Here is a 72,089-nt window from a genome sequence, read left to right on the forward strand (position 1 = left end):
CTAGCATTTTAGTTGAACATACTGGTAGAAAACAAAAACAAAAACAAAAACAAAAAAAAACAAAAAACAAAACAGTTTCAGCCTCTGGCCAAATAAAGTAACCATTCTGTGTGATAAAAGAGAGCTTAATAGAGTAATGGCGTGTGGGGTCAAAGGCTTAGCTAACAAGAAAATACATATTTACTGGCCTTTGTGCATTTCTTTTTTCCTCAGGGACCATAAAAGGAGAAAGGGTATGCAGAAGGGCAGACCTAGCATTCACCCTTTCTCTAATAGTATTTAAATACTTAGGATCATCATAATAGTATATCTTGATTTCACTAAATCTCTAACATATGCCCTCCATCAATGCTGTGTATAAATGCTCTTCCTCCCTTTTATCTAACTGGAAAACTTCTCTTTCTTCTTCAAGCAATAAATTACATGTCCGTTTCCTTGGGAATGCTTTCAGAAAAAAAGAATAGTTTCTCAACAGCTTATACAAAACTACATTTTAGCTTTTATTAAATTGTACTTTAACTCCTTGCCTACCCAGCTGTCCACCTCACTTAACTGTGGGTTCCTTGAAGAAAGGAACTATCTCTAAATTCCCATAACCTAACCTAATTCATTTCACAAAATGCTTATAAAATGACTGAATAGTAAATAGTAATGGGTATGAAATGAGAACTTAAAGAAAGATGAGTTGAATGAATATTCAAGTGGGATTTTTGAGCCCTATTTCGTTTTTAAAGATTTATTTATTTATTTGAGAGAGAGAGAAAGAGGACATGAGTGGAAGAGAGAGAGAGAGAGAGAGAATCTTAACTCCATACTGAGTGCAGAGCCTGACATGGGGCTTGATCTCATGACCCTAAGATCATGACCTGAGCCAAAACCAAGGGTCAGATGCTCAACCAACTATGCCATCCAGGCATCCCGAGCCCAATTTCTAAGCATACTTGCAATCAGAGATAGGGAAAGAGTCAAAAGATGGACTCATAAACCCGCTCTTCAGTCCCTCATCAAGATCTATCCTCTGTTTCATTTTAAAAACTATCTTCCACAACTCTTTTAAATACATACTTGTTTTTTTCTGTACAAGCCCCAAAGTTTTGCTTCAGTAGTTTTGATGTTTTCCTTTAAAATGCTTTCCTAAAATCTGATGCACATTTAGTGTATCTCAAAAGCTTTTTCTCCACATTTCCTTGTTTCCCTCACCTCCATACCCAGAAAATGAATCTCTGTTATAGTTCACACAAATAACACATTGTTTGTAACTTCTTGTAAAACATTTTTCTTACTGTTTCTTGTGCTATAGTCATTTGTAATGTTCACTGTAAAAGGACATGTAAATGTTAACTGTCTATTGCAGAGTAAGTTCTAGAGTAAAGGCTGTTCTCTTTATATTTGCATCACCTACTGGCCTGAGAACATAGAAAGTATTAAGTAATTTTTTTGTGAAATTTAATTCATGCAACACTCTCTGATTTGAGTACCAAATAAAATACAAATTGTGTGATCTTGAGTGAGTCATTTTTTTTCTTTTTGTAGGCTTTTATTACTCTCATCTGTAAATTAATAGTATTAAATTAAAATATCCTTAATGCCTCTTCAGTCTCTAGTATTTTAAGTTTTAAATATTTTATTTTAACTATAAAAAACATTGTACATCTTTCCTTTTTCATCCCAGGATTAGAGTGCGGGTATAGAAAGTTTACATTTCCATATATCTAAAACACTTATCTTTTCCATGAATGAATTTGCCTTATAAATGTAAATTATTATTTTTAACAATCAGCTTTGAATACCATGAAAACTTGTGCATCAGGAATAAAACAGAGCCTAGAGGGAAAACTAAAACAGGCAAAAATCAGATTACTTTTATGAATAACAATAATGCTATAGAGAAAGAAATTGACCCTTTCCAATGCTGCTTCTATTTTCCTTAGTATGATTGATTAATGAACTTAGGAGCATTAATATTTTAGATAATCTTCATTTTTCACTAAGGAGAGAGATGACAAATTTTGCTCAGCATATGAATCGAATAATGATAAAAAGTCACAAATTGATTATTTTAGTTCCATGTCCCTTGCTGAGTTGGTCTGTGACCTTGAGAATATATTTTTTAATGACCTGATTTATTCATTTGTACAAGGATAATATTTGCTACTTTTACAGTCCCTGAATATTAGATTTAGTTATGCTATGCAAAGAAGATTAGAATATCATGATGGAAAATACTCTTTTTGAAAAGACACTGTTAATTTAGAGGATAGTTGGGCCTCTGAAAAACTTGGGCTTTTTGTTGTTAATTGTTATTCTCAGCAACATTAATAACAAGATGTGAATCGATTCCTATCACTGTTATATCCATACTCTTCAGGAGGCATTTCTGTACTCTTTTTTTAGAAAATGATCATGCTCATCAGCTCACCCTTTGCCATTCCTCACATGCACCTCAAAAAAATGAATAATTCTTTCTTGGCATTGTATCTCCAATAGTTTATGATAGTTAATATCTGCCACTTGAGGGAATTTACTAATCGATATAAAATTAGTAGAGTCCTTTTCTTAACCTTCCCTGTTTTCCCAACAACTTTCAGCTTAGGGAACTGAAATACTTGCTTAGGGAACTCAATACTTGCTCGCTGAATTGAATCACATTTAGATTGATGGATTTAAATACTGGAAGCTTTTAATTAATATGGAGGCAGACTCTTTCTCTTAAATTTGCTCAGTTAGCTGATGAGGCAAACAAGCTTATTTGATATTCACAAAGGCTTCAAATCTGCCGACTGCAAATCACCCAAAGACAGCTGAAGTACAAAATCCCTTGGATTTATTGATGTCTGTGAATAGATGGAGCAAGTAAAACAGGGTGAGGAAAACCATTTACCTGCAAAATTGAAAGCAATGAAAATAAAGAGAAAAGATCTTGGAGCCTCCTAAAATAGAAACTATTATACTTATTATTATAGTTATTAACGATCCACTTTTTGGATTTCTTAAATCAATATTTCTCAAAGTATGGTACCCTAGTCTGGCACGGTAAGTTTCTCTCCATGAGGCAATCCTAAAGACATGCATTTTCAATAGACCATTTGGAAAAAAATAAAAAAAACAAAATAAAACTCTAGTCTTTACAGTCTATGTGGTATTGGGGAAGTGAGTTTTTCATTTCCCCAGAATAAATTATTGGCCTCAGTTCTCATGTCCCCCTGTATCTGCACCCATGTCATTGCCTCATTGTGGACTTCTCTGCGTCTTGACTGTTGCCTTAGCTACATGACTTGCTTTAGCCAAGAGAATATGAGTAGAAAAGCATACTATTTATGAACATAGGCCTTAAGAGTTGTGTATGGCTTTGCTTGATTTCTTCTGTGTCTGCCCTTGTTACAGGAACATGTCCGGTTAGTATATTGATCATATTAGACATGTGGAGCCCAACTGTTCTGCTGACCTACTGACAGGGGATAAGCAAAACCAGGCTATGTGCCACTGTGTGTAGTAGAACTGGGTCAGCCAAGCTTTAACCAACTCAGAGATTAAACTCAGAGTTTAATACTGTACTGAGATTTCATGATTGTTCTGAAGAAAAGGGTATCCAGTGAGCTCAGTCAGAGAAAGGAGGAGGACAGACAAGAGAATGATTTTCAGAATATCTCTCAGATCAAACTTTCATCACCTGTGAAAATTGTCTTTAAATGGTGAATTTAGACATTATAGTAGAAGTTAAAAAAAATGACTAGCCTATAAGAAAGATATTTCAGGGCACATCATATCTCTTCATTACTGTCAAAACATGCTACATGGGAACATAGTTACATAGTACATAGGTTGTGTTTCTGTGAGTAAAAATAATGTTATTTATAAAATAACTGTCATTATTTATAAAATACTGTTATTATTAATTCTACTTTTTTTTCTTTTAAAGATTTTTATTTTTTAAGTAATTTCTATACCCACTGTGGGGCTCGAGCTTACAAACCTGAGTTCAAGGGTTGTATGCTCTACCAACTAACCCCACCAGGCAGCCCTGGATTCTGCTTATATCAGCATGTCTGAAAGAGTACACTAGGATCTTTTAAGATAAAAAAATATATGTATATGTGTATACTAAGCACAGTAACAGACAATGTCAGCATTGACCTCTATAATCATTTAATTCTTCATTATAAGGATAGATTTAGAATTTCATGATATATGCCCAAGACATCAGTAGATGACAGTATCAGGGAAAAACATTATTATGGTAGTAACTTCTCCAGTTTAGTCTGTTTTCCCTGAACATGATAACTGTTATTTCCTGCATGTATTGAAATTAAATAAATTTATTGAATTTTCATAAGGAAGTATGAATAGGAGTCATTTTCTAGTTCCGTGTCTCTTAAAGCTTTTAGACAGTCATGAAAATGTAAAAAATAAACTACGCTCCACTATTTTCCGTGATTTGACTGCTCTGCTTCTCTTCCTTACATTTGTCTTTATCTATTAAGGTTATTACACAATTTTTCTCCTTTGGTCAATCATTATGTTGCATGGAATTGTTTATCTAGTGTTATATCAACTCTACATTCCTGGGATGTATTTCATATGGTTACCATGTGTTATTATTTTTAATTGTTTACTAGATTCAATTTTCTAATACTTTTTTTTTAAGATTTTATTTATTTATTCATAGCGACACAGAGAGAGAGAGAGAGAGAGAGAGAGAGAGGCAGAGGAAGAAGCAAGCTCCATGCAGGGAGCCCGACGTGGGACTCGATCCCAGGTCTCCAGGATCACACCCTGGGCTGCAGGCGGTGCCAAACCTCTGTGCCACCGGGGCTGCCCAATTTTCTAATACTTCATTGAGGATTTTAATGTCCACATTCCTGACTGATCTTGGCCAGGAATTTTCTTGAAGTGCCTGATTTACATCAGATTGCATTAAAACTCTGATTTTTTTAGTGTATTTTCATTTTAGCATGACTTAGTCTCAATACTGTAGTATTTAGAAATATGGAACGGAAAGATATGCTGCCTTACTGTTACATACAATAGTTTTTTAGTGAATAAAACAATGTTATAACTTGAAAATAAGAATTTTTCAAAATAATCTCTGGTTGTGACACCCTTACCCATTTACCATCTTTGTAGCTGAATCATATCCTATTTGTTTCAAATTTTTGAGTTACATCTTTGATTCTTTTTTAATCCCCAGTGGGTTGAGTTTATTTGTTGGTTGTTTCATCTGTTGATTGGCAGAAAAAAATATTATTTTAAACTGCATGTAGTCAAGCTGTATGGAAGGACATATCCCCAAAAGAAATCATTTTATTTATAAGGAGAATCACTGTATCAGAAAATGAGAGTCGTCAAAGCCCTTCTGATCAATAAGCTTTGATTGAGGGTAGACATACAAGGGGGCACATTCTATTCAGAAGTTATGTGGATGATCCAGGAATCAGAACACCATCAGTTTGATACCCTAAATTTAGAATATCACATTATTGTTTTGCTCATGCAGGGGAGTAGGAATATTTAAATATTTAAGAGCTTTTGCCTCAACTTTGTTGACCACAGCCGGGTATATACCTCCCCACCAAAGAGACAGCTTCACCTTCAGGAGCAGAAGTACATTTAGTCCAGTGGTCCAAGTTTCCCTGCCTCTGAACAGTGTTTGGATAAATATTGCTTATGTTTGCTTCAATGACTGCTTTTTCTAGATTGTGTCACTAAGGAAACCTCCCTCTGAATCAGGATTTTTATTTAAATATATTTAATACATTAAAGAAGATTAGATACATTTTACTGGTCTGGGAAAAATTGTGTCTCTTCCAAATGGGTTTACATAGTCATAGGCCTACAGGGAGATTCATTAGATACTATATTTTCTGTTTGATTCTCAGAATCCAAACTTATTTTCCACATCTTCAAATTTACAGGAGTGTATCATCATAATATTAAGATATAAGAATAGTTATCAGTAGTGTATTCCTTTAAAATCTATTATAAATTGGGACAGAGAGAAGAAATATTTAATGAGTAGTGCTGAAAATTGTTTACTTGAAAAATATGAATCTAAAGCTCAATCCACAGCATTCACTAAAGCTATTTTAAGTTGATTAAAGAGATAAAAACAAGGTAAAAATAAACAACACACAAGATGTATGAATAAACTTATTTTGTTTCAAGTCATTAAATGACCTCTGGGTAACATAACAACGTTTACAAGGTATTGGCAAATTCGGGAGAAAAATTGATCACCAAGGTCTAGGGTAGGCCTGAAATCTGGATTACTGGATTACTGGATATCTCAGTCAGGACCTCTTGAATGATCTCATTGGAATACTGCAGCAAAATCAATCAACTCCCCTCTCCTTTTGTTTCTGAGTCATTCTACTCAAAGTTTATTTTATTTTATTTTTAAAGATTTTATTTATTTAATAGAGAGAGAGAGCATGAGCAGGGGAAGGAGCAGAGGGAGGGAGAAGCAGACTTTGCTGAGCAGGGAGCCAGACATGGGGCTCAATCCCAAGACCCCAGGTCATGACCTGAGCAGAAGGAAGATGATTAACTGACTGAGTTACCCAGGCACCCTCTACTTGAAGTTTATATTCTGTGGAGAAGGAATTAAGCATGTTTTGGCTTTGTTCTGAGTACTTCTTTTGAGGAGCCAGCATGTTAACTGAACAAATGTATGATTTCTTCCTCCATGTTCTAAGGTTAGCAATATTAGATTTAAAGAAAACTCAAGTTCTCTAATGGAAAGTATTGCAAGATTAGGGAGTATGTTTAATCCTGGGGAGTGTTTTTCACAGTTTTGAAATCACATTTTCTGATTTATTTTTTAAATGAGTAATAAATCTAGTCATTTCATTTACAATTTTCTCTGTTGCTATGCCTTCATGCTCAATGGATTTCTAAGTCCAGAAGGAAGAGGACTATCATTTAATAGCCTCCTGAAACCCTAAACCAAAAATCTGAGCAAATCTTAGGTATATGGGAAAGGGGGTTAGCCTTATGGATCAACCTAAAAAGTGTTTAAGAATACTAGTATGACCCCAGTGCATTTATTTATTTTTTATTTAAATTCAATTAGCCAACATATAGTGCATCATTAGTTTCAAATGTAGTGTTCAATAATGTATTAGTTGCATATAACACCCAGTGCTCATCACATTATGTGCCCTCCTTAATGCCCATTACCCAGTTACCCCAACCACCCATCACCCACCTCCTCTCTAACAATCCTTAGTTTGTTTCTCAGAGTTAAGAGTCTCTCATGGTTTGTCCCCATCTCTGATTTCTTCCCATTAGGTTTTCTCTCTCTTCCCCTATGATCCAGCCCTTTCTAGCCCGCCAGGTCTCTCTGGATGGGTCAGCTGCCAGTCTAATATTTCTTACCCCTATATGTTAAGGAATTCTCATCTCAAGCTGCTTTCAGGATTTTCTCTTTATCTCTGAAATTTGCAAGCTTTACTATTATATGTCAGTGTGTTGATCTATCTTTATTGATTTTGGGAGGCATCCTCTCTACCTCTTAGACTTCAATGCCTATTTCCTTCTCCAGATGGGAAGTTCTCAGCTATGGTTTGCTCAAATATCCCTTTTATCCCTCTGTCTCTCTCTCATCTCCCTTGGGGACCCTCAATAATTCTCATATTGTTTTGTTTTATGGCATTACTGATTTTTCAAAGCTTCCTCTTGTGGTTCATTACTTGTTTTTCTCTCTTTTCCTCAGCTTCCTTCCTTTCCATCAACTTGTCTTCCATGTCACTTACTCTCTCTTCTGCCTCATTTACCCTAGGGCTTAGAGCATCCAATTTAGCCTGAATCTCAGTTAGAGCATTTTAAATTTTGGCCTGATTAGATTTAATGTCTGCACTAAAAGATTCTCTCATGTCTTTTATGCTTCTTTCAAGCCCAGCTAGCATCTTTATAATTGTTATCCTGAATTTCAGCTCTGACATCTTACTTATAACCATATCAATTAGATCTGTGACAGAAAGTATTAACCTCTGTTTCTTTCTTTTGTTGTGAATTCCTCCTTCTAGTCATTTTTCCCAGAGAAGAACACTTGAACAAGTCAACAAAATCTAAAATATCAATCCCAACTCAAGCTAAATACACACTAGACAAATGCAAAGAGGTTGGAAACAAAGTAAGAAAAGAAAAAGAAAGGGGGAAAAAAGGAGCGGGAGAAAGAGAGAATATAATTTGCCAGGTGGACAAAACAGGATGATGCATTTGGTCCTGAGTGTATTTTGGTCTGTGTGTTAGAAGATGCTAAATCCAATTTTTCTTTGTAAAGAAAGCAAAACTTAAATATATATATATATATATATATTTATTTATTTATATATATATATATATAACTAAAATTGAAAACAGTAAAAGGAAGTAAAAAATGAAGAATATATCTATAATATTTAAATGTAAAAATGAAATTTTGAAAAAGACTCAAAAACAAAGAGTTGATAAAATTAGAAACTATTTGAAAAGGAAAAGAGGAAAAAAGAAAAGGAAAATTTTAAACTGAAATATAAATGAATCATGAGAAAAAAAAAAACTCAAATTTTGTGTACTATTTCCCCCTAGAGCTGAACTTTTGCAGTCCTGTGTGCTCTAATCAATTGGTGTTGCTTGTTCTTCCACCTGGTGTTCGGGGGAAAGGCCTGCTGCATTTTCTCAGGTGTCTTCATCTGGGCAGAGTTGTACCACCTCTTGCCAGGGACCAGGGCTCAGTGTAAGCTGTTTCTAGTTTTCCCATGTGGTTTCTGTTCCCTGAAGGCTTTCCATGCCTCTTTAGAAAATGAGTATTAAAATGGCCATGCCCTGAAGCTGAAAGATAGTGGTCTTCTTTCTTCAGTAAACCTTCAGGGATAAGTTGTCTTCACTTTTGTGTGTGCCACACTCTGCAGATTCTTGTGGTGTGCATCTGCACAGATCCTCCCCGGGCAAAGGCAGAGGATCACGTTTCTAACCTTTGCAGTACCCCTAAGGAGAGCAGTCTTCCAGTCATGCACATTCATGCGCTGCACCTCCCAGGGGAAGGTGGAGGGCTACTGCTTTTTTGTCCTTTGCAAGTCCCCCTCTCCCTGCACTGAGAGCTGTCTGCAGATCATGCAGTGACTTACTGAGCTGAGAGCACCTTCTTGGGCTTGCAGACATTAAGGGGTTTCCCTGCTCCAATGCTTGGGAACTCGCCCAACTCAGGGACCCAGGTTCTCTCTGTGACCCTAGAGATCTTGAGTCCACACTGTCCCATCTAGGCTTCTGCCCCACTTCACCACTGAGCACCTTTCAGATGGAGCATTGAAAATCTCACTGGAGCAGATTTTGCGCTCCAGGGCTGTATCACTTTCCAGAAGTCAATGTACACAGGCTCCCTCCCCCTGCCATTTATCTTCTGATTTATCCCCTCAGCTTCACCTCTCCACACTCATACTTTGCAAAATATGGTGGCTTTTCTATTTGTAGAATTCCAGCAATTATTTTCTAATATCTCAGGTTGAATTCAGAGGTGTTCAGAGTAATTTGATAGTTATCTAGCTACATTCAGGGGGCCAGATAAAACAAGGTCCCCTACTCTTCCACCATCTTGCCTCCCTCCACCCAGTGCATTTATTAAACTTTAAGCCTTAGTAAGGGGATCCATGTACTTATGTTTGACAATTTATGTAGTTGGCAGAGTCTACAACATGCTGATGCTCTTTACAATGTAGTAGTTGAATGTCACATGAAGACACAACAAAAATTCACTGTAACCTTGTGTGTGAGCCTCTTCATCTTACCTGACTCGTTCCAGACTAGCTTTTATCTCAGCTGGCTTCTTTAAGTTGACAAAAAATATTTTCTCCTAAGGCTTACCTCAAAACAGGCAAGGCATATATAAGCTTTAAGGCACTGATAAGTGAGATAATTTGGCTGGTTTTATTGTATTTCTCAGGCACATCTAAATATTGCAGCTCTAAATTTTAGACACAGTAAAGTTCTCTGCTACTATAAGAGGTACAGTGTGTTAATTGGGTTCCAAACATCAATAGGTAGTACTTGATCAGCAGCCCAAAATTTTATTCCTCTCTATGCTGTTTTAATTTTCATTCATAGTCAAGAAACAGTGGATGGAATAGTCATTTAGGTACAATAATTATACACCCTCCCAATATGGTTTTGAGTTGGTTCTGGCTTTTTCAGTTATGTAAGATTTATGTAAATGATATTGGCTTTAGATTTTGGAGACCATAATGTATCATCCTTCAGAAGATGGACTTTTTAGGGATACTTGGCTGGCTCATTGGATAGGGCGAGTGACTTTTAATCCCAGGATTGTGAATTCAAGCCCCACATTGGATGTTGAGCCTAATTAAAATTTAAAAAATATATATTTTTTAAAAAGAATATGGATTTTTTAAAAAACCAATTTGCAGGAATATTACTATTATTCAGGTTCAGTACTAGAGGTGGTGACATAGGACAAGGATATAAAACAAAAACATGTGATCACAAGAGCAAGTATATCCTCAAGTACCAGGTAAGCACATTCAATGCAAAACCAGAGTGCTTAAAATCCACAGCTGCACAACCACCTTCAAAGAAAGGGGAAATGCACGTAAGTAGATTTCCTCCCAAATACAGTACACACATAATGCCAACATGATGTTGTTGATGAGAAATTTGTCCCACAGGTCCTAGATACCTGGTATGATTAGAAAAATTTGGTGAGGTTGAAACCAAGATTTACTTAGTCAATTGTTTTTCCCATAGTCACAACTGAATCTTTAATAGACAACAAAAATAACAAGGCAAACATTGGTTTGTTTTTGAAATTCTATAGGCTTGAGGCTGATAGTAGTAAAATGTTATGTTTTCTTAACTTTGGACTCCTTAAAAGCAGGATATAGAGACTAATTCAATTCATGAGAACCTGCATAATTAAAAATAACTATAGAGAAAAATGGCCAATTTTTAGTCATAAAGATGGCCAAACTTTGATTAGACATCAGACAGAGATGACACTGATTGAAATTAAGTGGAAAAGAAGTGAAAGAAGTTTATTTTCCCCAGATTTTAAAGATTTATTTATTTATTTTAGAGAGCGAGAAAGAATGTGGGAGGGAGGAGAAAGAATCTTAAGCAGACTCCCTGCTGAGCTCTGAATCAGATAGGGGGCTCAATCTCACAACCTTGAGACCTGACCTGAGCTGAAACCAAGAGTTGGACACTTAACCAACTGAGCCACCCAGGCACCTCTATTTTCTTCAGACTTTAATGCACAGAAGTGAGAGCATTTGACTTTGTTTTTAAGAATTTTGGAATATGATTTCTCTGAATTTTAATGATCAAGTCAAAAGTCATTTAATTTTTTTCAGTTACTTGAAATCCTCCCTGGGAATTTGATAATGGAAGTAGGTTTTCTTTATAGCTCTGATATCCCTGCTAAAATGGATGGATACATCTTTTTATTGTTTCCTGTCACATTGGCTGGCTTGGGCGTGTGACTTGTCCACAGAATATTTGCAAATGTGACATAATCAGAGGCTTAAAAAATGCTTGCACATTGGGGCTGACTCATTCATGTTCTCTCTCTCTCTTTCTCTCTCTACTCCCTACTCTTTTGCTTTTGCAACTTAGATCACTGGGTGAAAAAGCTGGGCCTAGACCTCTGTAAACAAATAACCCAGCTGACAGCCAGCACCAACAGCCACACATGTAAATAATGTAGAAAGATGAATTGCTTATTAGTTGACTCAGAGAAAACAAATCTCTTTCCTCTTAGAAATAACTGAATTAGCATAATTTCTGACCTTCCTCTGTACTTTTACTTACTTTACTCAGGAAAAATATAGTGACTTATACAATTGGTAAACATGTGAAAAAAAGGAGGGGCATGTTTGACTTAGTTTAAACCTTCTTCCTCTCTAGAAGTTAGCCTGACACAAGCAGCACAAATTCTTCTTGGTTCCCTAGGGAAATTTACATCCCACATGGCCAGCTCAATCTGGATCCTACAACCTGAGCCTAGGTGATGGTTTCATGCATAATGCTGACATTCCTTTAGCAGGGCCTTTGAGCTTTCACGACAAATCATGTCCTTTAAAAATGTAGAGACAAAAGACTTCTAATGAATAGAGATACTTGAAAAAAATCAGGGAGATTTTTAGATCTCTAAGGTGAAAATGACCTCAAGAACCTGGCATTATTTCAGAGGCAGAGATCAAACTGAAAAGAGTGAAACTAGGAGTTGAAAATATGGGAGGAAAATCAGACTTGTTCATAAGAGACAGAAACATTAGGGACAAAATGCAAAATGGAGGACCATGACAAGATATGTTTCATTTCTTTTAAATCTTGCTTTGATTACTGATCAAGAGAAAAATACAAATGGATTAGCTTTAGGTATTGTATTAGAAGAAAAATACCAGACCTTTAAACTCAAATTTGAGTGTCTATCAACATTTAAAATGTTTTCAATTTTGAAAATTGTACTACAGAAATATCTTCTGCACAAATGATGATAATGCAAACTGTATATATACAAACTGTGTAGAGTGTCATTTGAACAATACCTATAATAATGAAAAATTAGAAATCACCATTTTAAGGAAATGTGTAGATAAGCTATAGTCCATAGGTTATAATACACCCATATTAGGATTTCCAAGTGGTTATTTTATTTTATTTATTCATGAAAGAGACATAGGCAGAGGGAGAAGCAGGCCTGATGTGGGACTTGATCCCAGGACCCCAAGATCATGACCTGAGCCAGAGGCAGATGCTAACCACTGAACCACCCAGGTGTCTCTTTTTTTTAAAGGATCCAAGTGATAATTTTATTTTATTTTTTTAAAGACCTTTCTTATTTATTCATGAGAGACACAGAGAAAGAGAGAGAAACAAGGACACAGGCAGAGGTAGAAGCAGGCTCCATGCAAGGAGCCCGACCTGGGACTCGACCCCGGGTCTTCAGGATCAGGCCCTGGACTGAAGGCGGTGCTAAACTGCTGAGCCACCCGGGCTGCCCCCAAGTGATAATTTTAAATGTTAGATTAATATGTATCAAAAAATTTTCAATTAATATTAAGTTGAATAAATTTTAAAGAGCATAGTCAAAGATACATACATGGATGGATTAATAGATGATAGATCGGTACATAGATTGATAAATAATCAATAGATAATTCATAGTAAATGAAGGAATGAAAAATGCATAGCAAGCCCTGACTAGTAAATATATTTGGACAGAGGAGTGGGATTGAGAGTTATAGGAGGTGAAATGGAGACTTTTAAATTTGATTTCTATCCTTTTTCATTTTTTAATATTTTGCACAAAACATTTTACATTTCAATAAAGATATGATTAAATACTTTGGATTAGCCATGTGCCAACTAATAAAAAGATAGGACATTGATAGTTTCTAGAAACAATTCAATAGTTTCTCTAAGATAATATCCTTACATGCTTCAAAAATACTAATTAAGCCACTAAAAGAGAAACATTTAAGTAATGAGATATATTTGACTAATCAATTTTTATTGCTAAAATTGAATCCTATAGCACACTAGAAATATAAAAGGTAACAAGTTATTGTATATTGAAGGTTTTGAAATGTTGCTCTGTTGCTCACAAAACCTGGGATAGGATTTTATCATTTATTCTTTTAAACATTTACTATTAATTTTAATAAAAATAAACTTTCATTATACTTTTTATTGTAGTTTCTCTCTCTCTGCACACACATCACAGCATTTAGAATAGTCCTTCTGGGAGGTAGTTCATGACTATAGTCATCCTGTCACTGTTGAAGGGATTTAAAAATTTCTCTTTGGAAATTATCTTCAGAATTTCTGCATCAAATATAGAAAAAAACAGTGTTCATACTCAGTGCTATTCTCCTCCCCCCAAAAAACCAAAAAACTTGTTCAGCTTGATCACCACCTTGAACACCATATTTATACTAGGTTACCTACTGTTCTTTAAGATCAAATTTACTCTTAAAATGACAAAAATTTACCACCACTGAGATAATACCAAGAGTATGACACAAGTCCTGAGTGCTCTAAATGAGTTTCCCTGTTGGCCAACAGATATCTTTGAATTCCTAATTACTGAATACCTACCATATTCCCAGAACAGAGGAATTAGGTTTAAAAAGAAGACAAAAAAAATGTTTGTGTTATGTCCTCAAAAATGTTTGTATTATATTTAAGTGTCAGATTATAAGATTGATTTTACATGAATTGATTTTAGAGTGTTTGAGACATGAAAAACAAGGCATTAAGAAAACAGGATGGGAGTGTGCTTCTCAAAGGATATTAGTTTACAGAAGTAATTTTCAATTGGGGAAAATTTCTTCCACCTCTGGGAATATTTGGCAATATTGCAGACATTTTTGTTTGGCATAATTGGGAGGGGAGCCCTACTGGTATGTAGTGAGTAGGAATGCTACTGATACCACATAGATAGAGGCTTGGAAGCTGGTAATTTTCCCAAAATGTGTAGCACTGCATCCCACAACAAAAAATAATCTGACCCCAAATTAATATTGCTGAAGTTGAGAAACTCTGAGTTATGGAAATAAATTTCCTTTTTTTGACATAAATTTCTGAATAATCAATAATAGGTGATATGGAAGTTATTGTTGTGGATAGATTTCATTGGAGAGAGATTATATGTTCCTCCGTAGGAGGAACTTCAACATTTAATTTTCTAGTTGAGAAAATGAAGTACAAAATAATTGAAAGGTAAATTTACAAATAGGAAAGTAGAAAATCAGGAGTATCGAATCATGGAATTAAAAAGAAGATAATCTGTACTTGTTCATGTGACAGAGACACAATTCCCAAGAAAGCAATAAAAGTTTTAAATGTCTCTTGAGGGTTAGATTTGAAATTGGCACAATTTAATTCCTGCTGCATTCTTTTGGCCAAGACAACTCAGATTCAAGAGGTATGAAAATAGATTTCATGTACTTACTGGTGGAATTTTGAAGTTAAATTGCAGAGAACATGGGTATAGGATGTGGAATAATTGTGATTACGTTTGCAACTTATGTAGCCCATGATGAGATCATAAAGTCTGTTATAATTTAATTTAGTTTACCAGGTATTTTTATTGTTTGCTGCAGACAAAAATCTGAACTGATTTAGTTACTATGTGCAAGAGTTTATTGATAAAATTAAGTCAGTGTTAGCTGAAATTAAAATACAGACAGCCCCAATCATTTCAAATATTAATTTTCCTGAAGAGTTCAAAATCATTGACAATAATATTTCAAGGGTCAAAGATTATTATTGTCTAGTTTATTTCTTAATAAATAAGGTTTTAGGAGGAGCAGTTTACCACAATGATGAATTTTACAAGGTCCAGAAGATAATCTAGAACATTTTATTATCTTTGGAAAATTGTAGTTGTTTCCTAGGATATAGAACATTCCAGGCTGCTAGAATTCAGTGAATTAGTTGTAATTCTTATCCTTTTTTGAAAAAATACAATAAATAAATTACTTTAGGAAAATGACAATCCACTAATTATAATCTCATGAAATCAAAATACCATCAGTGAAAGGAATGAATCATCCTAAGACATTTGAAAGTAAAATAAGATGACATTCTGCTTTTTCCTAGGGTACTCAACACATCCATTATTATTTAGAACTTACTAATATTACCATTAATTTTTCATAATTTTCCTGATCAATTATTCTGAGAATATCTAAGACAACATGGGAAATTATACTGCTTCAGATCTCCTCTGAATATAAAAATAATGAATTTAACCTGTCTCCTCATAATTCTGTCAAAGGATTAAATGAAATATTTGTGAAAATACTTTGTAAAGGGTGGAATTTATATATATATATATATATTTAAGTTCATATAATAACATAACATAATTTATAATATAAATTATATATAATTTATATATATATATAATTAAGTTCAGTCTGGAAAATACTTTGTAAAGGGTGGAGTTTATATATATATAAAATTTATATATATATAATTAAGTTCATATAATAACATAATTTATAATATAAATTTTATATATATATTATATATATAATTAAGTTCAGTCCTCTGGATACAAGATTAATATGTAAAAGTCAATCACTTTCTTATATATCAGCAGTGAACAGGAGAAACTTGAATTAAAAACACAAACCATTTACATTAGCAAACAAAAAAGTGAAATATTTAAATATAAATCTAACAAAATATGAACAAGATTTATGAGGAAAACTACAAAAATCTGATGAACCAAATCAAAGAACTAAATAAATAGATTTTCCATATCCATGGATTGGTAAACTCAACACTGTGTAGATGTCGCTTCTTTTCTACTTGCTCTATAGATTCAATGCAATCCCAATCAAAATAACAGCAGGAAGACATTTCGGATATCAACAAACTAATTGTAAAGTTTTTACGGAGAGATTAAAGACCCCAAATAACTAACACAATACTGAAAAAGAAGAACAAAGTTGGAGGACTGAGGTTATCCAACTTCAAGACTTACTATAAAGATACAGTAATCAAGGGAGTATGGTGCTGGTGAGAGAATAGACAAATATACCAATGGAACAGAATGGAGAGCCCAGAAATAGACCCACATAAGTAATTCAACTTATCTTTGACAAAGAAGCAAAGGCAATACACTGATGCAAAGAAAGTCTTTTCAACAAATGTTACTGAAACAATTGGACATTTGCTTAAAAAAAAAACAAACAAACAAACAATAGAGCAGCCCGAGTGGCTCGGCTGTTTAGCGACGCCTTCCGCCCAGGGCATGACCCCGGGGTCCCGGAATCGAGTTCCGCATCAGGCTCCCTGAATGGAACCTGCTTCTCCCTCTGCCTGTGTCTCTGCCTGTCTCTCCTTGTGTCTCTCATGAATAAATAAATTAAATCCTAAAAACAACAACAACGGTAAAACTCAACACAGACCTGACAGCCCTCACAAAAATCAAATCAAAATATCACAGACCTAAATGTAAAACATAAAACTGTAAAACTCCTATAAGATAAAATAGTAGAAGATCTATATGACCTTGAGAATGGCAATGATCTGCTTTGATACAACACCAATGACATGATCCATGAAAGAAATAACGGATAGGCTGGGCTTGCATAAAATTAAAAACCTCTGCTCTGTGAAAGATAATTTCAGGAAAATGAGGCAACAAGCCATAGACAGGGAGATAATATTTGCAAAAGGCATTTCTGATAAGGACTATTCTCCAAAATACATGAAGAACCCCTAAAATTCTACAGTAAGAAAAACAATCAGATTTAAAAATGGGCCAAAGGCCTCACAGATACCTCACTGAAAAAGATACACAGATGGCAAATAAGTACATGAAAAGATGCTTCATATTATTTGTTGTGAGGGAAATGGAAATTAAAAGAACAATGAGATATGCTACCCACCTATTAGAATAGCTAAAATCTAGAAGACTGACAACACCAAATGCTATCAATGCACACCAAATGTGTGGCAAGAGGGAATCTTGTTTATCCCTGGTGGTAATGCAAAATGGGACAGCCACTTTGGAAGATAGTTTGGCTCTTTCTCACAAACCTAAACATGCACTTACCGTACAATCCAGCAATCATGCTCCCTGGTATAATACATTGTGGTACCCTAATGGAGGTTTTGTTTGTTTGTTTGTTTGTTTTTGTTTTTTTTTTTTTGTACAAGCAAAAATCCTGTTCAGGTTTCTCTCAGTTAGTGAAAACAGATACTATCTGTTTAGTATCTGTTTAGGGCTTTTGTAAAAGGGAAGTGACATAACAGGAACATTTGGTAAGTGAGGATACTCTGCTTTACGCTTTTGGATTTATGAAAGATTTCATAGAAATGCTCTACTTTCAGATTGCAGGATAAATTTGTATTCAAGACTAAAAGGGAATGAGCTATTGAGCAATGAAAAGTCATGGAGGAAACTTACATGCATATTACTAAGTAAAAAAAAAAAAAAAAGCCAATCTAAAAGCTGCATACTCTATGATCTATATGACATTCTGGAAAAGGCAAAAAACTATGGAGGCGGTATAAAGAGCAGTGTTTGCCAAAAGTTGGGGGTTTGGTAGAGGGATGAATAAATAAAACACAGAATTTTGTAAGGCCATGAAAATATTCTATATGATACCACAGTGATGGATACATGTCATTATGCAGATGTCCAAACTCGTAGAGTATTCAACACCAAGAATGAACTATAATGTAAATTATGGACTTTGGGTAATTATGATGAGTCACTGTAGGTTAAAAATTGTTTCACAACAAATGAAACAAAATAGATGAGCAAAGGGACAATTGTAGCAAATGTACCACTCTGTTGGGGATATTGATAATGGGAGATGTTATGCTTGTGTGTGCCTTCCCCTCAATTTACAATTTTTCTGCAAACCTATAACTGCTCTAAAAAAGTCTAAATTAATATATATGTATATGTGTGTGTGTGTATATATATATATATATATACACACACTCTGTCACAAACAGCAAGAATAATAAACCCATAGTCTCAAATCTTGTCTCCCTAAACTCACAATGATCTATTCTCACATTTCCCTGTGCTATTAGTTCTCTGTCAAAAGATGACCTATCCTGACATTTTTCCTCTATTAGATAATAGAGTCATTGACGCTGGAGAATCTCTTTGTAATTCAGCAGAGACATAAGAGATGCACTTAAATCCTCATCACTTGAGTGATCACCTAACTCAAGCCTATTGTTTTTGAACTAAGATATCAGCTTTATTGTTTTTATAGGCTGAAATGGGAAGCTCTTTTAAGAATGCTCCATCCTTATGAATAAAAACTGCCCCAGCAAGATCTCAGGGAACCTATATTACTGTTTACAAAGAATTACTTAGGGAGAACAAAGAAATTACTTAGCAAAAACCATGATGAGATCCTGGGGAAATAATCTAATATTTTTGTAATTTCTCCATTCACCTAAGCAGGCCATTCATTATACAAATGTCTGCTAAAGATCTCCTACAATCCGATCACAAAGATGCAAAACAAAGGTGAATTTAACTTAGCCCATGTTACTAGAGAGCTCTCAGTGGAGGTGGGTGAGACAAATATATTAACATAATTAGCTGCAACCCCACTCTTGAAAGAACTGTGCTACAAGGAACAATTAAATATATAGTGTAATAAGGTGTAGGAATCATGCTGTGCTATTAATAAGAAAGCTCTTCTAATTCCTTCAGCTCCAATAGCAGGTGAGTTAACTGTCCACTGGAATTTGGGATGGTTCTGGGATTCTTCATCCAGCTAAGGCCACTCCACATTTGAGTTTCCTAAGGCAGCACCAAGCCTGGTACAAACTCTATTATTTAGTACATCAGAACTACATGAGTTGTAATAATAATTATAATACAATTTTAATACAATTTAATACAATTTAATACAATTTTAATACAGCTAATATTTATTAATCTCTACAAAAGTTACAGGCATTGTACTAATCATCTTACATTTCTTATTTATTCTCACACTAGCCCTTTGAGATAGTTATTGGTATTATCACTTCAGCTTTACAGAAGATAAAATGAGGTTAAGGGAGGATAAATCACTTGCTAAAAATTACACAGGCACCAAAGGTGTGGCAACAATGCACCTCTGGCAGTCAATTTTCAGAGTCCCCACTTTTCTCCAAGGCTGTCCTCTCCAGTATTTCACTCCAGCATATGTCCTTCACATCACATCTAACTCTACATTCTAGTCACATCCCACACCTCTTCCCTCATCCCATCCAGACAGCTTGTGGTACTGGTAAGAGAAGATGGATACACTCAGGTCCAGTTTCCTTGGTGTCTTAACTAGGGCATATCTGATTTCATCTTTCTTTGACTGATGGAGATAAGTGACCTTTACTTTGCATGTCGTTATGAGATAGAATATAAGTGGACTTATAATCAGAAGACCATGGTGTCTCTGTTTCCTGAATACATCTGGACTTCTCCAGTTTTATGTATTTTCTTTAAGAAAATAAAAAGACTCCATTCAAGCATAAATAACTTATAGTGTTATATTAGTTTCAAGTGTACAATATAATGACTCTATACCTCTATGCATTTCTCAGTGCTCTTCAAGATAAGTTCCCCTAATCCCCTTCCTCTATTTCCCCTGTACTCCCACCTACCTCCCCTTTGGCAACCACCAGTTTATTCAGTGTATTTAGGAGTCTGGTTTTCAGTTTGTCTCTTTTCTTTCTTTGTTCCTTTGTTTTGTTTCTTAAATTCCACTTATGAGTGAAGTCATATGGTATTTGTCTTTCTGTGACTGGCTTATTTTGCTTAGCATGATACCCTCTAGGTCTATCCATGTTATTACAAATGGCATGGTTTCATTCTTTTTCATGGCTGAGTAATATTCCATGCATATATACTACATTTTCTTTATCCATTCATCTCTTGATACTTGGGCTGCTCCTGTATTTTGGATACACCTGGACTTCTGTAGTTTTATATATTTTCTTACTCTCCATTTTCTGCCTAAGCGATCTTCCAAATTAAATCATTTCTCAAAATATCCCCATGTGGAAAATATTTTTAGCTATCAAAATTCTTTTTTAAAAAAATATTTTATTTAAATGCAATTTGCCAAAATGTAGTATAACACCCAAAGCTCATCCCATCACGTGCCCTCCTTACTGTCCATCACCCAGTTACCCCATCTGCCCACCCTCCCCCCCTTCCACAACCCTTAGTTTGTTTCCCAGAGTTAGGAGTCTCGTGATTGGTCTTCCTCTCTAATTATTTTCCCCACTCTGTTTTTCTCCTATCAAAATCCTAACCATCCTCCAAATTCCAGCCTACGTTTTACTCCCTCTGTGACTCCATGATCTCTGCCCTGCTACTGAGGAATAAAGCTCCCTCCTGAATCACTGGTACCTATTCTTAGCATTTACAGTAGTCTGCCTTGTATGAAATGTATGGGTTCATACATAGCTTTTGTCATTTGCCCTCCTTGCACTTTCCACCAGAGCTCTACATGGCAATTGGTTTAGAAAAGATGCGCCATAGAGGTTTACTGAAGTGAGTTGTTTAATCTTAAACCTCTGGAAACCTGATATTCGAGGAAGATACATACAAATTAGGATGTTCTTATCCCCTGCAGAGACCATAACTGACAGAATCAATTGTTAAAAGATAGCTCTTTACTCTACTGTCTCTCTTACTTTGTGGACTTTAATAGTACAGAGAAACATTGTCTACGTTACATTATCCACCTTTACTGCTGTTTACAGTTGGTGTAGAGAGGAAAGGGCAAGTCAACAATAAGACCATTGATACAAAATGAGGTCTAACCTTGTCATGACCTATTCACTCAGTCATTATTCTGAGTATTCAAGAGTCACCCTGCCCTTCACAAAATGTGTTTATGCAACCTATTGTTTTCATAGTATTTTCATTTGCAATATTTGCTAAGCAGTGCTACTAAATGTTTGCTTTGAAATATATGTGTATGTGCCTGCGAGGGTGTTAATATGATCATTTCTGAGTATTCGTGTAGAAGACCCATAATATTCAGTAGGGCTTTCAGTCTACTTAAGACTGTAAAGATTATGAGACTAGAAATAATTTAGCAATCTACTTCAAAATCTGCCGAGAAAACAGTCCAACTTCTAAGAGAGAGATACAATTCAGTAGTATTAAAAAAAAAAAGGATTTTATTTATTTATTCATGAGAGACACAGAGAGAGAGAGAGAGACAGAGAGAGACAGAGAGAGAGGCAGAGACACACAGGCAGAGGGAGAAGCAGGTTCCATGCAGGGATCCCATGTGGGACTCGATCCCGGGACTCCAGGATCACGCCCTGGGCCTAAGGCAGGCACTAAACCGCTGAGCCGCCTAGGGATCCCCCAATTAAGTAGTCTTTAAGACAGATTGACAAATTAGGCCTTCCACACTCTTATCTGTATGGTTTCAGCCTTATTTCTCAGTATTTCCTCATATGAACCCCATATTCCAAGTAAACTTCAATCTTGACCACTAGCTCTCCTGCCTACAAGCCTTTGCACATACTGCTGAGAGTAACTGTCTACACCTATCAAAGATTTAATATCCTGTGGCCAAGTTCAACCACTACCTTCTGGATGCCCTAACAGTGTTATAATTTTGGTCCTCTCCCTACGGCACTTTAAATCTCCCTTACTGTGGCTCTCATAATAATAATAGTAAAGTGCTAAGCTATTTAAGTCAATTTATTTAAGCCATTTTTTTCATTTAATATTTGGATTGACCCTAAAAGAAATGCACTAATATTCTGCTTATTTGCAATGAGAAAACTGAGGATTAGAAAGCTAAAATAACTTGCCTAATGACACTCAAGTTGCAATTGGCAGAGGTGGGATCTAACTCTTCCTCTAGAGATCAAATATTAACATTGTTCTCCTAACATCCTTATAGTGAGTACTACTGCTATCAGTATATTTTATCCCAACTACTAGACTCTGTGTTGCTCTGCAGCAGAAACTGCATTTTATTTATTCTTCTTTATATATAAGTAATTTGTATTCTTAACTTATATGTAAATAATATATGTTCTCTGTACTAAATTGTAACTCTATTACAGTTTTTTCTCACCTCTCAAATGTTGCAAGAGGAAATATGGACAAACAAAAAGAAATGTTCATTAATTAAACCATTATATTGTAGACAGAATATACAGTTCCCTATAGTTGTTAAAAGGGAGCCTAGTTATTGTTATTTATTTCCTGTACTAAGTATATATTAGCATAGTTAGAAATTTCATTTTTCAAAAAGATTAAAAAGCAGAAAATAACCTAAGAAACAGCTTCAGAACATGCTAGCTAAATTTTGTTGAAATGTAACTATTCAAATGGGAAAATATGTATACTTACTCTATTATATAAATTTTAAATAACATAATCTGTAGACCATTTTAATTTAAATAATTATGCAAAATAAACATTTTTAAATTGGGAAATTAAAATTATACTAATAGAAGCATATCACCATAAACTTAGATGTTATTTTTTTTTTACATCATGCACATTGGCATAAATAATTTGAAGAAAGTTTTATCTAGGGATATAAGCAGTAAAATATGAAAAGAGAGATAAAAAATAAATGCCAATACAAACAGAAAGAAATCAATATCCTAATCTGCAAAGCATCATCTGAATATCCTCATGTTTTATGCAAAAAAATAACATGGCAAACTACATAGATTTTTACCACAAAAGAGGTAATTTATCATTTCTTCAAAAAAGATAAAGAATTTAATAAAACTAAATATTAAAATATATTTGATATGTTACATAACTGACCTTTGAAAAAATTCTCATCTACAAATTTCCAATGAATAAAAAATCTGATTTACATAAAAATGTTTAATTACATCTTGTAAGGCTGAAGGATATGGTCAAAATACCTCAGTGGAGGCTTTGATGAGTTGAAGAGAAGAAGTCAACATGTTGTCAAATATGTAAACATTCAGGATTTTGTCATATGACTTGAATCAAATTAAAATGGACTGTGTAGAAAAGAGATTTCTTAGATGATTTTATCTAAATATCATATTTCTCATCTTAACTTTTATTAGAAGTTTCCCAACTTATGCACAACCAATTCTTTGATCATCATATACTCCAAAGATCATCTTATATTTCAGTCACACAAAAATACTTGAAATTCTCTAAATACGTGTTATTTCATGATTTTATGCTCTTTTACATGCTGATTTTTTTAATTTTTATGGAAGCAAAACTCATTCTCCTCTATTACCCTGTGGAATATTAGTCACCATTTCTTTAAAAGTGTCTCTGATCTATAGATTAAAATCCGTTTGTTTCTGTACTCCATTTCTAGATCTTAATGATAATCATTAAAATGATTGTTTCCATGTTGATTCCCCAGAAAAGATTGTAAACTCAAGGGCATGCAATGTATTTTGTTCACTTTAAAATAGTCTTTTACATAGAGAAGATATTCATAAATGCATATTGAATAAGTGAATCCATTTCAGTTCATCAATAATTGAACAAATAACAGAATGCATTATTTAAAAAGACTGGACATATGTTAATCTGGAAAATGGTAAGAGAAACCAAATAGTTCAGAAAAAAAGAAATGGGTGTAGTGTAGACATTTAATAATAGAACTGAAAAGACTAACTAATTTCCTTAATATTCTATTCAACCCTGTCGACTGAATTCCTACCATGTGTTATACACTATATTTGTAGGAATTCCCTAGGCCACATGAAAGCATTGTATGGTATAGGGTCAATACACCTTACTGGCTATCTAGTCTAATTATCAACTTGATTAAAAAAACAACAACAACAAAAATAATTTGAGTAACAGCGCTATACTCTGAAGTTTGTTAAAGGATGATCTTTGTAGAATCTCCATATGCTTCCCAAAGGGAGAACACAATTGAGAAGACCCAGGGCTTTTACAAAATAGCCTTTTAGAAGCAAGCAGAAACTCCTGTCTGTCCAAGTTCTTGCCTGTGGACACTGTAATGAAGACAAAATGAGAGAAATGAAATGAGTGTATGGGTGGAGAGAAGGACTTCTTCATGTTACTTAAGGACGTTTGGTGCATGTTTAGTTATTCCCTTTGCAAAGCTTTAGCTTTAGTATAAGCTTTTTTCCTCTAAGTCAATCTCTGAAGTAACTATTTTATCTATAGATTGTTATTGTCCTTCCCAAGGGTCTGTATTTATGTAAGCTGGGACAAAGCTCTAGTGCATATAGAGATTACTAGGTTTTACCTCTCCTCTTCTGAGGTATCCCAAAGAATAGAGGTTGTCATTTAACTACTTTGAGTGTGTCAAAGCACCTTTTAGAGATGAGTGATATTTGCACACAGCAGATGGTCCATGAATGTTTTACTATATGAAGGATATATAGAGAATAATGTATTATTCCCTGGATTATTCTGAAGGTCACATTATTCTGAAGGGCATATCTAAAAAGATGCTGTTTAGAGCTTCCCTTAAATAAAATGGTTGGATCTGGCATTTTAAGATTTACATTTTAAGACTAATTTTGGAAACAGAGGTTAGTAATACAGTGAATTACATTAATGTCCCCTTTTTGCCAGCACTGCAAGTGATTGGTTAAACCTTTACAAAGAATTTTTCAAATTTCTCATTTTGTTTCTAAATTATTTAAAGTATTAATATTATAGCCAATAAAGTGCTAAAAAATCTATATGAGACGTCAACATAGTACCAGATTCCAAGTGAACATAAAATATGTGTATGTGTACATATTGTTACAACTATTCCTAAATGCATTTCTTTTTTTCTTTTTTTTTTTTTTTAAGATTTTATTTGGGATCCCTGGATGGCTCAGTGGTTTAGCGCCTGCCTTCGGCCCAGGGCGTGATCCAGGAGACCCGGAATCAAGTCCCACACCAGGCTCCCTGCATGGAGCCTGCTTCTCCCTCTGCCTGTGTCTCTGCCTCTCTCTCTCTCCATCTCTCAGGAATAAATAAATAAAATATTTCTTTCTCTCTTTCTTTTCAGATCTTATTTATTCCTCTTTCTTTCCCTCTTTTCAGACTGTATTTATTCCTCTTTCTTTTCAGATTTTATTTATTAATTCCTCTTTATTTCCCTCCTTCTTTTCAAATTTTATTTATTTATTCCTGAGAGACAGAGAGAGAGAGAGAGAGAGAGAGGCAGAGACATAGGCAGAGGGAGAAGCAGGCTCCATGCAGGGAGCCCGACGTGGGACTCAATCCCAGGTCTCCAGGATCACGCCCTGGGCTGAAGGCAGGCGCTAAACCGCTGAGCCACCCAGGCTTCCCATAAATGCATTTCAAGTAAGGGTTTTTATGTATATAATTACATAAATACATAGGGCTTACAGATAAAGAAGCCAGAAAAGAACGTGATGCCTATAATAGAGAAGCCAGTTAGTATACACAAATTTTCTTTACACATTTTATGGAACTCTAGAAGGCTGTGGTGGAAGGGACTTTTGGCTCTCTTTCCAGGCATCTAATAGTCAAAGGAGACAATGTGAGACCCCAAATGGCAAAGGCCGATTGTCACCCAATTGTCAGGTCCAGCTCTAACAAAATCATTGCTTTGTGTGATATATAAATCTTGCCACTACCTTACCAAATACCTCTCTAGATACAAATAATTTAGCGTCTTTTTATATTTTTTATTTGTATAACGTCTTTCACTTGTTCCCCATAACAGATTTTAAAAATAGCTATAGTTGCCAACACATAGGAGATGGCAGTACTACTTTTCACAGACTTTTTTCACTAATTTGTAAGTATTCAGAGCATACCCTAAGCCATCTAATTCATATAATATAAAGGTATCTTAATTTATGAGTGTATTCTAATCACCAGATGCTTATGAATATAATTAGGAGTAATGAATAGCTCCATTAGTCTTAATCTTATTGTGAAAGTGTCTTAAAAAGTCACCATTCCTTTGTCATCTGTGCATGCGATCTGATAGCACTTGATAGATAAACTTTCCTCTTTTCCACACCCGTCTCTAACTTTTCTATCCTATCAAATGTCAGAAGAGATTGTGAAAGCAAGTGTTTTGTCTGTTACCTTGAAGTCAAGCTGTTAACAGTTCTGTGTGCCTCTTCCCTCAGCTGTGTGCTATCCTGAGGCAGTCTGAGAAACAGAAGTAACAAATAAACAGGGAGGAGAGTTATGTACCATCATTAGAATTTTCACATATGTTTCAGTCCTACAGTGACAATGCTTGGAAAAGCAAGACAGTTCCAAAAGTAGCAGGAGGCTGCAGAACATGCATTTGTTTCCCCAAAATATATGGACTAAAATTTTACAGGAACCTGCTAGATATTTGTGGGGAGACTTTCCAGTCAATAATGAATGCCTATGACCGAAGATCAAATCTGGGGCTTGAAGAGCCACATAAAATGTTTTACTACAAATAAAAATTCCTGTTGCTGGAATGAATAAACTGTATTTATTTATACCTTGGCCACGAACATTTGAAAGCTGCAGATTCAGCAGTGGCATATGGTGCCTCCAAAAGGCCTAAAAACCTATTTTTTTTTCCTAACAGAGATGATCCGTGGCTTTTTCTCACTGTTCATGTTACTAGAGGCTGCTGTGATAAAACTATTTTTATAGAATCTCAAAATAAAAATCTGATACAATACTATGTTGTTTAGGAGTTTCTATAATACTATAATACTTCTAGAAATGCGATTCAAATGAAAAAGTACATGGTTTAATATATGCCTGCATCCTTCAATATCAAATAATTTCGAATTCCAGACTTCTTTGCTGGAGTTTGAAACTTCTACTTCCTGCCCTAGTTCCTCTCTGTAACTACATCTTAGGAACAGTCATTTTGAGGTAGCTATGCCACTGAGATCTCAGATTATCAGAAGGTCAAATCTGGACTGCTATTAATCTTCCTTTCTGGGTGACAGCATTCCTCCTGGCACTCTCTGAGTCTTACAGAAGCATTCTACTTCAATCACCCAAAGGGAATTTCAACTTTAAAAATATATCTTTTTAGTATAATGGAAGAATGCACTGTAATTTAGGGTGAAGAAGTGCAAGCCATTTCCTATATGAGGTCACTTCAAATGGGAATCATTGTGAAAGTATAAAGTCTTTTTTTTCAGCTCAGAGAAACATCTTTATTTTTATAGTTACAGTATTAAAATATACCCAATTTCATTTTTTGCCCATTTGACAAATTTTAGTATGAAAAGCAGCAAGTCATCCTGAAATCACAGAATATATACATTGGATAGGACAGTGTTCCACCTGCAAGTGGTTAGTCTCCCTGTTTTTTGTCTCCCTGTAGTTTTGCTATTTAGTTGCTCATTTTAGTTTAAAATGATTTTCACAGAATCATGACATGTTTGACGGGAAAAAAATATTGAGAGCATCATGCTGCCAGTGAGGAGAGGAGACATAGATACTTAGAGAGTTTTGGAGATTTGGCCAACGGCAGACAGGGAAGTGGGCAGAGCTTGCTTCTGAGTGTCACTGTTTTCTCTCATTGAAGGGTATACATATACACCTGTAAGCATAATGCCTTCCAGACTTTAAAAAACAATAAAACTGTTACACAAATAACAAAGGTATCAAATCATCCTTGTCATTTGATTTCAATATTATGCAATTTTCATAAATTTTATACTTACATCCTTAGTAGTTTTTAAACCTCTCAGCGTTCTATGCTCTGTGTCATTCTTGAATTTCAAAAAGTGGTGCTTTTTTTTAGATTTTGGTATCTTGAGCAAATGAATCAATGTTTTTCATTGGCTTTCTTTTATTAGGGGATGGGCAGAGATATTTAGTGGTGTAACACTCTGTTAGGAATTATATGTGTTTCAAACCTCGTTCACCCATTTCTAACAGTTTCCAAATAAAACACAGCACACTATAAGAAGTAATAACCTAGGAGGAATTTTATTTTTTCTTTCATTATTATTATTCATTATTTTAATTAATATGTGGAACCTTCATTATCCCTTGTTGACATTATTTTTAGAATGGCAATAATGGTACCACATTCCTTACCAAATTTTTGAAGATTAAAGGAGTTCGTGAATTTAAAAATACCTGGAAATTGTGAATACACCTATATTCCTAAAACCAGTATTCTGAAGTTTGAATTAAGAATTCCATGTTATTGGGACACCTGGGTGGCCCAGTAGTTGAGCATCTTGCCTTTGGCTCAGGTCATGATCTCAGGGTCCTGCAGTGGGGGGTCCCTGCTCAGTGAGGAGTCTGCTGTCTCCCTCTCCCTCTGCCCCTCCCTCCACTCACACATACTCTCTCTCTCTGTCAAATAAACAAATCTTAAAAAAATAAAGAAGAGTAAAGAGTTAAATAAATGATTATACCAGAAGAATACTACAAAAATAATGTCTTATAATCATTTGAATAAAACAATGTGACTATAGTGTAGGCTTCATAGAGAAAGTTCCATAGATGGAACATTCCAATAATAATCATAATAGTCAATATTTACTCAACACTTTTTATATGCCAGATATAATACTAAGCTTTTAGCAACTATGATTTCCCGATAATAATAATGATTCCCATTTTGTAAAAGGGGAAACTAAAGACTATGTAATTAGGCTCATGCAACTTATTCCAGGTCATACAACTGGCATGTGACAGAGGTAAGATTGAAATGAGCACAACCTTATTTTATTTTATTTTATTTTATTTTATTTTATTTTATTTATTTTATTTATTTTATTTTATTATTTTTCAGCCTTATTTTAAAACCTGCACATACAACTATGTTTAGTGAAAAAGACTGACTGAAGCTAGTCTGTAGAAAGTGTTCACTGAATCTTATGTCAGGAAATTTGAAATGTATGCTGTAGTCAAAGGACTATAATATCATCTGTTATGTGATCAAGTTAAGGTTCACATTTTGGAGATCTGAGATTGCCTCATCAAATACCATCTATTTCAACTCAGAATTTAAAAGCAAGAAAGATTGCCAAAGATAAAATCTGGAACATACACATTCAACTAAATACTTTTTTTCAAAATGAATACAGATTCATTTTGTAGTAATGTTTCCTTATGATGCTTTTCACAAAATAAGGTGACCTCACTTCCATCTTACTTTTTCCAAATTTTAATCAAAGCGCTTAACTCAGATAATTTTAAAGATCAAATATTACAAAAGGGCCATAGAAAAGCAATAATTCACTGTCCTATCATGTATTTCCACCAGTCTTACGCCTCAGAGGCAACCAATGAGTCTAAAAGATAGTTTCATTTTACAACTTCTTGGTTTGTGTATTTAGGCCTTGTCTCTTAATTGAGCACTAAGTGGCAAGAATCTACTTTATTTGTGCTACCACCCTATCTCTTTAAATCCAGTCGTTACATCACTCTTCTAAATTTCTTTTCACTTCAGCATTTAGGTAACATGCCTAAAGCTGATTTTTTTCATTTCATCATCTGCAGATTCTCCATTTTTCTCCTCATCCATAAACACTCAAATGGTTCTCCATTGAGTTAGCAACTCCAGTAGCATTCTCCAAGGTCTGCCTGGTATATATTTACTTTCATTTTTTAGAATGGTTAATATTTATATTCTATTTTGAAACCAAAGTTAATTTCAAGATCTAACTATAGTTTGATTCTAAAAATTGGCAAACAAATTACATCATTTACATCTTACAGTAATATAAATATTCTTCACTAAAAATTAAGATGTATGCTAGGGTTTTCTTTCTTTTCTTTGAGTCCAAACTCACAATTCCTATACTTTTTAGTTCTTACCACCAAATTCCATCTGATTTTTTTGATTTGTACTGTGATGGTTCCCTTCAACTCATTTGTAAGTTTCCCCAGGCTAGCTGTAGGGTGTCCTAATTGATTACAAAGAAAGAAATAGCTTACTCTTTCAAGACTTTTAGTTAAAACACCTTCTTTCCTTACCACATTACCACCTTTGTCTGGTTCATTGGTTCTGAGTCCAGAGCCTCACTAACATTCAATGGACCAGACTGATTCCCTCTCTCAGTTTTCGGTTCACCTTGGCATAGTCTGTCTTTCACCTTTTTCTAGTACTTGTCAATCAACAGTCTTTCTTCTTTATTTTGACTACTAAAATAGGTACTGAAGTCTCCTGCTTACTATTTCACTATTGTCATTTACTTTTTAATTTTTTTTAAAATTTTAAAACAAGAGGAATAACATGTGTACTCAGTTCTCCATAATAAATCAGAAGTTGTGTTAATTTTTTTTAAACTGAAAACATCTCCCCAGTTTCTGCTCTTCTCAGCCACAGCTTCCCTATTTTTTGCTTATTCTATAGTTGAATTTTCCTGGGGATGATTAATACATAGGACGTCAAGATTAATTCAAATAGTATTGCTATAACAAAGAAGAAAAACAAGAAACACAGTTTTCCAGTTCTTTTTAATAAGAAACAGTACTCTACTTTCCCTCATCTTCTTTCCTTTCTCCACAACCTATCAGAGGAAGAGTCACCTGGGGAATAAAGGCTTACACTTTGTCCTCCTTTTAAATAGACTTTACTTTTTTTTAAATCTTTTTTTTTTAAGATTTTATTTATTTATTCATGAGAGACACAGAGAGAGAGGCAGAGACACAAGCAGAGGGAGAAGTAGGCTCCCTGCAGGGAGCCTGACATGGGACTCCATCCTGGGACTCCAGGTTCCCACCCTGGGCTGAAGGCAGTGCTAGACCTCTGAGCCACTCAGGGATTCCCTAATTAGACTTTACTTTTTAGAACAGTTTTAGATCAATGGCAAAATTGAGCAAAAAAGTACAGAAAATACTCATATAGTCTCTACCCCTACACATGCACAGCCTTCCCAACTATCAACATCCCACACTAGAGTCACATCAGTGAACCCACACTAACACATCATAATGTAAAAGTCCACAGTTTGTACTACAGTTCACTCTTGATGTCATCCATTATATGATTTGGACAAATGTAAAATGACATGTATCCATCATTATAGTATCATATGGAGAGTAGTTTCACTACCCTGAATTTTTTTTAAAAATATTTTATTTATTTATTCATGAGAGACAGAGAGAGAGAGAGAGAGAGAGAGAGGCACAGGCACAGGCAGAGGGAGAAGCAGGCTCCATGCAGGGAGCCCAACGTGGGACTCGAGCCCGGGTTTCCAGGATCAGGTCTTGGGCCAAAGACGGCGCTAAACCACTGAGCCACCCAGGCTGCCCTCACTACCCTGAAATTAATTTGTGATCTGCCTATTCATCCCTGCACCACCCCCACTCTTAGCAGCTACTGATTTTTTTTTAAGATTGTATTTATTTATTCATGAGAGACAGAGAGAGAAGCCCCGTGGGAAGCCTGATGCAGGACTCGATCCCAGGACCTCAGGATCAGGCCCTGAGCAGAAGGCTGACGCTCAACTGCAGAGCCACCCAGGCGTCCCTCTACTGATCTTTTGGCTGTCTCCATTTTGCCTTGTCCTGAATGTCATATTGTTGAAATCATACCCTATGTGGCCTTTTTAGATTGCCTTCTTTACTTAGAAATATGCATTTAAGGTTCTTCCATGACTTTTTATGACTTGATAGCTCATTTGTTTTTAGTGCTGTGTAATACTCCAGGGTCTAGATATACCACTGTTTGTTTACTCATTCCTCTGCTGAAAGACATTTTGATTTCTTCCAAATGTTGGAAGTTGTGAATAAGGCTGCTATCAACATTTGTGATTTCTGTGATTTTTTTTACATAAATCAGTCAATATATGAATATTTATTTATGATGGAAAAAGTATTCAGACTCTGAAAATACAAACCACTAATGCTGAGATATTTTTCATTGGAAAGCAGAGGTTTAGAATGTTCTACATATGCAAATATGGATATTTTCAATCTCCAAATTTTCTCATGACCTCCCTCAGCCAAGAAGTGAAATTTTTACAATTTCCCCAATATCTGGCAAATGGAATATCTGGCAAATGAGTTCAAAGTGGCATGTATAAACCCCATCAACACCACTGGAAAATAGTCAAAGTACTTGTCTTCTGTGAAAAAGAACAGACTCATTCATTCCAGTAGGATAAAAAATTTATATTTTTTTAATTTTTTTAATTTATTTATGATAGTCACAGAGAGAGAGAGAGAGAGAGAGAGGCAGAGACACAGGCAGAGGGAGAAGCAGGCTCCATGCACCGGGAGCCTGATGTGGGATTCGATCCCAGGTCTCCAGGATTGCGCCCTGGGCCAAAGGCAGGCGCCAAACCGCTGCGCCACCCAGGGATCCCAAAAATTTATATTTTAAACTAATATATTATAATACTTGAATGGGAAACTCAAAGCTAGGTTAGCTCTTTCAAGGTCTCCTTGTGTACACTGTTAGCTATTCAGCCATTTGATCAATGCTTCAGCTACAGACTGACAATTGCATTTAATGTTTTCATCCATCAGACTTGGTCCATTTCCTTAGGGTTTGAGACCCTCACATACAATCACTTAACCAATCACCCAATTGTGTGTCTGAAAAAAATTATTTACTTTTATTTTTCTGCTATTGCATGTAGAATATATGTGACTTTTTATATTTGCTTGTATAGAATAAACTTAAGAGGTAATTGAGTCTAAAATCTAGCATGAGTCTAGCATCCTTAAATTCCTCAAAATAATGGCATGGTGTTCTTCCCTTGTCCTGTGGGAATGTTTGTAACTCTTAACTGGTTATGTCAGTTCACCTCTCTCCCTGTCAGTCTTCTGGCATAACTTGGTCTTGGAAACACCTTTTAAGATCCCTTAGAGTTTTAATATACAAGACTCATTATAGTTGTCAACTTCTTTCCAATGAGTGGCACCATGGTATTTTACCACTGTGAAGTTTTAGGATACAACCAACTATTTGTCTATACATTAACTAAAAATATTTGTAAAATAAAAGAACAAATAATTTGTCTCCGTAGCTCTTTCAAACATGGAATTTCTAGATCCATAATCTAATATCTAATTTTGCTTCTTTGTTGACCAATAATTACCAAGTGCTATTCAGAGTTCTATTCAATAACTCTAGATTCTTTGCATGGCTAATCTAAAAGAGCTGTTTTGATATTGTGAAATGAAAAGAGAAAGATAACCTCAGGCTTCAGTTTCTTTTGATCACACTTAGCCTCTCTGAAAATATTGATTCAGGCTGGGAGACCCTGTGATTACAGAGGTTCCTTTCAGCTCAAGAATAATTTATGTTCCAATTCAGACAGTGAATTTCTGGGCCAAATCAAACCATGCTTCCCTGAATGGAATTCTCCTCCTCCTTAGTACTTTTGAAAAAGTCTTCTAAGTCTCTCTACAGATGAGTGCAGATAATTCTATGATACCAACAGATTGAAGTGTTCATATCTGTTCAAAGAAACATGAAAAGTCCCCCAAACAGGCTATTTCTACCCAGGAACAATTGAGGACCTAAACTGATTCCTCTTGTGAGGCTAAATGGCACATTTTATAAGCATAAACAGGATTTTTAAAGGTTAGTGCGTTGGATATCTTTTTCCTCCAGTCATACCATTTTCCTATTCTACAAAAGTGATTTCTCCTTTAAGATTATTTGTTGTAAAAAAAAAAAGATTATTTGGTGTAAAACACATGTGTATGAGAGTGACTATCAAATGGAGAGGCAATTTTTACCTTCAGTGTTTTGATATCATTTTTCTTTGCTGGTTTTAAAATGCATTGCAAGTCATTTATAACTAATGATAAAGTATATATTTAAAAAATACCTTTAAAGGTTCAAATTATTCTAATAATAATTTCATTCTACTTGCATTCCAATCTGCTTTACTTGAGTGAAAGACAAAGAAGCCAAATACAAGTAACTCCACCCTATCTATAGAATTGGTGGAATTGAGTATGTTCTACAATCTATGCTATAGTCTATAGTGCATACACTACATGGACTGCAATCCATGTACTTTATTTATACCTTATTTTCCTTTAAAACCTTGCTTTATTTCATCAACCTGTGTGTATACTCATGGTAATACACTTCCCATGTGCATGCCAACTGTCAGATTTTCTCTTTGCCTCTCTTCAATTAAAAATATCTTTCTCAGAAAAATTAGTCTCATCTTTGCCCTCTCAAATAGATCCTTCTCACAGGTATTGAAACACGATTGTTTGAAACTTCTATTAAAAGAAAAAAATAGTCCCAGCAACAGCAACAAAAAGATCTCCCCTTGAATCCACATCTTTTCTCTCCCTTCTCTTTCTGCTCTATGTCTTCAAAGCCATTCTTGAAAGACTTTAATTCATACAATACTGGTCATTTCTTCACCTCCTACTGTTTACTGTTGAAAACATTCCAACCTGGCTTCCATTACTTTTTTGAAAGAGCTTTCCCTCAGGTTACCAAGGAGCTTTAAATCATCAAACAAAACGGACCGCTGTAAAAAATGTGAAGGGAAGAAGGTGATTAAAGAAGTCAAGATTCTTGAAGTCCACGTAGACAAAGGCATGAAACATGGACAGAGAATTACATTCACTGGGGAAGCAGATCAAGCCCCAGGAGTGGAACCAGGAGACATTGTTCTTTTGCTACAAGAGAAGGAACATGAGGTGTTCCAGAGAGATGGGAATGATTTGCACATGACATATAAGATAGGACTTGTTGAAGCTCTATGTGGATTTCAGTTCACATTTAAGCACCTTGATGGACGTCAGATTATGGTGAAATACCCGCCCCCCAGGAAAAGTAATTGAACCAGGATGTGTCTGTGTAGTTCGAGGTGAAGGAATGCCACAGTATCGTAATCCCTTTGAAAAAGGTGATCTTTACGTAAAGTTTGATGTGCAGTTTCCTGAAAACAACTGGATCAACGCAGACAAGCTTTCTGAACTAGAAGATCTTCTGCCATCTAGACCAGAAGTTCCAAACATAATTGGAGACACAGAAAAGATAGAGCTTCAAGAATTTGATAGCACTCGGGAGGTGGTCAGAGGCGTGAAGCCTATATTGATAGTTCTGATGAAGAAAGCAGCAGCCATCATGGACCAGGAGTGCAATGTGCCCATCAGTAAACTCTGCAAACAAATTGCACAGGTGGATTTTCTTTTCCACATTTGCCCGGTTTGCTTTCAGCGATCCAGCTGGAGTGTCTGGTCAATCCAGAAGAATTGATGGACATTTGTTGGTCTATGTGTAACTTTTAAAAATGGTATAGTATCTACAGAGTGTATAATTTAAACTAACCACAAAGCTTTACATGTTCATTTTGACTGTTCTGTAGCAGAATAAAGCACTTGAAAGGAAACAAGACTCCCTTTCACACATGGGTTATAAGTTTCAGTCCTGGTATCTGTGCTTGATTTTTATCAGTTTTGTGTAAATTTTATGTTTCATATTTTAAATCCAAATCCCACATTGTAAAGTTTGAGTACAATTTGTCCTGAAGCTTTGTGTTTGGCTGCACCTGCATAAGCTGCTACAAATAGAATAAAGAATTTCATAGCCTGTAAAAAAAAAAAATGGACACTGTTCAGGCCATATATAATGTGAAATTTGGCAGCATTTGGTACAGTTCGCTGCTCCCTCATTCTAGAAACTCTTATTTCCTTGGCTTCCATGACCCAGCACACTCCTGAGTTAGATTAACCCCTTTGCTTTTTTGGTTATCTGCTCAACTTGTCCATTAAATATTTGGAATTCTTCAAGCTTTATTCATAAATTATTTTTCCTTCTCATACTAAACATTTTGCCTTGGAAATTTCATTTGGCTATCACATAGTGCAGATGACTTTCAAATTGAAGTCTCCATCCTAGACTTTTTATGTATTTGTCGCCTCCACTTGGATATCTCCAAAACCAAAATTATACTCTTGCCTCCATTCTATACCCACCTGATCATATTCTCTCCCCTATCCTCCGTGGGAGACCCCACCATTTATCCAGCCATGTAAACTGTGTTTCTTGACATTGTCTACTCCTCAACCATCACACTCTATTTCCAGTTTATTATTAACTACTGTCTTGTATATCTTGTAAGTCTCTTAAATCTATCCTTCATTTTCTACTTCTAAGGTCACTGTTCTAGTCTAAGTAAGCAATTCAAATCTCTGCAAAACTCTTCTGTTTTCTCCATTATCAACTCTGGTCCTCATCTATCAATTCTTCTCACAATGGGCTTCTCACAAAATTGAATTGTCAATTTTGAATCACAAATTTTATCACTTTACTCATATTCTTAAAAGAAATTCAGTACTTTTCTATTGTGTTCAGGATAAAGGACACATCTTACTGGGTCAAAAGATGCATGGTCTGATCCTCGCCTACATTTTCAGTTTCGGCCTCTTTTACCCCTTCTACCAGTCACAGCACAAGCAACACACATATGTTTCTCTTTCAAGAATGACCATTTCTTTGTTTTCCCATGTAGACTACACAATCAACTCTCAGTTTATTGTGATGATCCCCACTGTGTTTTGTACAAATGACAGAATTACTTTTGTCTTCACCTGTTGAGATTAGTCACCTGGTTATTTAACTATTTCTTTCAGATCTTTATACAGTATTCTATGTAGTTTCCTGGACTTTTGCCTTTGTGCACTACATTTAAATCCAGTCGGGTGCCGGGGTGGCTCAGTCAAAGTGTCTGCCTTTGGCTCAGGTCAGGATTCCAGGGTCCTGGGATGGAGCCCCACGTCAGGCTCCCTGCTCTGTGGGGAGTATGCTTCTCTCTGCCCCTCTGCCCTTTTCCCTCTGCTTCTCTCTCCACTCATTCTCTCTCTCTCTGTGTGTGTCTCTTTAAAATAAATAAATAAAATCTTAAAAAATGTAAACCTATTCATGTCACAGACATTTATTAAGCATTAATCAGAAAATTTTTGAGGTTACAACATCAGAGAGAGGAAGTCAGGTGGTAGGGAAAGTCTCGGAAACCGATTCTGCTAATGAGCTGGTGATGGAGAATACCCATAATGTGTCACCAGCCATTCACATGTGTCTGTATTGCGTGGTCCGACCAGTCATGTTCCAGTCACGGACTATTCAGAAAGACTCTCATACTGCTTACTCTATGTTTTCATCAGATGTCACCCTTGTAAATTAACATAATATCTTTAAATACTTGAAAAGTGTCACTTTTGGAGAATGTGACTGAAGAAGCGTTTGTTTCTTCCATACTAGTCCCGTGCCAATCTTAGCACCAACTTAAAGCATAAACAAAATAGAACACCAGCTCTAAAGTATTTGTCATCTATACCAAAATCATTTTGAGACCATTATAAAATCGATTACACTTAAGAAATATATTTTAAATGTTCTGCTCTTCTATTAATTTAGTGACACCACCATATTCCAAGCCTTCACTGAATCTCAACAGCATTTATCTCTGATCCATTCTCTTGGCTTATAGCCTCTCTCTCCCTCAATATATTTTGCACACTAGTGCTGTCACCATCACCTCACTCTTTTACTAATAAAAAAAGAAAAATGTTTATCATCATTCCTCTAGTGTACTAGGTCTTTTCACAAATTGCTGTCTCTAAACACAGTGTTCCATCTGTATGAATACTGCTTTCTCTCCCCTTTCTTCTTCTTGTCAAACTTCTACGCACTCTTCAAGATCAAGCACAAGTGTCCCCATGTATGGGATGCCTTTCCTATTTCCCCCAGGCAGAGTTAGTCATTCCTTCATGAATTTTCCCAGAACATACTGCTATTTCTTGGGCATAATATTATTGTTTAGTTTTTAGTGCTTTTTTCACTAGGCTATAAGCTCTTTAAGTAAAAAAAATTTAAAAAAATTTTTAAAAAAGTGTACCTTATTCACCATGCACACAAAACCCATTGTCTCACACACAGTACGTACTCTCTTTGTATATATTCAGGACAATGTATAATAAAATTATTTAAAATATGACATATTGGGTGGATCCCTGGGTGGCTCAGCAGTTTAATGCCTACCTTCGGCCCAGGACATAATCCCGGAGACCCGGGATGGAGTCCTGCATCGGGCTCCTTGCATGGAACCTGCTTCTCCCTCTGCCTTTTGTCTCTGCCTCTCTCTCTCTCTCTGTCTCTGTCTCTCATAAATAAATAAATAAATAAATAAATAAATAAATAAATAAATAAATAAATATAAAATATGACATTAAAAATCTTACCTAACTTTCCCACAGGAGAGAATGATTTTCTAAAACAGAAAATTAAACAATAACAAAACACTCAGAATAAAAAGTGCAAAGTATCCATCTGCAGAGAACAATACCAATGTTCATTATTCATAAACAACTGAAAAGGCAGGTTTGCACGCAGACACTCCTTGGGAAAATGTGACTGTTTGGAGAGACACCTACCAAAATGCCTTGGCCAGCTTTTCCTTTTGGGAAGATGAAATGTAAATTTCTTCAACTGACCATATTCAGACACTCATTTGAGCCCTGAATAACAGAGCCAATGAATACTTTAATTTTTCTGCCTATTTCCTTATAGAAAATTCAGTTTCCTTTTTAAAGATGAACGGCCAATTTAATTTGCTAGTGTTAGATCTTTTCTACTATGAAGGAAAAAGAGAGCAAATGTAACATAACTCACAGTGAGTAAAACTATATGCATGCTGAAATAAATGTACTTAGTAAAAAGGGAATATAAATGTATAAAATGGTATATCATATACATTGATTTCATATTATGATTTCCTTTTATGTAGGTAAAGAAAGGGGGTTAGAAATGGTTTGTCGAAAACTTCCCTATTATTCAAGGTTAGAAACTGGTTTTCTCAAGGTTTAGCTCAGCGCTTCTCCTCCAGATGTTTATTATTTTTCCTCAAAACATGGAATACTGATATTGTAGTGACTAGAGTTAAATATCATTTCTAGCTGATCATTTTTTAAAATATGGAAACAAAAATATTAATACCATACTTCTTACTTCTTATAAGCTATAATTTTTAATTTCTCATAAACTAAGAGCTTAATTTCTGGCTATAAAACACTTAAAAAAAGGAAGAGATGCAGTTTAATAAGAACACTATGGAAATGTCCCCCCCAATTTTCCCATTAAAGTATATAGGCTTTGTTTTTTTGATACCATACATAAGAATTGTTCTTGATCCTAACTATCCTCATCAACTTAAGCTCAATATAACATATAAAAGAGCATTTTTCATTAATTGTATTTCTGAGGGTCATTCCATTAAGAGGAATAAGTAGCTTAACTCTTTGAGGAGTACTTGTTTGAGGCATTATACAAGCTTTGGTTCCAAAACAAAGTTTAGTATTATTTCTGGGAAAAATCAGAATAACAATTCTGAACTTGGGGACAAATATGAAGAAAGCATAGATATGAGCTGCTTATTCTTTAATTTCACTGCCTTTGATGTTTTTCTTTTTCTTTTTTTTTAAGATTTTATTTATTTATTCATGAGAGACACAGAGAAAGAAAGAGGTAGAGACACAGGCCAGAGGGAGAAGCAGGCTCTATGCAGGGAGCCTGACGTGGGACTCGATCTTAGGTCTCTATCCCGGTCTCCAGGGTCACACCCCGGGCTGAAGGTGGAGCTAAATGTCTGGGCCACAGGGGCTGTCCCTAATATTACTTTTATTTATTTTATTTTATTTTATTTATTTTATTTATTATTTTATTTTATTTATTTATTTATTTTATTAAAGAATTAATTGATTTATTCATAGACACAACACACACACAGAGAGTGAGAGGCAGAGACACAGGCAGCGGGAGAAGCAGGTTCCATGCAGGGAGCCCGACGTGGGACTCGATCCCAGGTCTCCAGGATCACACCCTGGGCTGCAGGCGGTGCTAAACCGCTGAGCCACAGGGGCTGCTCATGTTTTTACTTTTAAAGCTAAATCCCCTCTCTTTTTATCCTCTTTTGGTTGTATGATAGGAAGCTATTAGTACAATACCCTTTGTTACCAAAATACCCTTTGTCACCAAAATCATCTTGAAAACATATTTTTATTTGACTTAGTTTTTATTGCTAGGGTAGTTTGAACAAACATGAGTTCCAATTATTTATATAAATTTGCGTAGAGCCCTAAGGAGATAGTATTCACCTTTGGACTGGTCCCTATTTGGAATGTTGCAGAGTTACAGAACTTTTTGGGCCTATTCTCTGTTCAAGATAAAGTGGACTGGGTCACCAGGAAGATGTATTGTCTCTTTTCTATTTATATTGATTCCATACATTCTCAGCTGATTGAAGAGTATCTTACTTTGATGGTTTCTATCTTCTTATAAATCTAATGTTTCTCTTTGCTGCCAATTGCTCTGAATATTCTATTTTATTTATGATAGAATGGTAAGATTAAATGATGTTTTCCTCAAATAATTTTTGTTTATTCAAGCTAGACTATGTCCTGTTACCACCAAAAAGTGCAAACCAGCTAAACATATATAGGTATTAAAATGGCCTCCTCACTAATTTGCTTTACTTCCAGTTTCTTCACTAATTAATATATCCTAGATTTCCTAAAATATTACTTTGCACATGTTAATTCCCTGCCATGTAAAACTTTATATATATATACACACACATAATATATAAAATTGGGCTTTGTATATATAAAATTAAGTCCCAAATTATAAGCTTGCTTTGCAGGCTACCCACAGTGTGATGGTCTCTTGTGTATCGCTCTATTCTTACCAAAATTTCTCAAAAACAGAAATAGCAAATTTAAAACCCTGTGCTCTTCACTTATCATTAGCATGTAAATAAAATCAATAGCCTGCCTCATAAAGATAGTGCCTTATGGATTAGACAGGATGCTCATTCTGAAGTAACTTAAGACTGGAATCTTCTAACGCAGGAGTTTAGACTTAACTATTCTTTGGAATCAATTGGATAACAAGCAAATAGTCAAGGATATTGTCTAGTTTTGTATATTTTCAGTGTGTATTTTAAATGAGTATAGTGCCATCATATAATGTCATGCTTTTTGTTTATTATATAATGGCAGTGAGCACCATTCATATTTATTCAATGAATGTAGCCTTTTTTCAAGTGGTTCAATAATTGTCTACACAACTATATATGGTGATTTCTGTATTGTATTGTTATTGTATGCAATGTCCAATAAATAACAATCAAATTCATTCTGTTGATCATGTTGTTAACAATTTCGGTATCCTTACTGAATTTGTTTTCTAGTTTTATTAATTACTGAGAAAGGTGTGTTAAAACTTTCCACTATGATTTGTCTATTTCCTCTTGTAATCTCATCAATTTTGCCTTATTTATTTTGAGGTGATCGTATTAAGAGCTAACAGATTTAAACTTGTTATAACTTTCTAGTGAAAAAAGTATTCATCATCATGAAGTGATTCTTTTCACATTTAAATAATACTTTTTTCTTTAAATCCATTTCATTCAATCTTAACATAGTTTATCAATTTTCTCAGTTATTATTTATATGGGAAAACTCCCCCCGTGTTTTGCTTTCAGCCCTCAGTGGCCATATAGTACCCATTATCTTTTTATAAATAGAATTTAGAGTTTGAATTTGTTTTCTGTCCAATTTAACAATTTCTTAATTGCACACAAAATACTTCTAGTTCTAATTACTTTAATGACATTTTGGTGTCATTAATGCCCATACAATGCTATTATTATATCCCATTTCTTTTGTAAAATGCCTTTGATTTCCTTTCTTGCATTCTTATGATTTCTGGATTGATTATTTTATCATTTTTTACAATATTTTATTTATTTATTCATGAGAGACAGAGAGAGAGAAGCACAGACAAACAGAGTGAGGTAGGGAGTGCAATGTGGAACTCATTCCCTGACCTCGGGATCACACCCTGAGCTGAAAGCAGATGCTCAACCACTGAGCCACTCAGGCGTCCCAATCATTTTATCATTATTATCCCATTATTTCCTATATTGGTTTGCAATCTATTCATTTAGTAATCATTCAGTGGTACCTAGAAATTATGTAACATATATAATTCACTTTGTATAAAATTAACTTTTTCCACCAATATGAGGAGTTAGGACATTTTTATTTTATTTGCCTTCACTCCTGACCTACTGTTGTATATTTTCATTCTGTAATTTTTAATGCCTAAAAGAACATTGTTTTATGTAGTTAGTGCACATTTAGTTTTGTGCACATATTTACCATTTATTTGAGCTTCATTTCTTCTTACATTTTAGATCAATTGTCTAAGTATGGATATTGTTTTATAATCATGTATGTAATTAGCTACAATTCTTGAATCGTTGGTTAGATTCTTTTATCAACTCACAAATATTCTTAGCCATTATTTCTTTACTCTGTTCCAATCTCTACCTTATTTCTTTCCAAAACTCTAATAAAAGGGTTTTAGAACGTATCAGTTGTAACCTCCCATATCTTTCATTTTATTGCTATTTGTGTTAATCAAATTCTTTCTAATTCTTTCTTTAGCTGTGTCTATTCTCCTATTTAATTCCTTCTGTTGAGTTTTATTTGGGGTTCTTGAAGGTTTTTAATTATAGACATTTTAGTGGTTTGGTGATGCTTAAATAATTTTCTATAATTTTCATTGCTTCTATATTTGTAAACTTAGTAAACACAGTAAGGTCATTACCTGGGCCTAAATATGTGAAGCAATTTTGAATCTGTTTCTGCTGGGTTTATTTATGGTACATGTTTCCCCTGTGTGCTTAGTTATATTTTACTCGAGATTTTTATTTTTCTTTAAATTATTTTTGGAACCATTTGGAAACCTAATAAGCTTCAGAGATGGATTAGGTTTTCTTTAAGTAACCTAAAACCACTAGCAGTCCCTCCATGACCTTAAACATTTTGGGGAGAATTTTTTTTTTTTTCATTTACTCATCCAGGTCATGTGAATTTGAGTTGCAATTCATCCTGATGGTTGACTGGTATGTGTAAAATCTCAGAGATAAGGATGTTGATTTTGTTTTTTCCCTCTTGCTCCATTGGTTGCAAAGATAAGTTTCCTTGCATTCTGTTATTACTGGGCTAGGGAAGGGTGATGGTTGACTGTTGTTATACCTATTGGATTCTCAGCTTTATTTAACAGTGTACTCAGGGACTTCCCCCATTATGGGTTAGCCTCCCCAAGTGTTAAGTTTACACTCTTCACAAAATTCCTTATCAAAAGTTTATTGAGTACTCTAACTGTACATCTTCACTTACATTTGTCCCTAATAATTTCTATGTTAAATTGGAGCATCTTCCTATTTGAAGATCTATAATCCTATGAGTAACCATGAACTTTACGTAAACCTTTGCCTTTCAGAGGTCTTGAAACTTGAACTTTAAAGAAAACTTCACAGTTCTTTTTGTAGAATGATGCTTTTACATTTTTACACTTATTTAATATTCCAGGCATGCATGTTTTAGTTTTCTACAAATGTCATAAAGCACCTCAAAGCTAGAGGGGATTTCTCTTTCATTTCTGTCTTCATCAACAGGGTATTTGGTGCCTGACATGTACATATTTTGTTTTATTTAAATTTTGAGAGTCTGAGTTTCCTAAAGACATATTTCCATTCCTTGAGAAGGTGAAAACATCAGAATAAATTTCAAAAGGCCTGAATGTGTCACAATTAGCTTTTAAGAAGTTTGCTTTAATTAGCAAAAATGCAAAAGTAATTTGACATTTACTTTAATCAAAGAAAATGGTACTTATTTAAAGTTGGTTCTGTATTTTTTCCCTAACACTTGGAAAAAATTCATCCAAATATTTCTAAATTTGCATCTTTTGGGTACAGTTTGTGTTTGTACTTACGTACCCCCTGCCCTGTATTCTCCCCACTCCACCCCTGACACACACACTACACTATAACTCAAAATACACGCACAAATACAAACATACTTTTTGCTTAAAATTATGAAAAGAATCCTATCTGGGTCAAACTTATTATTTCAGATAAAAAGCAAATTTCTTGAATGTGAATATGTAAATGAGAGACAGCATAGGTAAGCAGACAGGAGTTTAGAGACTTAAAATTATAATGCCAGTTACTTGTGTCCTCTAGGATAAATGACTAATCTGCCTCCATAAGCAGGGAATTGGAATACCTTGGGGTGTTTTAGGAATAATGAATAAAAATTAGATAGTAATTTATGTTTGCTAAGTATTATATAAATGCTGAAATATACAAATCACCTGAAGAGAATATTTAATGTATATTACATGGCCTAATTTTTTTGCCAATTTATGATTTTTGCCTCCTAGCCAAATAAGATGTGATAAAAATCTCACCAGATACATGACCCACTTGAGAAGAGTCTTCCAGTGGAGAGCATCTGTGGAAATTACCAATTTGAAGTATATTGACTTTCAGAAGTTGGAGGAAAATTCTAAATCTGACCTTTCAAGAACTTCTCCGAACATAATGTTTAGAAGGATGCTCCATGGAGTTCAGTAAAGATCAATACCAAACTCCATTGCAGTTCCTTTTCTCCCCAATGACAACTTCTTTCTGAATATGAGAGTAAGATATAATAATATCCAGCCTCCCAATTAAACTAATCTAAATTCTCAATATATGCTTTAAATCTTGTCTTACCTTGTTGTAGAGATTTTAAATTCACCCTGAGTACTGGTGGTCCTTAATGCGTAAGGGTAATACAAATCTCTGGTTTAGGGTAGAGAATAGGGCCTAGAAAAATTGGTGGGGAAATTAGGCCAGAAGGGGGAATTTCTCTATGGCATCCTGATAAGTTGAAGAATGTTATTTCTACTCTGTACTTAAAATGCTAGCTCTCAGTTTTTTAAAGAAATGAAGCCTGCGGACTTTAACTCTTTAAAATGTAATAAGGCAGGCAGCCCCGGGTGGCTCAGTGTTTTAGTGCCACCATCAGCTCAGGGCCTGATCCTGGAGACCTGGGATCGAGTCCCACGTCAGGCTCCCTGCATGGAGCCTGCTTCTCCCTCTGCCTGTGTCTCTGCCTCTCTCTCTTTCTCTGTGTCTCTCATTGATAAATAAATAAAATCTTTAAAAAAATGTAATAAGGTAATCATAACAGATTTTTCCTTTTTTTCCTTTTTTCCCCCTTGATCAAGAATACAGTTCATTATCTTTTTTAATAGATATATTTATTTATTTTAGAGAAAGCATGGGAAGGGACAGAGGGAAAGGGAGAAAGAGAATGTCAAGCAGATTCCCTGCTGAGCAGGAAGCCTGATGTGGGGCTTAATCTCACAACCCTGAGGTCATGACCAAGTGGAAATCAAGAGTTGGATGCTTAACCAAATGAGCCACCCGGGTGCCCAGGTGCAATAATACAGTTCATTATCTTTAATGTGTATGTTTGCAAGACTCTCTCCAGTGAAAGTAGGGTAGAGGTTATTTTAATATCAATCAAAACATTAAATACAAATGCCTGGTATTTATAGAGCTCGGTAAGCTCCCATGAGATCACTGGGAAATGGAGCCATGAATGTCTGTTGTAAGGTTAAGATTAGACTGTAGCATGAAAGAGGGGAAGGTTTGAAAGGGACATGAACAAACAGCAGACTGTTCAGGGAAATGTCCTGGGACATGATAATGTCAACACTGGCCTGCTTTTGGTTTGCAACAGACAACCTTGAGATAGCCTGAGGAATCAATGTCCATTATTTCCTCCACCTGAAAGGTAATGTTACAAAGAGTGGGTCTGTATCACTAAGCAGGAGGAGCTAGCGAAATACTCACAGGTAGGTAATTGTCAGCAACAAACCTCATGCTGTTTTTGTGAGTATAGTGGAACAATATGATGGATTTGGAATGACAAAGAAGATTGTTGAATAACAGTCTCAGCTCAAGTTTGCAGGACAGATCTATCACTAGCTGTGGGACTTTGAGCAAAGCCCTGTGGACTTTCTGGGCTTCAGTTTCCTCATATTTCAAGTAGAGACTGTAAATTCCTGCCCTATTTATCTCAAGGGTATTGTGAAGGTTAAAGAACATAACTGGTGTGGAGTGGTTTGAAATTTTTCAGCTGCTGGAATGTATAATTACATAGCAGATATTTCAATGGAGTCTTCAGTGTAAATATGAAGGCCTTTTTAAAAAAAAGATTTATTTATATATTGAGAGAGAGAGGAGGGGAGTGGATTGGTAGGGGCAGAGGGAGAAGGAGAGAAAGATTTAAGCAGACCCCATGCTGAGTGAGCATGGAGCCCACAAAGGGGATCAACCCCACCACCATTGCAAATTTCAAGGTCTTTTAAGGAAAAATACCTGACATGAGGGATGAGGTGGCTCCGTCTGTTAAGTGTCTGACTCTTGGTTTCTGTTCAGGCCGTGATATCGGGGTGGTAAGATTGAGTCCAGCACCAGGCTTACACTGGGCATGGAGCCTGCTTAAGATTCTCTCTCTACCTCTCCCTCTGCCCCATCCTTCCCTCCCCCACCTCCCCACCCTACTCACATGCACCCACTTGCTCACTCTCTCAAAAAAAAAAAAAAAGAAAAGAAAAAGAAAAAGGAGAAACCCCTGACTTGTGTGATTATAATGTGGGCAAGTTTCTTAAATTACTGTGCTTTAGTTTTTTTCAACTATCAAATGGAATAATCTTGTCTCCCTCTAAGGTTATTATGGAAATTATATAGATTAGAAATTATACAGTGCTTAAAATGGTACCAGGTACATAATAAACCCCATTTAAGTATCTGTTAAATACATACACTCTTTCATTCACTCATCCATTCATTCATTCATTTATTGATTCATATATAATTTTGGTGTACTTCCAGCAGGGTGTAGAAGAGGGAAACATTTGTTATAATTGAGGTGTTTGTAGGATAAAACTGACAGAAAACACAAGATCTGCCTCTATTCTCTCTATGCTTCATAATCAGCTTAATTTTCCCTCTTTATCTTTTAGAGTTCTATTTCCTTCACTTCTTCATTTATCACTTTTCTAGGCTTCTGTGCTTCCTTTTTCCCATTACACAAAGGTGACCCCATTAGGATCAATGGCTAACAAAGGATATTATAACTCCAGACGAGGAGGGGGGCATCCAATTGGTCTTTATTAACCAAAGTCAATTAATTAACATTTTATTTGAGAAGGTTAACTGTATATTTCTTCCACATACAACAACCAGTATTTACCCAAGTAAAATTTCCCTGAGACTGGCATTTCTGGGCTGCTATACGATGCTGTTCTCACTCACACTAAAATGCAAGAAAAGAGTCAGTCATCTTTCTGGCTGGCTCCTACAAAATTAAAGCTTTCACTAAATTCTCATCACATCACCAAAACTAGGTTCTGAACATAGGACAATGTTCTGAAAACTACACAAATTTCTTTGTATACAAGCATATCACTCTTCTTTTCTCATGTCTGCCATGACTTGTTAATATATGTCTCTAATGGATATAATTGTTGAAAAATAGGATGAAATGGATGTGTCTTCTGATGTTTTCGCAATGAAAGAATAGACTTATGTGCCCCTCTTCCCTATCCCGCCCTTGACAGCAGAAGTATATGTACTAAAATCAGCATTTAGTACTGTAGGCTGATCCTCAATTAGAATGTTTTCCATTTTAATTTGATAAATATGTGAAAAATAGGATAAAATGCAAAGAAATTTTAGTTCTAAAATCTCCCCTTTTTAAGCATCAACAAAGCAGTAAATTTTAAATCAGTTTTCTGAGAAAATTCTCTTCACGTTTTTATAACAAATATTGTACAAGGCCTTTGGAAAACTTCCAGCCCAAAAAAAAAAAAAAAAAAGGAAAACTTCCAGCCCATCTGTTTCTACTCAGTTGTTACGGATCATGATTTTCTATCAAATTTATCATAAGTCTGACTGTCTGTCTGAAAGGAACACATTTGATCTAAATACCACGTAATATAAAATGAATGATTTCAATTGTTTTTATAGTTAATTAAAAATGATTTAATGTCTCATTTATGGCTATAAGCAAGATGTTGATTTGTCTTTGTTGTTAGGATTTTTTATTAGGTAATAGAATACCTGTACTCTGGAGACAGACCATGAAGATGTAGTTTGGTATATTAGATGAGAAATATTGACCCTTTCAGTATAATACCTGGATTTTAGTATTCTTGATCAGAAACCACATTTTCTATAACAACTGGTACTGAATACCACCTCAAGACTTAATTTTAAAAATTCAAAATGAACATATTAAAGTAATATATTTCATAATATTTTTTCTAATTAATCTGAGTCTCCTTCTCTCTATTCATACTACCCTTTTTCTAGTTTAAGCTTCAATTGCTTCTTATGCCAATAATTGAGACTACCTCCTAAATACATTCTGTCTTCATATTCCCCTCCCCTTCAGCCCACACAACATACTCCTACTGGGATAATCATCCTAAAGTATAGCTTCCACTATATCTCCCCAGGTACAAATGATTTCAAACTCTTCCATTTGCCAATAGAACAAGGTTCCATCTTCCTGACCTGACTTTAAAGTAACTGCTTTACTTCAAGCAGACTGGATAATTCACAATTTTGTAAACATCTCCTGTACCCTGGTGTTTTTGTGCCTTTCATTAATTAGAATTGCTTACTATTTATCTCCCTTATCTCCCAATGTCTCCATTTTTATATGGTGAAATCCTATCTAATTTTCAAGTGATTATTCAAGTACCACTTTTTTTCTAAGATTTTATTTACTTATTCGTGAGAGACACACAGAGGCAGAGACATAGGCAGAGGGAGAAGCAGGCTCCATGCAGGGAGCCTGATGCGGGACTGGATCTTTAGGCCCTGGGATCATGCCCAGAGACAAAGCAGACACTCAACCACTGAGCCACCAGGTGTCCCAAGTAACTTTTTAGCACTATTTTTTGGATGCTTTTCCACTCCTTACAAACTATGTTAAATGGATTTTTCCATCTTTTATTGGATAAGCTTTGTTTTTACTTTTCTTAATCTCTGTGAAATGTTATGTTATGGCTATTTGTGTTGTAGACTATGAAACTCTGGAGGACAGAAATCTGTCTTAATTGTCTTTGTATAAAAACACAATACCATTGAATTGTAGGGTTCATACGTTTGTTCATCTGTTAAAAAGTAGTGAGAAACTTTTGAGTCAGCTACTGTGCTAGGCCATGGAAATAAAAAGATGATGAGCACATGTGATAAGAATGTATAGATTCTGAAATCAGATAGTCATGGTATCAAATACTGATTCTATACCTAATGATCTCTTTGCATTAGGAGTCTCACTTTGAGCCTTGTGATGAAATCTGGGGAATAATAAAAATCTCATATTGTCAAGATTTATTGAAATATTCAATTTAAAACTTCTGATAACTATGATTTGGTCATTAAAGGGATGTTATTTTTTCATCATTGTTTTTTTCAATCTTCTTTGACTGTATACAGCTTGTCAGTGGAGGCATAGCCAAAGAAAACGTTAGAGAAAAAGATACTACTGTAATAGATATTTATATACTGTAATTTTGAAATCAGAGAAATAGAATTTCTCAAAGGTCACATATATATGGTACATGCATAAGAGATTTTTTTCACCTTCTTGGTTAGTTTGGTAAATTGATTATAGCATATTTTATAACTATATTTAACTTACTTTTGTCACTTAAAGTTTTATAGAGATCCATCTACACTAGCCCAACCACACATACACACACACACACGCAAAACCTCATTCCTACCAAGGAATTTTATACTATTTTACATTATATGTGTATAATCATTCACTTGAATATTTTTTATCTGTAGACATTTTAGGATTTTTTTAATTTAAATTGATGTTAGTTAACATATAGTGTAGTATTGGTTTCAGGAGTAGTATTTAGTGATTCTCCAGTTGCATATAACACTCAGTGCTCATCCCAATAAGTGCTCTCCTTAATGCTCATCACCCATTTAGCCCATCCACCCACCTACCTCCCTCTAGTAACCCTGTTTGTTCTCTATAGTTAAGAGTCTCTTAATGATTTGCCTACCTCTCTGTTTTTATCTTATTTTATTTTTCCTTCTCTTCCTGTATGTTCATCTGTTTTGTTTCTTAAATTCCACATATTTGTGAAATCATATATTTGTCTTTCTCTGACTCATTTTGCTTAGTATAATATGTTCTAGTTCCAGGTGCATTGTTGCAAATGGCAAGATTTCATTTTTTGATTGCTGAGTAATATTCTATCGTATATGTATACCACATCTTTATTATTCATCAATTGATGGACATTTGGGCTCTTTCCATAATTTGGCTATTGTTGATAATGCTTCTATAAACACAGGGGGTACATTTGTTCCTTTAAATCAGCATTTTTGTGTAGTTTAGATAATTACTCAGTAGTACAATTGCTGGGTCCTAGGGTAGTTCTATTTTTAATTTGGTGAGGAACCTCCACACACAGATCAATGGAACAAAATAAAGAACCCAGAAATGGACCCACAAGTATATGGCCACCTAATCTTTGACAAGGCAGGAAAGAATATCTAATGGAAAAAAGTCTCTTCAACAAATGGTGTTGGGAAAACTAGACAGCAACATACAGAAAAATGAAACTGGATCACTTTCTTACACCACACACAAAAATAAATTAAAAATGGATGAGACCTAAACTTAAGATAGAAAGCCATCAAAATGCTAGAAGAGAACACAGGCAGCAACCTGCATTGATTGACCTTGGCCACAGTAACTTCTTACTAGGCACATCACTAGTTGCAAGGGAAACAAAAGCGAAAATGAACTCTCCAGACCTTATCAAGAATATTTTTAATTTTTTACTTTTACTAAAATGTTTCATGTGAATTTATATATATATATATATTTGCACTTGTGTCAGTATTATTATCATAGGAATTTTTAAAACGTAGAATTTGTGGCCAAACTTTGTTGGATCAAAGTTGTTAGATTTAATAGATAATGCCAAAATGCCCTCTGATATGCACTGAATGTTTGTGGCCTCCTAAATTTCTAATTGCCAATGTTACACTGGACCTTCGGAGATAATTAAGTCCTTAGAGTGGAGCCCTCATGGATGGGATTAGTACTCTTTTATTTATTTATTTTTAAAATTTATTTATGATAGTCACAGAGAGAGAGGGGCAGAGACACAGGCAGAGGGAGAAGCAGGCTCCATGCACCGGGAACCCGATGTGGGATTCGATCCCGAGTCTCCAGGACCACGCCCTGGGCCAAGGCAGGCGCCAAACCGCTGCGCCACCCAGGGATCCTGGATTAGTACTCTTATAAGAGAAAACAGAGCTTGCTCTCTCTGCTCCCTCCCATGAAATTGTACAATGAGAAGGCCATCTGCACACCAGGAAGCAGGTTTGCATCAGACACGGGATTTTCCAGCTGCTTCATCTTGAACTTCTCAGCCTCTAGAACTTAGAGAAATAAGTGTCTGCTGTTTAAGTTACCCAGCCTATGGAAATTTGTTATAGAAGTCAAACGGATTAAGACACCCTCCAGGGGATCCCTGGGTGTCTCAGAGGTTTAGCGCCGCCTTCGGCCCAGGGCCTGATCCTGGAGTCCCGGGATCAAGTCCTATCTCAGGCTTCCTGTATGGAGCCTGCTTCTACCTCTGCCTGTCTCCCTCTCTCTGTGTGTCTCTCATGAATAAATAAATAAAATCTTTAAAAAAAAAGACACCCTCCAAAAATATTATATGCATATTATCTACAATCTCACAAAAATGCCTATTTCCGTACATTTGAGATGTCAACATGCAAAATTTTGAAACATGAACATTAAATACTATTTAGTTTTATTTTCTCCACTTAATTATGAGGTTTGGCATTTTCTAGGATTTATTAACAAATTTTTAAACTTGATTCATATCTTGTACCAACTTTTCTATTGCATTGGCTCTTTGTCTTGTCCCAATTAATTTTAGCATTAAGCCTTTTGTCCAATACATGTGTTTATATATTTTTTCATCCTGGCTTTCTTTTGTCCTTCAGATTTGATTATTGTATCTTTTATTCCATGTGAGTTTTGTTTATTCTCCACAAAGAGAAATCTCTCAAAATTTAGACATACAGTTTCTGAGTTTCATATCTTGTTTAAGATTTTTAAAATATCCTTCTAGATGCCTAAAACAAACAAACAAAATCTCTTAGAAATTTTCTTACTTTCTTCTCTGAGACAACTGAATAGCCAAAAAGTGCAATACACATTGCAAAAGTTACCATACATAATGAAACTACCAAATATTGACCCCTCATAACCATAAACTGTGATGAATAATTTCCAACTACAGTGAATGCAGGACTAATTAAAGGGAAAAGAAAGAATAGGCATATTTTGCAGACTGCAGAGAATACATTAAAATAATGTGTGCTACAGTTCTGTAGGCCCAACTAATGATGTCTTAATTGAATCAGCAGAGTCTGGGAGGCACAAATGGGTGAGAAAATCCCAAGGGCCACATTCTGCATTGATGATTGGCAGAGACAAGGAGCTGCAAGCTAAACTATTCAGATAAGCAATCTTTGCAAGATACCAGAGTTAATTGTGGCAGTATAGAGGAAAAGCAGTGGGTTCAATTAATGTTGCTGTTATACTGACAATCTGCTCAAAAGAAATACAAACTAAATCACATCAAAAAAGAAAAAAACTAACCTAACATATAGGTCTTGTAAGAAGAAAAGACTTCTATTTATGTGAAAGACGGGAAAAGTGAATATTGATACATTTAAGAAATGCAATGACAATTTTACCATTTTACCAATTTTTGTAAGAATTTGGTAGAAATCACTGAAAAACAATGATGATGTATAATCATAAATGAACAAACATGGCATTAATGGATTTCTAATCTAAAGTAAATTGAGAAATTGTTACAAAATAAGAGTAGAAAAAAAAGAGTAGTAAATAATAATTATGCTAGAATATGGGGAGTTAAAGGAAATATGCATGACCTAAAGGCATAAAACAAATAATAGAACAGAAATAAAATGACCATCTTTGGGAAAAGGGTTCAGAAAATAGATATAAAGAAAACTGACGTAAATCTCATAGTATAACTATTGTCTCTTCGGATATTCCCTGGATTTTAAACAATTTTCTCATTAAAAAATAAAGGATGAATTTCATTCCATTTTTTCTTAAGTTAGTTTTATAAGCTACCCTCTAAAGATTATTCCATTTCAGTAATTTTTCACATTTACAAAAAAAAAAGAAATTGGAATTTAAAAAAATATTTTAAAAGTAAAATTCACATAAACTTCACTTTTCTAAGGTATAAAATTTGATAATTTTTGACATATGAATATATTATTTTCAGGCTTCCTTAACTCAGTACAGTTACTTGAGGACTTGTCCATGTTATTGCATGTATCAATAAACCATTCCTTTTTATTGCTGAACCTTTTATACTTTATTAATCCTATCAACAATTGTGGACATTTGGGTTGTTTCTAGTTTGGGACTATTAACAAAACTGCTATGTGCACAACTTTGTATATACATAAACTTATTTACAAGGTAAATAATACAAGTGGAAAGATAGGCTCATATGACAAGCATATTTTTAACTTTTTAGGAAAGTTCCAAACTGTTTTCTAAAATGTAGCATCTTACATTCACACTAGCACCAGTTCCTCTACATCCTTTCCAACACCTCATCGAAACAGTTTAAGTTTCTGCCATCCTAACAGGTGCAGAGTGGTATTTTATTGTTACTTTAATGTTCATTTTCCTAAGACTAATGTCAAGCGTATTTTTCATCTGCTTATTTTCTATCCATATACCTTCTTTGGTGTGTTTATTAAAAGGAACTGCAAAAATCTTTTCCCATTTTTAATTGAGTTGCTTAATTTCTCACCACGGAATTTTGATAGTTCTGTATATATTATAGGCAAAAATCTTTCAGTAGCATTATGGTATACACATAGTTTCTCACAGATTCAGCTTTCTTTTTCTTAAGAGTATTTTAAAGAATAGAAGCACAGATCTTCCAGTGTCAGCTCTGACTTGTAAAGAGTTTGGAAGTTGTCGCTCTTATCCTTTCAATGAGAAAAAGCTGGACAGGGATGCCTGAGTGGCTCAATTAATGAATAAACATATGAATAAACCTATGGGGAGATGTTACCATCAATACTAACAGGAAAATGTAATTGAAAGCCACATGAAGATACAATGTCATAACCAATTTTTAATTAGCACATTGTCACTTTGCTTCAGCTTTTTTTTTTTTTTTTTTTTTTTTTTTAGTGGGCTTCACACCCAGCTTGGAGCCCAATGCAGGGCTTGAACTCACAACCCTGAGATCAAGTGAGATGCTTAAGTAATTGAGCCACTCAGACGTCCCTGTCTAGCTTTTTCTCATTGAAAGAATAAGAGCGACAACTTCCAAACTCTTTACAAGTCAGAATAGAAGCACAGAACTAACAGTGTATATAAGGGCTCTCTTTTATCCATCTCCTCACCAACACTTGTTATTTTGCTCTTTAAATAATAAGCCAATCTAATAAGTACGTATGAGGTGATATCTCATTGAGTTAATTTGCATTTCCCTGATGATTAGTGACATTGAACATCTTTTCATGTGCCTGTTGGCCATTTGCATATCTTCTTTGGAAAAACATCTATTCAAGTCCTCTGCCCATTTTTAATTTTTTATATTAAGTTGTATAAGTTCTGTATGTATTTTGTGTGTGAACCCTTTATCGGATGTATGTTTCGCAAATATCTTCTCCCATTTAATAAGTTACCCTTTTATTTTGCTGATGGTTTCCTTAACCATACCAAGGAATTTTACTTTGACATAATACCATTTGTCTGTTTTAGCTTTTGTTACCCTTGCCTGAGGAGACTAGCCCCCCAAAATATTGCTAAAACTAATGTCAAAGAGCTTCCTGATTATGTTTTCTTCTAGTAGTTTTATGGTTTCTGGTCTTACATTCAAGTCTTTAATCCATTTTTTTAGATTTTATTTTTTTTATTTGTGAGAGACACAGAGAGAGAGAAGCAGATACATAGGCAGAGGGAGAAGCAGTCTCCATGCAGGGAGCCTGATGTGGGACTCAATCCCTGGACTCCGAGACTATGCCCTGAGCCCACGGCAGATACTTAATCCATTTTGAATTTATTTTTGTATATGGTATAAATAGCGATCCAGTTTCATTCTTTGTATGTAGCTGTCCAGTTTTTCCAGCAGCATTTATTGAAGAGATTGTCTCTTCCCATTGTATGTTCTTGCATCTTTAGTCATAGATAAACTAGTCATAGGTCTAATTCTGGGCTCTGTATTCTATTCCCTGATCTATATGTCTGATTTCATGTCAGTACCATACTGTTTTGATTATTACAGCTTTGAAGCAAAGTTTGAAATCAGAGAATGTGATATCTCCAGCTTTTTTCTATTTATCAAGATTACTTTGGCTATTAGGGGTCTCTTGTGGTTCCACACAAACTTTAAGATTCTTTGAAAAATGTTCTGTAAAGAAGGCCACTGGTATGTTGATGGGGACTGCATTGAATCTGTATATTGTTTTGGGTATTATGGACAATTTAACAATATTAATTATTCAAATTCAGTAGCATGGTGTATCTTTCCATTTATTTGTGTCATCTTCAATTTTTTTCATCAATGTTTTATCTTCTTGGTTGAATTTATTTTTAGGTATTTTCTTCTTATTGCAAGTGGGATTTTTTCTTAATTTCTCTTTCTGATAGCTTATTATTAATGTAAAATAAAGTAACTGAATTTTGTATAATTTTGTATCCTGTGTTTACTGAATTCATATATTAGTTCTAACAGTTTTTTTGTGGAGTCTTCAGGGTTTTCTATATACACTATTATGTCATCTGTATTTTTTTAATTAATAGGCTTCATTGTTTTTAAAGATTTTATTTCTTTATTTGAGAGAGAGGGCACAAGCAGGGGGTGGGGGGGAGAAACAGAGAAAGAAGCAGAGCCCCCACTGAGCAGGGAGCAAAGGTGGGGCTCAATCCCAGGGTCCTGGGATCATGACCCAAACTCAAAGCAAATTCTTAACCAATTGAGCCACCCAGGCACCCCTAGGCTTTATTTTTTAAATAGTTTTAGACCTACAAAATGGTTGAGCAGATAGTACAGAGTTCCCATATCAATGTCCCCACCCCCACACACAGTTTCTCCTATTACTAACATCTGTAATTAGTGTGGTGAATTTGTTACAAGAACCAATACAATGAAAAACATTATTAACAAAATTGTAGATTACATTAATACTCACTCATTGTGTGGTATAGTTCAGTGAATTTTGACAAATACATATCATCATGAATCCACCATTATAGTATCATACATTATAGTTTCACCACCCTAAAAATCTCTGGTGCTTCACCTATTCATCCCTTCTCTCTTTCCTCTAAACTTTTGGCAATTACTGATATTTTTATCGTCTCTACAGTTTCACCTTTTTTCAGAATACCACTTAGTTGGTATCATATAATATGTAACCTTTTCAGAGTGGCTTATTTCACAAATAAAGATGCATTTAACATTCCTCCATGTCTTTTTGTGGACTAGTAGCTCATTTTTTTTTATCCTGGAGTAATATCCCATTATATGGATGTACTATAGATTGCTTATCCATTAACCTTTGAAGTACATTTTGATTACTTTCAAATTTGGGTGATTATGAATAAAGTTGCTATAAACACTTGTGTGCATGTTTTTGTGTAGACATGTTTTCAACTCCAGTAAGAAAATATCTAGGAACTCAATTACTAGATCATATGGTTATGTTTATCTTTGTTACAAACTACTGGACTTCCTTTAAAACTAGCTGTACCACTTTACATTCCCACCAGCAATGAATGAAAGTTCCTGTTGGTCCACATCCTCACCAGCATTTGGTGTTGTCAGTTTTGTTTTGTTTTGTTTATATATTAGTCATTCTAATAGGTGTGTAGTGGTATTTCATTCTTGTTTTTACAATTCCATAATGACATATGTACAATATGGGATGTCTTTTAATATGTTTATTTTTCATCTACACATCTTCTTTGATAACATGTATGTTTAGAAAGTTTGCCCATTTTGACAATGGATTGCTTTCTCATTACAGAGTTTGTATTCTCTGTAAATTTTAGATACAAGTCATTTATCAGATCCCGTGTCCTGCAAACACATTCCCCCAGTCTGTGTCTTGTCTTTTCATTTTCTTAATAGTGTCCTTTGGTGGGCAGATATTTTTAATTTAAGTTGTATTTAGATCTATGCTTTATTTTGAGTTAATTTGGGCGGCCCGGGTGGTGTAGCGGTTTAGCGCCGCCTGCAGCCCAGGGCATGATCCTGGAGTCCTGGGATCGAGTCCCATGTCCGGCTTCCTGCATGGAGCCTGGTTCTCCCTCTGCCTGTGTCTCTGCCTCTCTCTCTCTCTCTGCATCTCTATGAATAAATAAATAAAGACAAAAAATATATTTATTTTGAGTTAATTTTTGTGAAAGATACAAGATCTATGCCTTCATTATTTTTTCTTTTTTTTTCCCTGTATATCTAATTGTTCTACTACTATTCCTTAAAAAGATTGTCATGAATCCATTGACTTGCCTAGCTATATTAAATTCGTTGCCTTATAATTCCAATATTTGTGTCATATCTGAGTCCCATGTATATTTTGCTTTGCTTCTTTAGACTGTTTTTATTCCTTACCTTTCAGCTTGCCTTTTAATTTTTTCTTAAAAACTAGAAATGATGTGTTGGGGAATAGATGCTGAAATAAATAATTTTTATTTATTTATTTTTTTTTTTTTTAAAGATTTTATTTATTTATTCATGATAGTCACAGAGAGAGAGAGAGAGGCAGAGACACAGGCAGAGGGAGAAGCAGGCTCCATGCACCGGGAGCCCGATGTGGGATTCGATCCCGGGTCTCCAGGATCGCGCCCTGGGCCAAAGGCAGGCGCCAAACCGCTGCGCCACCCAGGGATTCCCTGAAATAAATAATTTTTAGTGTGATATTTTATATTAATCTGTCCAGTGGTTACTGTTTTCTATAGATATAAATACTAGAAGCTTCAGTTTGCTCTACTTTCCTTGTGTTTCTTTTTTCTCTCTTGTCATCTTTGGGTTTCTGAAAGAACTCCTTTTTAAATAGAGAGCATATATCTTGAAGTTCTTTTAGTTGTAATCCACTATTTTTATCCTGGAGCTCTGTTGATGTTGTACGGATGATTTGGGGATAAGAAACATTCAATAATCTCATGATTAAATCTCAGATTTTAGGAAACCTGGGTTGTAACCTACCAAATATTTCTTAGCCTAATTTTTCCTCCTGTTACATGAGAGAGAAAGACAGATTCTCTTTCTCTTGTGATAAAGAATAATCTGAGTGTATTTCATATGGCTACTTTCCCCCTGCTCCTATGTGCAACACAGAGGATTTTTTTCTGATCTTCACCATGAGAACTTGGCTGGAAAACCATGGTAGTGTGGAGGACCTCATAAGACTGGGCCTCTTAGACTTTAGTTTACCCTTAGCTTCCAACAATTCATAAAAATGACCATTTAGATTGTCCTAACAATTAATAGCTCCAGCAGCTTTTGCTTCGAGTAAGCTGATCTTGACTGTCATTTTCTCTATCTGCCTGTGTCTCAAGATTTTGGACCAGTGATCTTCCTTGTGACCTAAATTCTCAGCTGGATCTAAGGATCGTTGTTGATTTTCCATTTATTCAGCTTTCTTCTTGTTAAAATGAGAGTGACTACGCCAAGCTCTTTATGTGTCAGAGTTGAAACCAGAAGTTCTTCTGATTTGTTTTTAATTCAGTAAATATGTTACATTAAATGTTTAACTTTTTTTTTATCATCAATTATGAGACCTTAAGCATATCTACTATCATTTCACTTATTGATATCATGAACGTCGTGGAGTTATGCGACCTTGTATTCATTCACTCAAAATCCTAACACAGCTTTAAATATGTGAGAGGAAAAAAATTAAATAAATAAACAAATAAGTAAATAAATAAATGAGGCATGAAATGAATTATTACCTTATAATATTAGATGTGTGAATTATTAATGTTAGCATAAAATTTATCATCTTAAAGTTCCAAATAAATGGGTTCCATCTCATTTTGGAAACAATAGAAATACTAGTCTATTTAGCTGCATAAATGGACACAAATTATTTTTTATTCAAAAGAAAAATATTTTTACGGCATTTTCTTCTAATAAAGAGTAAATTGCCTATTATAGTTATAAAAATAATATAAATATTACTTATTTCACTTTAAATATTAGAGCATAGTTCATTCATTTATTCAGATTATTATCAACCATGGCAGAAGCTGTCAAGATTTAATATGAAATGTAATATAAATTGAAATCACCCAAGAAACATGGAAAAATGCACATTCCTGCTAAAACATAGGAACTATGAATTAGAATTCTAATTAGAAATTAGAATTATTAAGGATGCCTGGGTGGCCCAGTGGTTGAGCACCTGCCTTTAGCTCAGGGTGTGATCCCGGGATCCAAGATCAAGTCCCACATCGGGCTCCCTGCATGGAACCTGCTTCTCCCTCGGCCTATGTCTCTGCCTCTCTGTCTGTGTCTCTCATGAATAAATAAATAAAATCTTTTTAAAAAAATAAATTAGAATTATTATAAAATCTTTCAATGTGAATTTTTTTAAAAACCCACAAATATTTATGAGGATTTTGAAATAAAATAAAGTCAGAATCCAAAATGTAGAAACCAACCTTGGCTATAAAAGTTGGTAAATGTAGACATCTCTAAATCTCAGTTACCTAAAATATGAAAACAGTGATAAAAAGAAAATACTAGCAGTCTAGAGATCCCACAGTTGACAGAAGAATGAAATGTGATACTAGGCAAGGAAGATTATTGTTAAAAGAAATACTACATTAAATAAGTGAATGTTATTATACTTATTCGGGTTTTTTTTAAGATTTTATTTATTTATTCATGACAGACACAGAGAGAGAGACAGAGACACAGGCAGAGGGAGAAGCAGGCTCCATGCAAGGAGCCTGACATGGGACTTGATCCTGGGACTCCAGGATCACACCCTGGGCCAAAGGCAGGCGCTAAACCACTGAGCCATCCAGGAATCCCCTATACTTATTCTTAATACTATTACATCCATAGGAATGGAAGAAAGAAAAAGGAAAAAAGAGTGAGCTTAGATATTTTACCTATTTTCTAATGATCAGGATGAGTTGAACTGAATTCCTCATCACAGAAATATATTGCTCTAATATCATAAATGATTCCCAGATGATTTCATTTCAAAACCCAAAGATACAGCTGTTCCAGGGTAAAAATTTTGCTTCAGTTCTGTAGGAATAAACACTGGAATCAGATTGTCAGGATCACAAACCTAATAATTGTTTGCTTAGAGGATGCAGGATTTTTTTTTCCTTTAAATCTACTTGATTTTTCTCATAGTCATGGCAAAGAGCAGTTGACTGAAGTTCTTTCTGAGAACAGGTTCCAGAATTATACATGGCACATTTGGGCAAACCTAGACAACAACAATAGCAACCAAAAAAAAATTAGAAGAAATCTTTAAAAAAAAACAAAACTAACATTATTTTCAAAATGTCAATGCTATATTAACATTAAAAAATTAGGGGATCCCTGGGTGGCGCAGTGGTTTAGCGCCTGCCTTTGGCCCAGGGCGCGATCCTGGAGAGCCGGGATCGAATCCCACGTCGGGCTTCCGGTGCATGGAGCCTGCTTCTCCCTCTGCCTATGTCTCTGCCTCTCTCTCTCTCTCTCTGTGTGACTATCATAAATAAATAAAAAATTAAAAAAAAAATTTAAAAAACATTAAAAAATTAATAAAATTCTCAAACATTCTATAATATCCAGTATTAAACTGACCTAATTATTCCCAAAGACCATGTTTAGCTGGTTTATTCAAACCAGGAGCCATAGTCATGCATTGCATTTAGTATTAAGGTGCTGTTTTATCTCATTAGTCCTTTTAAATATGAAATGTCTTCCAATCTTCCCACTTTCTTCCCACTTTGTTTTTTGGTGATATGGACTTGTTGAAGAAAGTAGGCCAGTTGTCTCTAGACTATTTGGATTGCCTAATCATTTATTTTATTCCTCTGTAACCTAAATTCCCTAAAATAAAAGTTAGTTTAGCAGTTTTAGTATATCCTGGGCAGCCCGGGTGGCTCAGCAGTTTAGCACGACCTTCAACCCAGGGCCTGATCCTGGGGACCTGGGATCGAGTCCCATGTCAGGCTCCCTGCATGGAGCCTGCTTCTCCCTCTGCCTGTGTCTCCACCTCTCTCTCTCTCATGAATAAATAAATAAAATCTTTTAAAAAAAAAAAAAAAAGAAGTTTTAGTATATTCAGCTAAAAATATGGAAGAGAACACATCATTGGTGATGGTATGTCATTCATATAGTATCACATGAGAACCCACCTGACAGACCTTGTTTTGTTGAATTATGGTTAGTGTTTTTAGACATTTGTCTTTAGGTGTGTTGATTGAAGCTGCTAGTGGGCATTTTAGTGAGAACATCAAATAGATAGTTGGATATTTAGATTAGGAGCTATGAAATTTATGTGAAATAGAAAAAAAATTGGTGGATTGAAGACATCAAAGTATAAAGAAATCATGCAGGGAGGGCATAGAGGGTTTGGAAATAAGAGGACCAAAGAGAGAAGAGCCTTAGGAGGGACCAATATTTAAAGAAAAGGCAGAAGAAGTTAAAGCAGGAAAAAAAAAAAAAAAAGGAAAACATAAAAACAAATATCAGTATATCTCCAATACATTATTGTTCCTAGAATGAGATCATAAGATTGTATGGATATTGCTTTATTACATGGAATAAAATGTGGCCAAAAAGTTTTATTGAGGCATAATTGACATATAATAAACTGCACATATTTAAAATATATCATTTGATAAGTTTTGATGTATGCATATACCTGGGAAGTCATCATCACAATTAAGACAGTAAACATATTTATGTTCCCAAACATTTCCTCATGTTTTTCATGTTAAGTAACAAACTTTTATTTTTTTCAAATATTTCTTATTTGAATATAGTTGACATGGATTAGATTTGGTTTTAGGTGTACAACATAATGAATTCACTTTTCTATACTTTAGGCTATGCTCACTACAAGTGTGACTATTATTTGTCATCATACAACCATACAATGCTAACACAATACCATTGACTCTGTTCCCTATACTGTCTTTAATTCCTGTGATTTAATCATTTCATAACTGGAAGTCTATTTCCCCAACCTCCTTCATCTATTTTGTCCATCTCCCCACCCACTTTCCTTCTAACAACCATCAGTTTGTTCTCTGTATTTATAGCTCTGATTCTGCTTTTTATTTGTTTATTCATTTGTTTTGTGTTTTAGATTCCACACATGAGTGAAATCATATGGTATTTGTCTCTCTCAGTCAGACTTATTTTGCTTTAGCATAATGCCCTCTAGGTCTATCCATGTTGTGACAAATGAGTTGTGTAATATCCCACTGTGTGTGTGTATTATACCTTCCTTATCCATTTGTCTATTGATAGACACTTAGGATGACACCTTTCTAATTTCTTCCTCTAACTCCCCAGATAATCACTGATTTGCTTTCTGTCATTATCGGTTGATGTGTATTTTCCAGAGTTTTATATAAATGGAATCACAGGTTATATACTCTTTACTATTTGGCTTCTTTTACTCAGCATAATCATTTTCAGATTTGTCCATGTTGTTGCATGGTTCAATAGTTAATTCATTTTTAGTGTGGAGTAGTATTTTCTGGTATTTATACACCACAATTTATTCATTTGTGGATAAGATAAAGTCTGTAGTAAATCATATTATTTTAGTCAACTAATATTTGAACTCCTACAATGGCCAGGTACAGGGCTAGGTACTAAGTTGTATAGGGAACAAAACAGGTAAGCCCCCTACCCTTTTGGAATTCATGGTTTTACTCAAGAAAAATAAAGCACACGTCCATACAAAGGCTTACACACGTGTGGTCATAACAGATTTATTGGTATAAAGCACTATTTGAATTATTGTCTACTAATAAGGACAGAAGGCTGAATCACATGATATATATATTTTTTTTAATTTTTAGGAAACTGCCAAACTGTTTTCTAATATAATTGTACAATTGTACATTCTCATGAACAGTATATGAAAATACCAGCTCTAAGACACCCTCACTAATATCTCATATGATTAGTAATTTTACTTTTAGTCATTCTACAATTAGGATCTCATTATAGTTTTCATTTATATTTCTCTAACAATTGATGATGATGAACATTTTTTCCTGTACTTACTTGCTATCTTTATGTATTCTTTGGTGAAGCATCTGGTAATCCCCTTTACTGCTAATTCTTACATCTGTGGGAGGTCTGGATCAGTTTGTATTGATTGAGATTTCTCCTTATTATGTTGTTCTGCTTCTTTGTATGCCCAATGATTTTAAATGGATGTCAAACATTGTGAATTTTATCTTGCTACGTGTTGGGTATTTTTATAAATATTTTTAAGCTTTGTTCTGAGGTACAGTTAAGACCCTTGGGAGCAGTTTAATCCTTTAAGGTTTTGTTTTTAAGAGTTATTAGTTGGAGCTTGAACAGTATTCCGTCTAGGATAATTATTCCTACTGCTGAGGCAAGACTTCTGGATAGTCTAGGGGCGCCTGGGTGACTCAGTGGTTGAGCATCAGCCTTTGGCTCAGGTCAGGATCCCCAGGTCCTGGGATGAAGTCCCATATCGGGGTCCCCAGAGGGAGCCTGCTTTTCCCTCTGCCTAAGTCTCTGCCTCTCTCTCTGTGTCTCTCATGAATAAATAAATAAAATCTTAAAAAAAAAGACTGCTGGGTAGTCTTTTGGCACTTCTGGCACTACACAGTGCCCCCTCAATGATGAGTTTTTCCAATCTGACTGGTGAATACAGTCACTAGTCCTTGGCATGTTTGATACAGGACATTCTTGCCTCTAATGCTTCCAGTTGGATCTTCCCCAGCCTCAGTTAATTTCTCATCCACATGCAGTCCGTGATCAGTGCCTCATTCTTGAAGGGGAAGCTCCATAGATCTCAAAGCTTTGTCTCTGTACATATCACTCCCCTCTGCCATTCTGTCCCTGATCTCAGCTGTGTTTTCTTAGTTCACATATTTGGCCAGCTCTGCTTTGGTTCCCACTTCCTGTGCCACATCCCAGAAATAGCCACAATGTATCAACTGGGGGAAATTGTAGGGTCTCTCAGGGATTGCTGTCTTTACTTGCCTGATGTCCAACGTCTTGAAAACTGTCATTTTATATGTTTGTCTATTTTTTAGATTGTCTCTGATGGGTAGGTAATTCAGCTTCCTGATACTTCATCTTGCCTGGAAGTAGAAGATACCTTGCTTCAGTTTTTAAATTGCTGCTATCCCTTTCTTTCATTACAAAAGAAAGAAAGAAAATCTAATTTTATTTAACTTTATACCTTTTTTTAGACCTTAAGGGAAGAATGGACAATGTCCTTTTTTCATATCTGTATATATTTCAACTGAGTAGCATTTTTAGGTCACCTAAGTATAGTCATCTGGGATATGTTAACATTTCCATGACCATAAATCATTTAGCTAATCCTTAATTTCAATTTGCAAGTAAAAGTTATAATGTTATTGAGCTATCTCATGGACTTATCTAATACCAGCAGCACTAAAGTTATTCTGGGGGGTTAAGCGGGAGAAGTTAATCTTCAATAGCTTTTATTTTTGGACGTTTTATTGGAAGGATATTTGCCTTAACTGATTTTTTAATATATTCACAAAATTATTATTATTTCTGTCCAAATAATCCTAGATGTAAGACTCAATAAATCTGTATTACTTTATAGTTAAATAGTAAGCATTTCTAGGTTATGTGACCAGGGAATTTAGTAGAACTCTGCCCTTAATTCTATCAAAATGTATATCAAAAGAAACAAAAGAAAGAAAATGCAAAGAACTATGAACTAAATATGGAAGAAAACATATGCCAAAATCCAGAGGGACTTTACCCTAATTACTATTAATTGTGAGAGAAAGTTTAGAAACACTATTACAAACTAGTAACCATATGTTCCATCTTCTGATAGGAAATAGTACCGACAGCAACAAAGAAATGTATTAAACTCTATTGTTTCCATAATTCTGGGTTGGAAAGGCTCAGCTAACCTGAAGAACATACTGCAGTTCTCCAAATGCACAGAAACCCTCTAATAAGCTAAGAGGAACTAAAGAGTCTCCTTTTTCTTTCTTTCTTTCTTTTTTTTTTTTTTGAGGTCTCCTTTTTCTATCTCTCTCACCTTGTGACCCATCATCCTTCTCTTCCAAAATCCAAGTAGAGATTTTAGCCATCCAAACAATGATGAAATGAACATAGACATATATGGAAAGTGGTACACTGGCCTCTGAACACAAAACTCAAAATAAAACAAAGTCTTATAAACTGTGTGTTTCACAGGAAAAATTATAAAAGCAAGACAGCAAGAAATACAGTTGATTGTCTTGAGTACAAGTTCCAATTTACAAACTACCTTTTTTCTATATTTCTTATTTCCTGTCACTGTTTATTCATTTAATAAGATGATTAGATGAAGTAAAGGACATGAAAAGTTTAGCTCAGGGCTTGTATATAGCAACATTCAATAAGTTTAATTATAGCATTGTCATCATCACCATCATCATTATCATTTCTTTTATATTAATGTGTGGAAAAATTAATAGTAAGAATTCTAATTTAGTAAGAAAAAGAACATGATACAAGTCAAAACATGGGATATTAGGTGCAAAGCCCTACCTAATAACATAGAATATGCATAGTTCTAGATATCTCCTCTAAAAAGTTCTAACAGTGCCATAGAGAAATTTAATGAGTTTAGCAACTATTCCTCATGAAAATGCTGAGTTGAAAATAAAAGGATATTATGATAATGAATATCTATTATTCTGAAATCCATTAGCCAATATTACACTTAACAAAGAAACACTAGTGGCACATCCTTAAGTCTGGAACAAACAACTGTAAGAGAAATAAATAAGAGCTCTTGCTATTGGGAAGGGAGATACTATCGTCGTCTTCTAATAATAATTTCTTTTACTTCAAAACCCTAGAATTTCTTCTGAGAAGCCTTTGAAATTAATAAGGGATATAAATAATATGCTAACCTAGGCCAAAATAAATCCCTCATGTATTTAATTTTGAAAATAAAACGGCTTAACTGAAAAAATACGTAGAATAACTTTCTCCAAGATGAGGAAACACATTCTAAACATAAAATCAATGGAGGAGGGATCCCTGGGTGGCGCAGTGGTTTAGCGCCTGCCTTTGGCCCAGGGCGCGATCCTGGAGACCCAGGATCGAATCCCACGTCGGGCTCCCGGTGCATGGAGCCTGCTTCTCCCTCTGCCTGTGTCTCTGCCTCTCTCTCTCTCTCTCTCTGTGACTATCATAAATAAATAAAAAATTAAAAAAAAAAAAAAAAATCAATGGAGGAAGTCAACCAAAGATAAGTTTTAAATATTTTATTACATTAAAAATTATTAATTTGTGTCACAAAACAAAAACCAAAATGCTGAGTGAAATAAGTCAATTGAAGAAAGACAATTATCATATGGTTTCACTCATATGTGGAATATAAGAAATAGTGAAAATGACTATAAGGGAAGGGGGAAGGGAACTGAGTGGGGAAAAATCAGAGAGGAAGACAAAGCATGAGAGACTCCTGACTCTGGAAAACAAACAAAGGGTTGCAGAAGGGGAGATGGGTGGGCAGATTGGGTAACTGGGTGATGGGCATTAAAAAGGATACTTGATGGGATGAGCATTGTGTGTTATACTATATGTTGGCAAATTGAATTTAAATAAAATATTTTTTAAAGTGAATAATTACAAAATGGAAGAAACAATCGCAAAACTTATTTTTAAAAGATTATTATTATTTTAGAGAAAGAGCGCATGGAGGAGGCAGGACAGGCAGATAAGAAGAAAGAGAATCTTAAGCAGACTCCCCACTGAGTGTGGAGTGTGATGTGGGGCTTGATCTCACCATCCAGAGATCATGACCTGACCCAAATCAAGAGTCAGACACTTAACCAAGAGAGACACCCAGGTGCCCCAACAATTGTTGAACTTATTGCATAAAATGATTAAATTTGATGAAAGTTATGGAATTAATACAAATTCACAAGAATAAATATATCCCTTTATATCAATGGGAAAGACATGAATTTCTGGTTTATTAAAAAAAGTACTTAAAGTAATGAAAGTTGAAATAACAAATTTTACCTAGAATATCAGAAAACATTTTATAAAATATATAAATTAATGTTCACAAGTGTATGCCATTAGTACAACATACTTATATTGTTATTGATATTTATCAATCAGTTATAATATTAAATCTCTCCCATCCAGCATATTTACATAAATATATTACTCCATAAATACTCATAACATCCTTATGAAATAGTTACTTACTTGCATGACGTTACAATAGATGATAGATGATTGATAGATAGATAGATAGATAGATAGATAGATAGATACACAGACAGATAGATAGGCACAGAATGATTAAGAACTTGTCCAACAGAACATGAGAGACTCCTAACTCTGGGAAATGAACTAGAGGTAGTGGAAGGGAAGGTGGGTGCGGGGGGAGGGGGGTGGTGACTGGGTGACGGGAACTGAGGGAGGCACTTGATGGGATGAGCACTGGGTATTATTCTATATATTGGCAAATTTAACACCAATAAAAAAAAATGTATATAAAAAAAAGAAGAACTTGTCCAAGCACACAGTTAGCTAGAGGTAAATTGAGGCTTTAACTTATGTGGTCCAATTAAAGGTTCCACCTCGTTAATCACAGCACTATGCTGAAATCAATACAAATTTTTCTGAAAATTGATTTAAGCAGCATTATATCAAAGATCTTTAAAAAGTACATATTCTTTAATATCTTAATTTAACTTTTAGATTCATTAGCCAAGTATTCAAAAATATGAACAAAGTCTTATGCATAGAAATGAATAAGCATTATTTACTAAAATGTGAAAACAAAATGTCTAATATCAAATAGTTAAATAAGGGTGCCTGGGTGGCTTAGTTGGTTGAGCAGCCAGCTGTTGATTTTGGCTCAGGTCATGTTCTCAGGGTCCTGGAGTCCTGTATTGGGCTCCGTGCTCAACTGAGGAGTCTGTTTCAAGATTCTCTCTCTCCCTCTGCCCCTTCCTCATGCTCTCTCTCTCTAAAACAAATTTAAAAATCTTAAGAAAAGAATAGCTAAATAAATTAAGATATACAATTTATGAAATACTATTCAACTAACAATGTGTGTTAATATAAATTTTCATGTCACAAAAAATGTGATAAAAATACGACATAATGCAGAATAAAAATGATGCAGGAAAGCAAGGGTACAATGAAAAAAAATGACATTGAGTATGATAAAAATATGAATTTTTAACTACCCTGTTAAAAACAGAGGGAAATAGTCTAAAACTTTTATGGGCTTATCCTTGGTATTTCCATTATAGTGCTTCTTAATCTATGGCCCAATTTACTTTCCCAACTATAATATTAAATGTTTCATATTTCCAGTTTCTAATAATGGTAACTAGCCTATAATTAAAAACAATGACTATTATGCAGCCATAGAAAAGGATGAATCATGTCATTTGAGACAACATGGATGGACCCCAAAGGTCTTAATGCTAAATGAAGTGAGTCAGACAAGAAAGATAAATACCACATGATTTCACTTGAATGTGGACTATAAACCAACAGAAACCAAATGAATACACAAATAAGAGAGAATCAGACCTATAAATACAGAGAACAAATTGATGATTGCCAAAAGGGAAGCAGTGGGAAGGTTGTGCAAAATAGGTGAAGAGGGTGGAAAATACAGGCTTCTAATTATGGAATAAATAAGTCACAGGAATAAAAAGCACAGCATTTTACATGCAATAGTGTATGGGGACAGATGGGAATTACAGTTGTGGTGAATGTAGCATAATGTATAACTCATAGAATCACTATGTTGTATACCTGAAATTAATGTAACATTGTGTGTCAACTACGCTCAAAACAAAAAACAATGAAAAATTCTCTAAAAGCCACAAGGAGCTGAAAATAGAAGAAAAAAATGACCAAGCTGAAACTTCAGAAAAAAAGAGAGAAACTAGAACACTATATTGAGCCTGGAAGCAGCTTTTGTACTAAGGGAATTTATTTAATCTCACAGGAAGCTGTATAGTGATAAGGACAGAATCCAAAGCCCAAGATTATCAAAATTGGGAAACTGGTCAGAGATCCCCTATGGGACAAATAATTATGGCTTCAGGACAAATACAAATCAGAAAAAAATTTCCAACCCATCTAACCAACTATGCAGCATTGTGGAGAGTTGCTCTAACTCCCATGCACCACCTTAGTCCTAGAAATATATGACTTTTTCAGGGTAAAGAAGCAAGTTAGGAGCAAAACTGGTTCTGGAACCCAAGTCCTACTATTTTAATCCTAATGCTGTTTGCACTAACCCAAATTGTTGAAGATTATAAAGTATTTTATTGGCATTTTATTTATTTATTTATTTATTTATTTATTTATTTATTTATTTATTTATTGGGTTTTTATTTTTTATTTCATGTTTCCTACAATGGCATTCCCTCCTGTTCCCGGTGGATATAACTATAGCTTGATGCTGCAACATCCTCAGGAAACACATAATTAGATGCTTGTGAAAGAATGGCAATAATGATGAAGGTGTTATTAATCACAACAGTACCTGATGCTTTTTTCCCAACTACGTCCTTGTGTAATAAGTATAGTCTTCCATCTCTGACAAAGAGGATTTTAAAAACACTTTATAAACCAAAGAATACCCTTCCAAACTAGGAAAGAATTATGTATAATGGATTCCCATCAGTATTCTCTCCGCTATTCAGCTATCAATGTATTTTCCAAAATTTGAAGTCTAATGTAAATTATATTCCCCTAGTAATGATAGACTTGGTCTTTTGGACCTAAAATTTAATAAAAATGGTCAGAGGATGTTGCAGCATCAAGCTATAGTTATATCCACCGGGAACAGGAGGGAATGCCATTGTAGGAAACATGAAATAAAAAATAAAAACCCAATAAATAAATAAATAAATAAATAAATAAATAAATAAATAAATAAAATGCCAATAAAATACTTATAATCTTCAACAATTTGGGTTAGTGCAACACGCATTAGGATTAAAATAGTGACTTGGGTTCCAGAACCAGTTTTGCTCCTAACTTGCTTCTTTACCCTGAAAAAGTCATATATTTCTAGGACTAAGGTGGTGCATGGGAGTTAGAGCAACCTCCACAATGCTGCATAGTTGGTTAGATGGGTTGGAAATTTTTTTCTGATTGTATTTGTCCTGAAGCCATAATATTTGTCCCATAGGGGATCTCTGACCATTTCCCAATTTTGATAATCTTGGGCTTTGGATTCTGTCCTTATCACTATACAGCTTCCTGTGAGATTAAATAAATTCCCTTAGTACAAAAGCTGCTTCCAGGCTCAATATAGTGTTCTAGTTTTCTCTTTTTTTCTGAAGTTTCAGTTGGTCATTTTTTTCTCTATTTTCAGCTCCTTGTGCTTTAGAAGAATTTTTCATTGTTTTTGTTTTGAGCGTAGTTGACACACAATGTTACATTAATTCAGGTATACAACATAGTGATTCTATGAGTTATACATTATGCTACATTCACCACAACTGTAATTCCCATCTGTCCCCATACACTATTGCATGTAAAATGCTGTGCTTTTTATTCCTGTGACTTATTTATTCCATAATTAGAAGCCTGTATTTTCCACCCTCTTCACCTATTTTGCACAACCTTCCCACTGCTTCCCTTTTGGCAATCATCAATTTGTTCTCTGTATTTATAGGTCTGATTTCTCTTATTTGTGTATCATTGGTTTCTGTTGGTTTAAGTCCACATTCAAGGAAATCATGTGGTATTTATCTTTCTTGTCTGACTCACTTCATTTGCATTAAGACCTTTGGGGTCCATCCATGTTGTCCAAATGACATGATCATCCTTTTCTATGGCTGCATAATAGTCATTGTTTTTAATTATAGGCTAGTTACCATTATTAGAAACTGGAAATATGAAACATTTAATATATAGTTGGGAAAGTAAATTGGGCCATAGATTAAGAAGCACTATAATGGAAATACCAAGGAAGCCCATAAAAGTTTTAGACTATTTCCCTCGTTTTTTAACAGGGTAGTTAAAAATTCATATTTTTATCATACTCAATGCATTTTTTTTCATGTACCCTTGCTTTCCTGCATCATTTTTATTCTGCATTATGTCGTATTTTATCACATTTTTTGTGACATGAAAATTTATATTAACACACATTGTTAGTTGAATAGTATTTCATAAATTGTATATCTAATTTATTTAGCTACTTTTCTTAAGATTTTTAAATTTGTTTAGAGGAGAGAGCATGAGGAAGGGGCAGAGGGAGAGAGAGAATCTTGAACAAGACTCCTGTTGAGCACGGAGCCCAATACAGGACTCCAGGACCCTGAGAACATGACCTGAGCCAAAACAACAGCTGGCGCTCAACCAACTAAGCCACCCAGGCACCCTATTTAACATGGATATTAGACATTTTGTTTTCACATTTTAGAAATAATGCTTATTCATTTCTATGCATAAGACTTTGTTCATATTTTGAATACTTGGCAA

At 34.8% G+C, this 72,089-nt stretch overlaps 1 pseudogene; it reads left to right on the forward strand.

The window, feature by feature from the left end:
• Positions 1-20,981: 20,981 nt before the first annotated feature.
• Positions 20,982-35,903, forward strand: LOC125754322 (dnaJ homolog subfamily A member 2-like; annotated as a pseudogene).
• The last annotated feature ends 36,186 nt before the right edge of the window (positions 35,904-72,089 follow it).

This window comes from Canis lupus, chromosome 34 (genome assembly GCF_003254725.2).
Source record: "Canis lupus dingo isolate Sandy chromosome 34, ASM325472v2, whole genome shotgun sequence".
Taxonomy (NCBI): domain Eukaryota; kingdom Metazoa; phylum Chordata; class Mammalia; order Carnivora; family Canidae; genus Canis; species Canis lupus.